General features: G+C 45.9%; 5 non-coding genes across 5 annotated transcripts; 1 reads left to right on the top strand and 4 right to left on the bottom strand.

The window, feature by feature from the left end:
- The first annotated feature begins 45,066 nt into the window (after nt 1–45,066).
- Nucleotides 45,067–45,160, top strand: trnai-uau (transfer RNA isoleucine (anticodon UAU)). The gene is made up of 2 exons: nt 45,067–45,104; nt 45,125–45,160. It is a non-coding gene; the product is annotated as a tRNA-Ile (tRNA).
- A 5,525-nt stretch (nt 45,161–50,685) lies between these two features.
- On the bottom strand, nt 50,686–50,801 carry trnas-uga (transfer RNA serine (anticodon UGA)). The gene is made up of 2 exons: nt 50,764–50,801; nt 50,686–50,720 (listed from the first exon to the last, which is right to left on the bottom strand). It is a non-coding gene; the product is annotated as a tRNA-Ser (tRNA).
- Nucleotides 50,802–52,779: 1,978 nt separating this feature from the next.
- On the bottom strand, nt 52,780–52,893 carry trnal-cag (transfer RNA leucine (anticodon CAG)). The gene is made up of 2 exons: nt 52,856–52,893; nt 52,780–52,814 (listed from the first exon to the last, which is right to left on the bottom strand). It is a non-coding gene; the product is annotated as a tRNA-Leu (tRNA).
- Nucleotides 52,894–56,129: 3,236 nt separating this feature from the next.
- Nucleotides 56,130–56,245, bottom strand: trnal-uaa (transfer RNA leucine (anticodon UAA)). Its single transcript has 2 exons — nt 56,208–56,245; nt 56,130–56,175 (listed from the first exon to the last, which is right to left on the bottom strand). It is a non-coding gene; the product is annotated as a tRNA-Leu (tRNA).
- Nucleotides 56,246–57,517: 1,272 nt separating this feature from the next.
- On the bottom strand, nt 57,518–57,631 carry trnal-caa (transfer RNA leucine (anticodon CAA)). Its single transcript has 2 exons — nt 57,594–57,631; nt 57,518–57,563 (listed from the first exon to the last, which is right to left on the bottom strand). It is a non-coding gene; the product is annotated as a tRNA-Leu (tRNA).
- Nucleotides 57,632–72,089: the final 14,458 nt, after the last annotated feature.

The following is a 72,089-nucleotide window of genomic DNA, read 5'->3' as shown; positions in this document are numbered from 1 at the left end:
TGCCAGAACAGATAGTGGAGAGGGTGAATTGAAATGACATGCATCTTTAATTAACATGAGTAGTAGAAATCTTTACATTACTTCTCTATCTAAATGTGCAATGTGTAATTTCTAGTAATTTATAATAAATAGTACATAGGACAGTCATTAAAACATAGAAATACAATTGCATCAGTATGAATTAATCAGTCTGACGACCTGGTGGAATGAGCTGTCCCGGAGCCTGTCGGGCCTGGCTTTTATGCTGTGGTACCGTTTCCTGGATGGTAGCAGCTGGAACAGTTTGTGGTTGGGGTGACTCAGGTCCCCAATAATCCTTCGGGCTTTTTTACGCACCTGACTCTGTAAATGTCCTGAATAGTGGAAAGTTCACGTCTACAGATGCGCTGGGCTGTCCGCACCACTCTCTGCAGAGTCCTGCGATTGAGGGAAGTACAGTTCCCATACCAGGCAGTGATGCAGCCAGTCAGGATGCTCTCAATTGTGCCCCAGTAGAAAGATCTTCCATACCAAACTTCATCAAGCATCTGAGGTGGAAGAGGCGCACAGCCACATGACACACAGCGTGTATGTACAGACTATGTGAGTTCCTTGGTGATGTTTATGCCGAGGAACTTAAAGCTGTTCACCCTGTCAACCCCAGATCCATTGATGTCAATAGGGGTCAGCCTGTCTCCATTCCTCCTGTCATCCACAATCAGTTCCTTTGTTTTTGTGACATTGAGGGAGAGGGTGCTTTCTTTACACCCAGACAGATGTTGTTCAGACAAAGTCAGCAATCAAATGGTTGAGCATGGTGTGATGAATGTGCTGAGCTGTGTATATCACAATGCAGGAAACGTCATAGGAAAGCCAGATGAGCTCAGGACAGGGAATCATGATATTGTAGCCATTACTGGGACTTGGTTGCACCCAACAGTCTGAGGGATTTAGAGGAACACATTTCTAGAGAGATTGCACCCCATGCCAAGAAACAAAGGTGGATTCAGTAAGTGATTATAACTTTCCATATGTTGACTGGGACTCCCATACTTAAAAGGACTAGATGGGGTAGAGTTTGTCAAATGTGCCCCTAATTAGGGCTGGTGACAGAAATTAGTGATTATAATGCTATTAGATCTAAAGTAATTATGGAAAAAGAGAGGTCTAGACCATGAGTTGAGATTCTAAATTGGAGAAAGGTTAATTTTGATGGTATCAGAAAGGATCTAGAGGAACAGATTTGTCGAGAGATTGCAGAATATGCCAAGAAACAAATATTGATATAGTAAGCAATTTTAACTTTCCAAATATTGACTGGGTCTCCCATACTGTCAAAGGTCTAGCTGGGGTAGAGTTTGTCAATTGTGTCCTCAATCAGCATGTAGAGTTCCCAATGTAGAAGTGTGCAATAAGCTGTTAGGAAATGATCCAGGGCTGGTGATGGAAATTAGTGTATGGAAACACTTTGTATCTAGTGATCATAATGCCATGAGATTTAAAGTAAATATGGAAAAAGAGAAGTCAGGACCATGGGTTGAGATTGTAAATTGGAGAAAGGTCAATTTTAATGGTATCAGAAAGGATCTGACAAGTGCGGTTTGTGACAGGCTGTTTTCTGGCAAAGGAGTACTTGGTAAGTGGGAATTCTTCAGAAGTGCAATCTTGAATGTGCAGAGTTTGTGTGTGCCTGCCAAATTAAAAGTTGAAAGGTCACTGGTGCAGGGGTCCCTGATTTTCAAGAGATATTGAGGCCCCGGATATTTTGTTCCTCTAAATGCCTCAGACTTTTGGGTGCAACCAAGAAACATTAATGGTTACAAATCATAATTCAATGCCCTGAGCATATCTCATTTTTTTTTTTAGTTGTCTTCTGTAAGTTTTAAAAATCTTTGCAATAGTTTTTGTTCTATTATTTGCCCTCTCTGGCTTTTATGTTGGCTTTGGCTTCTCATTTCAGCCATGGTTGTGTCCTCCTGCCTTTACAATGCTTCCATTTCTTTGGGATGTATCTATCACTCAGCTCTCAAATTGCTCCCAGAATCTCCAGCAATTGCTGCTCTGTTGTCATTCCTACCAGTTTCCCCTTCCAGTCAAATTTGGCCAGCTTCTCTGTCATGCGGACAGGGAGAAGTTCCATGAAACAGGCCATTCGGCCCATTTAGACAATGCCAAAAATACTTAAACTCTAATGCAATGTCCTACACTGGGACCACAGCCCTCCATACCCCTACCATCCAGGTACCTATCCAAACTTCCCTTAAATGGTGAAATCGAGCTGGCATGAATCACTTGTACTGGCATCTCATTCCACACTATCACGAGCATTTCAGTGAAGAGTTTTTCCACATGTTCCCCTTGACTTTTCACCTTCCTCACTTACCCATGACCTCCAGTTGTTGTCCCACCCAACCTCAGTGGAAAAAGCCTGCTGCGTTTACCCTATCTCTACCTTCATAATTGTGTATACTTCCAACAAATCCTCAGAGCAATGTATAATTTCCTTGTTTATGTTTAGAGCGTTTTTTACGTGTATAAGATGATGAGGGGTATTGATCATGTGGATAGCCAGAGGCTTTTTCCCAGTGCTGAAATGGCTAACACAATGGGGCACAGTGTTAAGGTGCTTGAAAATATGTACCAATGGGATGTCAGGGGTAAGTTTTGCACACAGAGAGTAGTGGATGCATGGAATGCACGGCCAGCAGCAGTGGTAGAGGCAGATACAATAGGGTCTTTTAAGAGACTCGGATAGGTACATGGAGCTTAGAAAAATAGAGGGCTATGATTTAGGGAAATTCCAGGCAGTTTCTAGAGTAGGTATGCGGATTGGCAGAACATTGTGGGCCGAAGGGCCTACAATATGTTGTAGATTTCTCATTCCTATGTTAAACAGCAAAACAACATTGGCTGTTCTCCAATCCTCTGGTACCTCCCCCTATCACTACGGAAGATTTAATCATCTCTGCTAGGGGCCTCAACAATTTCTGCACTTACCTCCCGTAGAGTCCGAGGGAGCACCTTGTCATGCCCTGGAGATTTATCCACCCTAATCTGCCTCATGATAGCAAACATCTCCTCTTTTAATCTGTACAGGGTCCATGATGTTAATGCCATTGCCCACACTTCCATAGACTCTGTGTCCATCTCCTGGGTAAATAGAGATGATCTTCCCCGTCTGCATTGGTTCCAAACATGGATTACCACTCTGGTCTTCCAGAGGACCAACTTTGTCCCTTGCAATACTTTTACTCTTAATCTATCTCTCGAATCACTTAGGATTATCCTTCATCTTTCCTGTGAGGGCAACCTCATGCCTTCTTTCAGCCATCCTGATTTACTTCTTCTTTGTTCTCTTGCATTTATTCTTCATAAGAACCTACCCGCTATCCCTATTATGTAACTCCATTTTGTGCTCAATACCAATGTCTCAATATCTCTTGGAAACCAAGGTTCTCTATAGTTTCTATCTTTACCTTTTATTCTGACAAGCACATACCCGCTTTGTACTTACAAAATATTGCTTTGAAGGCCTCAATTTACGAAGCACACCTTTGCCATAAAGCAGCCTATCCCAGCCCACAGTTGCCAGATCCTAGTGTCATAATTCAGATCCATACCCTGAACACATCCACCTTTCCTACGGTGCTCCTTGTATTGAAATATACAGGGCTCAGCATATTCACTGCACCATGCTCAACTTTTTCATTCCTGACTTTGTCTGAGGTCTGAACAACATCTGTTTCCACAACCCCTCCATTATCTGTTCTGTTATCCAGGCTCCTATTCCCCCTGCAACTTCAGTTTAAACACCACCCTACCCCCAACTCCCACCATACCACTCTGTCACCCCTTTGGCTTTCATCTCCCAGATCAATAAAAAGGAGGTGCATAGCAGGTACAGGCAGATAGGAACAAATGGGGTACTTATGAAGTACAGGAAATTCACGTGAATACTTATGAAAGAAATAAAAGAAGGCATGAGGTTGCCCCAGCAGACAAGGTGAAGGAGAATCCTCAGGGATTCTGCAGATATGTTAAGAGTGAAAAGATTGCAAGGGAAAAAAATAATCCTCTGGAAGATCAGAATGGTAATCCATATAAGGAGACAAAATAGATGGGGCAGATTTTTTTTGCATCCGTATTTACACAGGAGATGGACACAGAGTCTATAGAAGTGAGGCAAAGCAGCATCGACTTCATGGACCCTGTACAGATTACAGAGGTGGAGGTGTTTGCTGTCTTAAGGCAAATTACCATGGATAAATCCCCAGGGTCTGATAAGTTGTTCCCTGGGACCCTGCGGAAGACAAGTGCAGAAATTGTCAGGGCCCAAGCACAAATATTTAAATCATCCTCAGTGTCAGGTGAGGTACCGGAGGACTGGGGGACAGCCAATGTTGTTCCACTGTTCAAGAAAGGCTCTAAAAATAAACTAAGGAATTGTATGGTGGTGAGCTTGACATCAGTAGAGGGAAAGTTATTGGAATGCATGTGCAGGAACCGGATATATAAGTATTTGGATAGATGTGGACTGATTAAAGATAGACAGCATGGCTTTGTGCACGGTAGGTCATGTCTAACAAATCTTATAGAATCTCTCGAGGAAGTTATCAGGAAAGTGGATGAAGGCAAGGCAGTGGATGTTGTCTACATGGACTTTAGCAAGGCACTTGACAGAGTCTGATATGGGAGGTTGCTCAAGAAGGTTCAGTCACTCAGCATTCAAGATGATATAGTAAATTGGATGAGACACTGTCTTTGGGAGAAGCCACACTGTGGTAGCAGATGGTTGTCTCTCTGACTGGAAGCCTGTGACTAGTGGTGTGCAATAGGGATCAGTTGGATCTGTTGTTGTTTGTCATCTATATCAATAATCTGCATGATAGTGTGGTTAACTGGATCAGCAAATTTGTGGATGACACCAAGATTGGTGGTGTAGTGGACAACGAGGAAGACTATCATGGCTTGCACTGCTATCTGGACCAGCTGAGAAAATGGTTTGAGAAATGGAAAATGGAATTTAATGCAGACAAGTGTGAGTATTGCACTTTGGTATGATCTACCAAGGGAGGTCTTTCACAGTGACTGGCCGGGCACGGAGGAGTGTAGTAGTAGAAAGGGACCTGTGAATACAAGTCCTTAATTCACTGAAAGTGGTATCACAGTTAGATAGGGACGGAAAGAAAGATTTCAGCCCATTGGCCTTCATGAACCAAAGTACTGACAACAATAGATGGATGTTATGTTGATTTACAGAAGACATCGGTGAGGCCGAATTTGGAGTATTGTGTGCGGTTTTGGTCACCTACCTGCAGGAAAGATGTAAAATTGAAAGAGTTCAGAGGAAATTCACAAGGATGTTGCCAGGTCTGGAGGACTTGGGTTATTGGGAAAGATTGAACAGGTCAGGACTTTATTGCTTGGAATGTAGAAGATTGAGGGGAGATTTGATTGTGATGGAGGGGCATAGATAGGGTAAATGCAAGCTGGCTTTCTCCACTGAGATTGGGTGGGACTACAACCAGAGACCATGGGTTAAGGGTGAAAGGTGAAACATTAAGGGGAACATGAGCGGAAACTTCTTCACACAGATGGTTATCCGGGTGTGGAATGAGCAGCCAGCACAAGTGGTGCATGTGAGCATGATTTCAACATTTAAGAGGTTTGTATGGGTACCTGGATGGTAGAGGAATGGGAGTAGACAGTTTAAATTGTTCAACGCAAACTAGGTGGCCCAAAGGGTCTATGTTGTAACTTTCTATGACCGTGACAAGAACCTGAAATATTACAAAAAATCACTCTAATTACTTTTAACAGCTGTGCGGACCAACCATTCTTCTCGGCAGGAAGTTTTTATATGGCGTTAAAACTGTGGCACTTTAAGTTAATAATACATAAAAGAAAATCCCAGCTGCACGTCTTGAAAGACTATTTGCATGATAATGTTTCAGTTACTGTGGGGCCAGGCACCCATGCAGCTCAGTAGGAACAGGGAATAATACCAATGGAGAGAGTCAAACTGAGCCAAGGCATGAATTGGAGATGGCAGAAATGCCCCATTCTTATAGAGACAGGAAGAGCATCAGGGAATTGATGGTCATTCCAGATACCAGCATTGTGCCCAGTCAGAAGATGATTTCTCTGTCCAACTTGGGTTCAACCTCACTGTAACAGTGTGATACCAGATCAAACCGTGGCAACTCAAGTAATCTCATCTGAAATGTTGTCCTTCACCCATTGATGGAATTTGTAAATCTTTTTACAGGTTAAAAACGAGAAGGAATTTGCTCCAGGATTCTCAAACACGGCATGCCAGTTTTGCTGCCTCTGTCTAGGTATTTAAGAAGTGGAGCAAGGGATTCAAACGACCATCCTTCTTGCTCAGACAGTGGGGAGGGATTCACTCGGTCATTTGACCAACTGGCATGCCCAACATTTGACAGAGGGGAAAGACCGTTCACCTGCTCAGACAGTGGGAATGGATTCACTCGGTCATCTCAATTGAAGGTACATCAGCAGGTTCACACTGGGCAAGGCCATTCACCTGTTCTGTGTGTGAGAAAGGATTCAGTCGGTCTTCCCACCTGTGGACACGCCAGTCAGTACACACCGGGCAGAGGCTTGTCATATGCTGAATTTCTGGGAAAGGAATTCACTCAGTCATCTGACCTAGTGGCACACCAGTGAGTTCACACCGGGGAGTGGACGTTCAGCTGCTCAGACTCTGGGAAGGGATTCACTTGGTCATCTAACCTAATGGCTCACCAGCGAGTTCACACCAGGGAGCAGCCGTTCACCTGCTCGGACTGCGGGAAGGGATTCACTTTGTCATTTAAGCTACTGACACACCAGTCAGTTCACACAGGAGAGAAGCCGTTCACCTGCTCAGTCTGTGGGAAGGGATTCACTCGGTCATACAACCTGCAGAGTCATCAGCGAGTTCACACAGGGGAGAAGCCGTACACCTGCTCAGAATGTGGGAAGAGATTCACTCAGTCATTCTACCTACAGAGACACCTGCAAATTCACACTGGGGAGAAGCTGTTCACCTGCTCAGTCTGTGAGAAGAGATTCACTCACCCTTTCACCCTACAAAGACACCAGCGAGTTCACACTGGGGAGAAGCCATTTACCTGCTCAGTCTGTGAGAAGAGATTTACTCACTGTTTCACCCTACAAAGACACCAGCGAGTTCACATTGGGGAGAAGCCGTTCACCTGCTCAGTCTGTGGGAAGAGATTCACTGATTCATCCACCCTACAGAGTCACCATCGAGTTCACACTGGGGAGAAGCCGTTCACCTGCTCAGAATGTGGGAAGGGATTCACTCAGTCATCCAACCTACAGAGTCATCAGCGAGTTCACACTGGGGAGAAGCCATTTACCTGCTCAGAATGTGGGAAGGGATTCACTCAGTTACACAACCTACAGAGTCATCAGCGAGTTCACACTGGGGAGAAGCCATTCACATGCCCAGACTGTGGGAAGGGATTCACTCGGTCATCCCAACTATTGTCACACCGGTCAGTTCACACTGGAGAGAAGCCATTCTCCTGCTCAGAATGTGGGAAGGGATTCACTCAGTCATCCCAACTACTGGCACACCAGTCAGTTCACATTGGAGAAAGGCCATTCACCTGCTCAGTCTGTGGGAAGGGATTCACTCAGTCATCCCACCTACAGAGTCATCACCAAGTTCACACAGGGGAGAAGCCATTCACCTGCTCAGTCTGTGGGAAGAGATTCACTGCGTCATCCCAACTGAAGGTACATCAGCGGGTTCACACTGGGGAGAAGCCGTTCACCTGCTCAGTCTGTGGGAAGGGATTCTCTCAGTCATCCCAACTACAGACTCATCAGCGAGTTCACACTGGGGAGAGGCCATTCACCTGCTCAGTCTGTGGGAAGAGGTTCACTCAGTCATCCCAACTACAGATTCATCAGCGAGTTCACACTGGGGAGAAGCCGTTCACCTGCTCAGAATGTGGGAAACGATTCACTCAGTCATCCCAACTACTGGCACATCAGTCAGTTCACAGTGGGGAGTGGTCTTTCACCTGCTCAGAATGTGGGAAGGGATTCACTCAGTCATCCCAACTACTAGCACACCAGTCAGTTCACACTGGAGAGTGGCCACTCACCTGCTCAGAATGTGGGAAGGGATTCACTCGGTCATCCAACCTACTGGCACACCAGTCAGTTCACACAGGGGAGAGGCCATTCAGCTGCTCAGAATGTGGGAAAGGATTCACTCATTTATCCAAGCTACTGGCACACCAGTCAGTTCACACTGGGGACAGGCCATTCACGTGCTCGGTCTGTGAGAAGAGATTCACTCAGTCATCCTACCTACAGAGACATCTGCGAGTTCACACTGGGGAGAAGCCATTCAACTGCTCAGAATGTGGGAGGAGATTCACTCACTCTTCCACCCTACAGAGACATCAGCAGGTTCACACCAGGAAGAAGCTATTCACCTGCTCAGAATGTGGGAAAGGATTCACTCAGTCATCCCAACTACTGGCACACCAGTCAGTTCACAATGGGCAGTGGCCGTTGTTATGAATCCCTGGGTTTCCTTTGCTGTGGACTGTCATCTTAAGAGAGAGAGAGAGAGATATTAAGGCGAATCAGTCTGACTTACGGCTTGTTTACATCGCTCGCAGCTTGTTTAGTTTTAACCGAGGACACAGACACTCAGAGTCAGACAGAGATGAAGGAGAAAAAAATGGAAGGATCGACATAGGGGAACTGGTGGCCAAGGGTCACTGTTTAGAACTTTCCAATGCCCACAAGGGTGGGTTAATTATCGATTCAGCAAACGTTGAATGTGTGGTTGTCACCTCGTTTGATCCATAGGAGTGGATCGGATTTGGGGTATCCTGTGAAGACCACACCCTTGCCTAGGTGTGGTGTGGTAATTCACTTGAAGACGATACGCCTTGTGACAAGTCACTTTTGGAGATAATTCGTATGTCGATTTGGAACGATGACGGATAAAATCTACAGCGGCTGTTCTCCACTTTTACCACCATGAACCTGTGGAATTCGACATAATTGCCTTCTCTCGATATTTACCCTGGATTACAAATATCTCTCTCTCATCATCCATTCTGTGGATGAACAGAACTTTCATACTTTACCATCTCAAGACTCTTAAGCCTTGTTTCCCCAGAGCTCAATAGTTTGGGAGTTATATTTACACACATATATACACGTAACACTGTTAACTATTGTTATCTTGCTTAAGTTACTATATTATAAGTCAATACTAATAAAGATAGTGGTTTTCACCTTAAAACCAGACTCCAGGTGTAGTCTATTGTTGCTGGTTCATTTCTAAAGCGTTACAATTCGTAACAAAATTGGGGCCTGCATCCAGGATATGAACAAATTTGGTGGTGTATTGATTGATTAATTATCAGTTTCATTGGGGAAATCTGTTTAGATTTATTTGTGTGTGGAAAATCAGCAGCAATGGATGTTGATAGATTTCTGGAACCGCCAACATCTGAGGCATTAGAGGACGTCAGTAGCATTGAGTTGTTGAGTACTGCTAAAAGGTTCAAACTTGTTCCGGTGAAATCAACAATGAGGAGGGCACAGATGCAGAGGATAATAGCTGAGCATTATGTATCTGAGGGTGTGTTTAAACCGGAGGAGTTGGAGGTGTTTCATGAAAGTAAACCTAGTGAGCTTGAGCTCCCGTACAAGTTAGAAAAGTTAAAGATGGAGGCTGCGGAAAGGCAGAGGCAGTTTGAGGCTAGAGAAGCAGGAAAACAGAGGGAGGAAGCAGAAAGACAGAGGCTGTTTGAGCTGGAAAAGATAGAGAGATTGCTGCAAAGGGGTCTAGTGTTAGACTCTAGTGATAAGTTTGAGGCCAGTCAGGAAGTTAAATTGGTACAGTACCTCCATTTGACGAGGCAGAGGTTGATAAATACTTTCAGCATTTTGAGAGGGTTGCTCAGAGTTTAAAGTGGCTAAAAGAGGGTTGGCCTATTCTCTCACAAAGTGTAATTAAGGAGAAGGCTCAGCAACCCTATTCTGCTTTGACAGTTGATGAAGCAGCTGATTATGACATTGTGAATGAGGCTGTGCTCAGAGCTTACGAGTTGGTCCCAGAAGCATACAGGCAAAATTTAGACATTTGAGGAAATCTGTAAACCACACTTATATATAGAATTTGCTTATGAGAAGTTTGTGTGTTTTGACCGCTGGTGAACATCTAAAAATGTAAATGATGATTTTAACAGCTTGAAAGAGTTGGTTTTAATTGAAGAATTCAAAAGGTGCATCCCTGATGACATAAAGACATACTTAGATGAAAAGGATGCTGCCACTTTGCAGGAGTCTGCTAGATTAGCAGATGAGTTTTCTTTAACTCATAAGGTTAAATTTACCCTGAGTAAAAGCTTCCAAAACAGTATCAGGGATAACCAGGGTAAACTGGAAATTAAAGCTGGGACTAGTGACAAGAGTAAGGATGAAGGGAAGCAGTTGAAGGAGAAATATTGTGGTCTTACTATTTACTTGCTACTATTGTAAGAAGGCTGGTCATATGATGCTAATTGTTCCATCCTGAAGAAGAAAAAGGAAAAGGAGGCAGTCCCAAATGCCTGTGATCAGCAAGTTGAAGCACTGATAAATCCGCAGGGTTCTGAACATTCTCTTGAGGCTCAGTTAAGGACTGAGAGGTCTGACCGAGTTGAGAGGGATTCGATCGTTTTATGTCAGATGGGTTTGTATTAGTGAAGGAAGGGTCAGCCCTGGTACCAGTGAAAATTCTTTGAGATACTGGGGCTTCTCAGTCACTTATATTAGACAGCGTTCTAAAGTTTGGTGATGAGACTGACATTGGTGAGGTAAATCTTATTAAGGGTATTGGGGGCAGCATGGTTTCTGTGCCATTGCACAGGGTAACTTTACAGTCAGGGTTGGTTTCGGGACCTGTTAAGATCGGATTATGCTCCAGTTTACCAGTGGAAGATGTTACAAACGTTTGTACTTTGCTGTTAGGGAATGACCGGGCAGATGGTAAAGTTGTTCCTGCAGTGCAGTTGACAACTAAGCCAACCACTGACGATCCACAGATGGATTTTAACATTTATCCTTCCTGCGCAGTAACTCGAAGTATGGCTAAAAAGTCTGCTAATGGAGACGGTTCTGTGCAGCATGATTCTGGTACCTATGACAGCCAAAATCGGGATCAGGTTATGATGACTTGTAAGGGTCTTTTCTGTCTTCATTCTTTCAACAGGATTCAGGTACTAAGTCTGATGAGAAATATTTATCCCTGTCTAGGAAGGAGTTTATAGCAGAACAGAATTGAGACCCTGAGACTGAACCTTTAAAAAAAACAGCTGTCTCAGATGATGCGAATAAGAAAGTGCCAGTAGGGTATTATCTCAAGGATGGAGTGTTAATGAGGAAGTGGAGGCCACCTGCTATACCTGCGAGTGAGGAATGGGCAATTGTTCACCAAGTTGTAGTCCCTAAAGTTTATAGGACTGAAATTTTAACTTTCCCCCACAGTATGCCCTTAGGTGGCCATTGAGAACCTAGAACAGTTCAGGCCCTATGGCCCACAATGTTGTGCCGACCCTTAAACCCTGCCTCCCGTATAACCCCCCACCTTAAATTCCTCCATATACCTGTCTAGTAGTCTCTTAAACATCACTAGTGTACCTGCCTCCACCACTGACTCAGGCAGAGCATTCCACGCACCAACCACTCTCTGAGTAAAAAACCTTCCTCTAATATCCCCCTTGAACTTCCCACCCCTAACCTTAAAGCCATGTCCTCTTGTATTGAGCAGTGGTGCCCTGGGGAAGAGGCGCTGGCTGTCCACTCTATCGATTCCTCTTAATATCTTGTATATTTTGGAGTGAATAAAACTGTAAACAGGATTATGAAACAATTTTACTGGCCTAATTTGAGGAAAGATGTTGTGACCTTTTGCAGAACCTGTCGCACTTGTCAATTTGTGGATAAACCTAATCAGGTCACCCCAGTGGCCCCACTCCGGCCTATACCTGCATTTGGTGAACCCTTTTCCAAAGTTATAGTGGATTGTGTTGGCCCATTGCCAAAGACTAAAGCTGCCCATCAGTGTTTGCTAACTATTATGTGCACTGCATCCAGATTCCCAGAGGCAATAACTCTCAGAAATATTAAAGCTAAAACTGTGGCGAAGACTCTGAACAGGTTTTTTACTTTATTTGGTTTACCTAAAGAAATCCAGTCTGATCAAGGAAGTAATATTACATCTGGATTGTTTCAGCAGGTCGTTTATGAACTCGGAGCTAAACAAATTACATCGTCTGCATACCACCCAGAATCACAAGGGGCTTTAGAAAGATTTTATTCTACCCTCTAAACAATGATTAAGACATACCGTATTGAAAATGGAAAAGAATGGGATGAAGGAATACATTTGCTTTTGTTTGCAGTAAGAGCGTCAGTACAGGAGTCACTGGGTTTTAGTCCATTTGAAATTGCATTTGGTCATAGAATGAGGGGTCCTTTGAATTTGATAAAGGAACAGTGGATTGATGGGTATGTACATGTTAACTTGTTGGACCTGTTTTGAGTTTCAAAAATAAACTACAGCAAGCCTGTAGTCTAGCAAGACAAAACTTAAAGATTTCTCAAAACAAAATGAAGTGTTGGTTTAATAAGTGGACTTGTGAAAGATAATGTTAGGGTGGGGGATAAGGTGCTTCCCTATTTCCAATGTTGACAAATCCACTTCAGGCAAAATTCAATGGACCATATGAAATAGTCTCTCAAATTAATGAGGTAAATTATGTTATTAAAACACCCAACCAATGTAAACCAACATAGGTGGTACACATAAATATGATAAAGCCTTATTTTGACAAGCAGGCACCATCTGTGAGTGTTGTTGTCAAAACATATGAATCTGGCAACCCTGAGAATGAAACAATTGACTCGTCTGAGACTTTTCACAAGCCAAACATGGTCCCAGTTAGGGTAATGAACTTGGTTGTTCTGGAAAACATTGATAACAAGTTGGCTCATCTGCAGCCAAAGCAGCAGCAACAGCTGAAGGAATTAATTCTGAAGTCCTGATGTTCCCAAGGAAACCATGGTGGCAGTACATGACCTAGATATTGGTCAAGCCAAACTGATCAAACAATGCCCATATCACATGAACGTAGAAAAGTGTAAATTGGCTGAGCAAGAAATTGAATATATGCTGAAAAATTACATTATTAGGCCTTCAACATCAAATTGGAGCTCACCCTGCGTTATTGTGCCCAAACCTGATGGTAGTGTTAAATTTTTCACTGATTATAGGAAGGTAAATGCAGTAACAAAAACAGATGCCAATCCTATCCTTCGGGTGATGATTACATCGATAAGATTGGAAAAGCTAAATTTCTTACAAAGGTTGATCTGTTGAAAGGATATTGGCATGTTCCATTGACGGACAGAGGTAGAGAAATTTCTGCATTTGTGACATCTTCTGGGTGGTATGAATACAATGTTTTGCCGTTTGGAATGAAAAATGCTCCAGGAACATTCCAGAGAATGATTGATTCTGTAATTTGAGGGTTAGAACACACAGGTGCCTATATTAATGACTTAGTCACAGGGAGTGACACTTGGGAAGAGCATATCTCTGCAGTAGAAAAGCTGTTTGACAGGTTTTCCCAGGCCAACCTTACAGTTAACTTAGCTGAGAGTGAATTTGGCCATGCCACTGTGACCTACCTTGGCTATGTAGTAGGTCAAGTCAAGTTGGCACCTGTTTAGGCAATTTCTGAAGTTCCTATTCCAACTGATAAGAAGGCTCTTAGGAGGTTTCTGGGAATGGTTGGATAATATCGTAAGTTTTGTAAGAACTTTGCTGATATTGCTCTTCCTCTGACTAATCTCCTGAAGAAGGGCGAAAAGTTTGTTTGGACTGAGCCTTGTCAGGATGCATTTGATCAATTGAATGTTATTATTTGAGATTAGGCCAATCAATGTAGTGTCTTCAGCAAATGTATTTAGCAGATTGGAGCTCTGGGTGGTGACACAAGTCATGGGTGCACAGAGAGTAAAGGAGGGGGCCAAGGAGACAACCCTGTGGGGTATGTGTACTGAGGGTCAGAGAGACAGAGGTGAGGGAGCCCACTCTTACCACCTGCCGGCGATCTGACAGGAAGTCCAGGATCCAGCTACACAAGGCAGGGTGAAGGCCGAGGTCTCTGAGCTTCTTGTCGATACTTCACACCTTCTTATGGCTACTGCTCTGCCCATGACTGCAAGGAACTGCAGAGAACTTTGGAGAGCAGAGAACATCAGAGAAACAAGCCTCCCCTCCATGGACTCTTCCTACACTTCCCCTGCGTCGGAAAAGCCGGCCATGTACTCAAAGATCCTCACAACCCGGACATTCTTGCTGCAAACCCGCTCCCCCATCAGGGAAGAGATACAAAAGCCTTAGAGCACGTACCACCAGGCTCAAGGACGGCTTCCTGTCTGCGGTTATAAGCCAAATGAGTGATAAAATGGACTCAACCCTACAATGTAAATCAATGCATGACCCTGCACCATGTCTATCTGCACTGCACTTTCTCTGCAGCCATAATGCTTTCTTACAGTTATTGTTTTGTCGTATATCAGCTCAATGTACTGTCGTAATGTATCGATCTGTGTGGATGGTACGTCAGGCAAGATTTTCACTGTAGCTCAGTATGTGATGATAATAAACAAATTCCCCATTTTAATTGTGTGGAAATATTAGATAGACTGAGCTTCTGCTTTGGAGCCAGAAAAGGAAACTTAACTGTTGTCATTTCTGAGGAATGCAAATAAATAGAAAAGGCTTCAATCTCTCATTGCGATCTGCAGTAACTGGGATCAGGTGACCGGTGGTGGGTCTCCCAGAACAATTATCAGAATCAGGTTTAATAGCACCGGCATTTGTCATGAAATTCATTGTCTCTGCAGCAGCAATAGAACCTCATTCTTAACAATAGACTTTAACAATTGTGATTTAAAATAAGAATATACATATTAAATAGTTCAATTATATAAGTAATACAAAATAAAACTTTTAAAAAATGTAATAAACTAGTTTAATTGTGTGAAACTATTTGACGGACTGGGTTGTTGCTTTGGAAATTCTGGAGTGAAGCTGAAGTTAACTGTACTAAACTATAACTAAACTTATGAGAAGCTCAGATAAATACAAAAGGCTAAATTCTCCTATTAATGGGTCACACACCCATAAAAATTGGCTGCACTTCAGCAGGTAAAAACAGTGGAATGAAACATGATGAAAATATTGCAGAAAAAATCATTGTCCACCCACAACGAGAGGACGTAACAGATCTGGATCTCACTGCCTTGTCTGAACAGGCGAAAGATGAAGCTACACGGACACATAGAGCAGTGACCGGAAGATGCTGCAGATCTGCGGGAAAAAGTGAACAGGAAATGGGATCAGGTGACGGGTGGAGGGTCTCCCACCTGAGCAGGTGACTTTGCTCCTCGCCCCTCACATGCGCCCGACCCATCCGCTGCATTTTCCATATTTACACCAGATACATTGTCCCTTCATATCTTTCCTGCCCCTTTCCCTCCACCTTCAGGTCACAGAGTTACAGGCTCAATTCCCATTCTGATCCAACACACAATTCAGATCCAAACAAAAATTGTGCAGGTTTCATTTAAATCAGTCCATGTTTATAAACACTAATTTCTATTCACATTCCTCCGGCCTCACTGGACAGCAACACTGAAACAGCAGGAGGTGGCCATTCAGCCCCTCTAACCATCAACAAGATGACGGCTGCTCTCCCATCTCAGCCACATGTTTCTGCCTGATCCTCATTTCCTCGATCCCTCCGGTCTCCACACATCTGCCGGCCTCTGTTTTATGTGAGGACGATCACTGAGTCTTCACTGCCCTTTGTGGTGGGGATTTACAGACATTCACCACCCTCGGAGTGGAGACATTTCCCCTCATCTCAGTCCCGGACAGTCCACCTGCTTTTTCAGAGACTGGGATCCCTGGTTCAACCGGTAATGATGTTGTGCATTTCAATGTGTTCACCTCTCAGTCCTCGATTCTCTAAATGAAAGGGTTATCGCATTTGATCTTTCTTCATATGATGACCCCACCACTCCAGGGATCAGTCTGGTGAATCTTCATTGCACTCTCTATAACAAATACTCTCTAACCTCTTTGTTAACCCTCTATGGAATTAATTTCCATCTTCTGCAGCCCCGTGTTGCCCCAACCACTCACCTCCCACCCCTGTCACTATTTCCACCTTCCCACCTCCCCCTCACCTGGACCCACCTCTCTCTCCCCAGCTCTTGCCCCATCCCCACCCCTACCTCTTTTCTCGGACTATTTCCCGTCCACTCTCAGTCCAGAGGGAGGGTCTCGGCCCGAAATGTTGACGGTCCATTTCCCTCCACAGATGCTGCCCGACCCACTGAGTTCCTCCGGCAGTTTGTTCTTTGGTCTGTATAACCCGTGTTAGTGTGGGGAGCGGGATTTTACACCATATTCCCGGTACAATCTCAACAGAACACAAATAATTGTCACTTTTCCCGGACCATTGGCCCCGCTTGCAGGGCAACAGTCTGCCGGTGTTTGCCCCCAATGTGGTGAATCGCCACCACCGTGGGCTCAGACATTTCCACAGATGAGCCCCTCCTGTCCCCACCGGGACAAACATCCCGTCCGCCCCCTCTCTCACTGTCTTCATCCTTTCAATAAAATCCCCCTCTCCCTCCCCGGGGAACCGGCGTCAAACCGACGGGCCGAGCGGTCTCCTCCTACCTCTCAGCGACACATCAGACTCCGGCCGCAGGAGACGCTTCACAAACGCCCCAACTTCCCTCGGAGGGAAATGGAAATATTTCAGAAAGCGGATATTTTGTTTGGGATTTTGTTCCGCTTTAACGGACAGTTCGCGCTGTACCAGGGGACGGGGTAACGCCCTCTCGGCTGGTCCGCCTCCACTATTGGGTGTAACCAGTGATTGACATCGCTTCGTACCAAAGGGAATAGCGCAGCTCCGCAATCAGTTCAATTCCTCTGCTGACTGCCCGGGGGCGGGGGGGCGTGGCTCGTTCTCAGTAGCTCAGCCGTTAAACCGAAAAAGCACGAGCACAGCAGCGCGTGTGTGACGTCAAGCACCGTGCTCGTGACAGCAGAAGCAGATACGGGGAGACCATGGGTGACGTCAGGCGCGTGGGGGAGGGGCTGCTGTGTGACGTCATGTGAGGGGGAGCGCTTCAGTTTTAAACACCTTTTGTTGGGTCCGATCTGGAACAACAAAATAAAATTCGGGTTTCATCGGGACCGGATCCGGTGTTGTGAGATGTGTCCGGCTGTGCCGTGTTGTTGGTGGAGTGGGCAGCGGGGTGTTTGTCTCCGGGCTCTCCTCAGCCCCGGTTTTCACTTTGCGACCGAGCCCGGGCCGTGGATCAATTCCTTGTGGTTCTGCAGGGGGTTTGGGGCGAAGGGACAGTCTGTCTGTCTGTCTGTCTGTGTGGGTCGGGGTTATGAGTGGGTCCCGGGACAAATTAACTTGTAAACACCGGACCATCTGGTGAATTGGATCAGACAGCTTCGCTCGCCTGTCCTTTCAGGAAACAACAATTCTCTCTTCATATTAATGACTGTCTAAACTTGCTGTGAACAAGATTATTTGTTACAAGATTGTGAGTTACAGAGTCTAGGACAGCTGTCACCGTCATGGGCTGCGAGTGCAGACAGGGATTGGGGTCACTGAGCTGTGCATCAGAGAAGGACACGGGTTTGTACAGCCTCCTGTGGGGTAGAAATGTCCACACGGTGAATTCGGATCTGCTGGCACATCGGGAGTCCGAAAGGGAAAGGGAATAGGGAGGGGGCTGAGCAGAGAGTTTTAACAGGGGAACCTGTTCAGGGGTGGAGGGGTACAGGAGCTGTCTGATAGATCGTTTTAATTGTTTTTTTTATAATCGGACAAATGGTGACTGAGGAAGAAGCTTGTTGACGGAGGATATCCGGAGGCGAGCAGCTCAGACACGGAATCAGGAATTGAATTGAATTGACTTTATTTCTTACATCCATCATGAGTAATAATCTTCACATTACGTCTCCATCTAAATGTGTAACGTGCAATCATAGTAATTTATAATAGTTTATAATGAATAAAACAGACAATGTAATATAGAGCACGCTCAAATCAGCGTGAGTTCATCAGTCTGACGGCCTGGTGGAAGAAGCTGTCCCGGAGCCTGTTGGTCCTGGTTTTTATGTTGCGGTACCGCTTCCCGGATGGTATCAGGAGAGTGACAGTGATGTGATTTCCTGTGTCACGGGTACAGACAGTCGTCTCAAGTGAGGAGTTTGTGTGGAGATGCAGCTTCCCTGGAGGTGGAGGAAAGAGGACACACCAACAGGTGGAACCAGCTGTGGGAAGACATGGTTTGTCAGGTCGGACGATGAGCTGAATGTACCATAACATTCAGACTGAATAAGAAAACCTTTCTGAGGGTATTTGAGATGTCAGAAGCAGGGGAGATGTGATTGCATGTGCAGAGGGCAGAGGTTGTGCCTCCATCAGACCCTCAGTGAGATGGTTCAAGTTACAATGTGCAGGGATGAAAGCACAGTGTTTGGGGCCGGATTTAATCACTGATTCTGACACAGTGAGAGGGTTAATTTTGCTGTAAGGAAGCAACATTAATGGAAGAAGACACAGGAACTTCATCAATTGCAGAAGTGACCAAATTGTATGTTACCTCGACAGAAACAGATATTCACAATGGTGACAAAGGGGTTCAGTCTGGTTTATTTCAGGTTGGAGAGGGGTGTGGAGTTTTGAAATCAATGCCTTGCGGTGTCACCATCGTTAATTTGTCATGTCTGGTGTGGTGGATCACACAGCATGGAAACAGGCCTTTGGCCGGCCATACCTGTTCTGACCATCCACTCACTGTCTACACTGGTCCCATTTATCAGCACTCGGTTCATAGCCGACTGTATCTCGACAGTTTCAATGCTCATCCACTTCGTAATGTTGTGAAGGGGCCTGCCTCCATCACCACCTCGGGCAGTGTGTTCCAGATTTCAGCTACCCTCTGAGTGAAAAATCTCCTCAGAGCCCTCTAAACCTCTTCGTCCTCTGTTTAAATCTACACCTTCCGGTATTTGCACCTCTGTCCCAGGATTGTGTGCGATATGGACTACAGTGAGGCCTTTGATAATGTCCAACATGGGAAGTTTCTGTGGAAAGTTTGATCACATGGGATCCAGGGGGAGCTGGCTAACTGGGTGCCCAGTTGGCTTGATGGTAGGAAGCAAAGCGTGATTGTGGGAGGCTGCTTTTTGGACTCCAGGCCCGTGCCTAGTAATGTTCCCCAGGGTTACGTCCATTGCTACTTGTCATCTGTTTCAATAATTTGATTAATATCAATAATATTATTAATTTGAGAGTGTACAGGTAAGTTACATGATAGCAGCAAGTAAGTTCAAACAATTACATTTTTTGTAAGATAGTAAGTATAAACACTCCTCACTGTTTCCCCCTCCCCTACAACCGTCTCCATGCTCCCGCACCTTCTGCTTCCCACCTGTCTCCATCCCATCTCCTTCCTCATGCGCCAGAGGTCATAGGTTAAAGGTGAGAGGTGATTTTTTTAAGGGGAACTTGAAGAGGGTGCTTCTTCACTCAGAGTTCGTTGAGAATGTGGAACTGCGGAACTGGTGGATGGGAGTTCAGTTTCGCCTTTTAAGAGACATTCAAATAGTCCATGGAGGGACGTGTGTGTGGGCCATGGCGCAGATAGGAGGGACTATGCAGAAAAAAAACGGGTCAACATGGGCTAGATGGCTGAAGGGCCTTGTGCTCTATGACTCTAATAATAGCCTGATTTGTAATTTCCACAGTCAGTGCTTTGCTTCTGATAACTGGACACCAGAAATTTACTGAATGGGTGAAGAGTTTGCTCTGTGACTGTTCCTATGCTCAAAGTCACTGGGATGTCCCATCACTGAGCAGATATTGCCTTCTCCAGGTTAATATGGCATTACCAAACGTGGGACAGCTGGTTGATAGTTCAAAAAGCAATAAATTCAACCAAAAACCATTACTAATAACACCTCTCTGAAGTGAATTGTGTTAAATTTTCACTGCAAGCAATGACGAGGTGAGCAAAGAAGGTGCGAATTAGAGGATGAACTGAGCTGGTACGTTGCTCAATCGACACAGCCATTTGGAGAGGAGAAATCGAGCCGGAGGACTGCGTTGGTCAAGTTGGACAAAATACTGAAAAATGCTCTGGGGCTCAGTGTGGTAAAACAACGCACTGAATTGAAAATCACATTGAAACCTCGTAGACTTAATGTTATAGAACATAGGCATAGAACAGTCCATTTTGGGATCAGACGCTTCAGCCCAAAATATTGTGCTGAATCAAATAAATTGCTCACCAAAAGACCAACCTAACTAATCCCTGATGCCTGCACAATGTCCCTGTTCCTCCATTTTCTTCAGATTCATGGGCCTGTTTAAGTGTCACTTAAAAGTCTCCAATATATCTGCATCTACCACCATGGCCGGCGTGGATTTTAGCCTCCCACCAATCTCTGTGTGAAACAACTTGCCTCGCACTTCTCCTTCCAGCTTGGCCCCTCTCATATTAAATGCATGGCCTCTGGTATCAGACATTACAACACTGCAAAAAAGAAACTGCGTGTTTTCTCTAAATATTCCGCTCATAAGCTGATAAACCTCTACAAGATCTACCATCAGCCTCTGCTGCTCTCGAGAGAACAATGCAAGTTTGGCCATCCACTTATCATAGCATCTGCCCTGGATTCCTTGTCATAACACCCTCACGAAAATGCATGTAAACAACATCCACAGCTCTACCTTCATCGATCATCCTTGTCACCTCATCAAAATTTACAAACAAGTTTATAAGACAGGTCTTGCTCCACACAAAGCCAAGATCGCTCTCCGTAATTAGGTCCTGGCTTTTCAAATGCTCGTTACTCCTCTCTCTCAGAATTCCCCTCGGTAACTTCCCTGGCATCAATGTGAGACCCACCGCTCTATGGTTTCCAGGTTTATCCCTGGTTCCCTTCTAAACTGATGAATCAACATTACCTTCTCACCAGTCCTTCAAGACCTTGCATAAGGCTGGGGGTGACACAAAGATATCTGGAAAGTCGCCAGCAATCTCTCCACTTGCCTCTCTCGATAACCCAGGCTTTATCCCATGGCACTCTGTGACATATTCATCTTGATGCTTACTTAAGAGACGTAGCACTACTGGTATTTCCAAATGCCCAGTATGTATATATAGCGTCCAAATCTTTCGTTATTTTTCCCTTTCCTTCTTGACGACATTCCTACCTTCCCTCGACATCCACGGTTCTCTTACCTTGCCATCCTTGTCCTTCCTTGTGACTGGAACATACCTGTCCTGTACTTTGTTCAGATGGTCTTCAAACCTTCCACGTGTCGGACGTGGATCTGCCCACTTTCGCAATCCTGGGAACAAACCTATATTCTGCCTTCAAATTCGTCCTTCCCAAGTGAATCACTTCGTACCTTTCGAGGTTAAACTGCATCGGCCACTACTTAGGTCAGTTCTGCATCCTGTCGATATCCTGTTGCAACCTACAACAACTTCAGCACTGTCCAAATCTCCTCCACCTTCCATATCATTGCAAGCACACTAAACCAACCTTCCACTTCCTCATCCAAATCACTTATAAAAATCACCAAAAACAGAGATCGCAGAACAGATCTCTGTGGAACACAACTGATTGGCCACCCTGCAGGGAGAGCACACTCCAAACGTAACTATCCTCTGCCTTCCATCCTAAATCCACCAGCCAACTCTTTCTGGATACCATGCCTTCTGAAAGAGCCTACATGGTGAACCGTATCAAATTCCTCACTAAAGTCCAATTACCCCACAACGACTTCTCTATCTTTATCAATCTGCTTTGTTACATCGTCACACAATTCAACCGGACTCGTGGGGCTTGACCTGCTCCTCACAAAGCCAAACCGACCATCCCCAATCAGGTTTTACTTCTCCAAATTCCCGTAAGTCCTGACTCTAAGAATCTTCTCCAATAGTTCAACCACCACTGAAGTAAGACTCACTGGATTATACTTTTCAGAGTTATCCCTGCTCCCTTTCTTGAACAAAGCAGTAATGTTTTCCACGCTCGACTCCTCAGCCACTACTTCTCTGGCGAGTGATAATGCAGAGATCAGCAAGTGTGCAGCAACCTCTTCCCTCACTTCCCCCGGTTACCTGAGCATAAAGGAGGATTTATCTATCGTGTATTTCAAAAGGTCCAACACCTCCTCTCTCTTGACCACGACGTGTTCCAGCACATCAGCCCATTTAACGCTGTCTTCACAAATTGAAGATCCCTCTCACTGGTGAATACTGAAGTAAAGTCTTCAGTAGGGACCTGCCCTACCTCCACTGACTCCAGCGCGTGTTTCAACTTCTATCCCTGAGTGGACTTACCCTCACTCTGGTCATCCTGTTCTCCACGGACATCGAGAAAGCCTTGGGGTTTCCTCAATTCTGGTTAAGACACCTTGAGGCCCTTTCTACTCTCCTAACTCACTCTTCATTTTGTCCCCGGCTGCGTTGTGACTCTACAACCCTGTCTGACCTTGCTTCCAAAACCTTAAATCAGCTGATTTCTTCCTCTGACAAGATGTCTCACATCGCTTGTCAACCACGGTTCCTTCACACTATCATCCTTTCCATGCCTCAATGTGCCAAATCTATCCAGAATCCCCTGCAAGCGCTCTCTAAAATCCCCCCACATTCCCACTGTGCAGTTCCCGGAGCACATGATTTCCTGATTTATGTTCCGAGGTTCCAGACTGAGAGCATCATAATTGCACTTCCCACAATTAATTACTTTGGGGACGGACACCGACCTGCAGCGAGAGAGCGGGGCAGTGTGGTCAGTTTGTGGTCTGACACCGGGCTGTGAGGAGAGGGCGGGACAATGGGATTAATTTGGGACGGACACAGGGCTCAGGGACATCGTGGGGCAACGGGATTACTTTGCGACTGACACGGGGCTGTGGAATTTTAGAGTGTGTTTCCCGTTTATGAAGGGAGGCTGCTGGAACAGAGTGAATCAAATTAACTGTTATTTTTATTATGTTTTACAAAAGTCTTCGGTTTGTGTTATTCCGTAAGCAGTTAAAATGATCTATCGAGCTAAATTTAGGACAGACAGCGATATCTCCTTCACCATCGAGCAGCTCCCCCTCAAGGCCCTAACCCGCATTCTCGCGCTCTCACCCGACACTTCCTTTGACTTCAGGACCACGGAATCCCCGAGCTCAGCAGCAGCCCCAACCCCAGCAGTGCCGGTACTCCGGGGCTCCCACCCTCTCTGCCGCCGGAGATCCCCCGGAGCAGCTCCACCGAGGTGAGGAAGATCTCCACCCTTCCGTCCCCTCCCCACGGCCCCTTTGACCTCAGGATCTTATCGACCTGGAACGCTTCGCAAGGGGGTATCAGCACTTCCCTCTCACCGGGGAAGGGGGAGAGAGAGCCCACCGGGACCCCTCTGGCCGTTCGGATGTGGAACAGGGTCCCATCCCCTCCGGTAAAAGCCTCCGCCACTTCCCGGGAAGCCGAGGCCGAGGTGAACGCTCCAATCTCAATCGTCTGCCCCTGTTTGGCCCGGAACGGGAGTGAGGTCCCTCTGTACACTGTCCCAGGATGGTCCACCCCCTCCCTCTCCCTCAGCTCCTTTAGTGCCCGGGACAGAAGGCTGCGGTAAGTCCGGTAGGCCACACAGGAGGTTGGAGTAGTTTGGGTCTGGAGACTGGAGGCCAGGCACAGGCGGGTCTCTCTATTGAAGATGAGGTAAAAGGGAGTGGAGGGTGGAGGAGGGTGCTCCAGGGTATAGGTCATGACGGTCCGGGCCAGCTCCTCGCTAATGGAGGGGCCGCTCCCTCCTGAACTCTCACCGAGCTCGAGTCCCGCTCGGCTCCAGGCTGCACTGAGCTCTGGCTGTGACTCCAACTCAGACTGCAGACGGGACAGGAGGATGGCTATATCCCCGTCTGCGTCCAACCCGGGACCCCCCGCTTCCCGCCGGCAGCCAGGAACCCGTCCCAGGGGGACCGCCTTGTCTGAGAATCGCAGGGGACGGCCGCAGAGCGCGGGAAGGGCGATCCCTGTGGAGAGAGAGAGGGAATGAGGGTCATGTCGGAGGAAGGGTGGGGAGCGGGAGAGCAAGGGAGGGAAATGTACCATCAGAACGATTGCGACAATGTGGCAGGTGCGCATGCGCTGTTTGATGGTGCGAGATAACACACACAAAATACTGGAGGAACTCAGCAGGCCAGGCAGCATCTGTGGAAAAAAGGTACTGTTGACGTTTCGCGCTGAGTTGCTCCAGCATTTTGTGCGTGTTTCTGCCCAGTCTCTCTCCTCAGCTCACTACCGTCCTGGTATCTGTTTTCACCCCGTCTCTCTCCTTCCCCTGGTCTCTCCAAACCCCCTATCTCTCCCTTCTCTTATCTGTCAGCTCATTCCAAATCACTTTTCCCATACCAGATCCCTCTCCTCACCCGAGCCTATCTCCCCATCAAAGGACCCCTCCCCGCTCTCCCTGGTCTCTCCGTCCACCCAGTCACCCCAATCTCACTCTATATCATCAGTCTCTCTCCCCGTCTCTCTCTGTCTCTTTGACCTCCACCCCACCTCTCCATTCACTACTCCACTCTGTCTTTCCCAGATTATCTCTCTCTCCAGTCTCTTCCTTCCCCCAGTCTCCCTCTCTCCGCACTCTCCATCACCCCGTCTCTCTCTTTCTCTCTGCCCCAGACTGTTTCTCCCTCTCTGCACAGTCTCCCACCAGCCACATCCCCATATCTTCCTCTTTCACTATTTCCCTCTCCACAGTCTCGCTCCATAGCGTCTCCTCCCCGTCTCTCTTCTCCCTGATCCTCTCTACCCCCATCTTTCTCGACTGCCTCTCGCTCCTCCATTTCTCTCAGTGTGTCCTCCCAGTCATTCTCTCGCCTTCGACACCCCCCATTTTCTCCCACAACCTGTCTATCTTGACTTATCTCTCCTTCTCCCTTCCCAGTCTCTATCCTCACTTACTCTTCATCAGTGTCTTTCTCCCATTCTACAGTCTGGTCTGTTTCTACAGTTTCTCTCTTTCGACCCCTCAATCCCTCTCTTAACCCCAATGCCCTTTTCTCTCTCTATCTCTCGTCCCCCATTCTTTCTACCTCAGTCACACCCCAGGTCCCTCTCTCTCCCATCCTTCCCTACCTCGTTCTTCTTCCCCATTCATTCACCCAATTTCTCTTTCCCACCAGCCTCTCCCCTACAATCTCGCTGGCGTCCCCCAGTCCCACTCTCATTCTCCAATCTCTCGTTGTTCCCAGTCACTTCTCCCAATATTTCTCCTGATCCCCATTCTTCCTGTCTCGTGCTCTCTCTTAACGCAATTCCCTCTCCCCCACTCTCTCACCTCTCTCTCTCTCTCGCTCTCTCTCTCTCTCTCTCTCTCTCTCTCTCTCCATCATTTTTGCTCTCCATGCCCTGTCTCTGTCCTCCTGGTCTCTCTGTCCTCTCAAATTCACAGCCCGTCTCTCTCTCCAACGTCTCTTTCTCTCCCCGTCTCTTTCCCCTCCCATATCGCCCAGTCTCTCACCTTCAAGCTCATTGTTTCCCCCAGATTCTCTCTCCCTTCCAGTTTCTCTCCATTATTCCCTCTCTCACGGAGCGCACCCAGTCTGTCTGTCTGTCTCCCTCTCTCCCTGATCCCGCTGTGTCCCCCTCTCTCGCTACAGCCCATTCTCTCTTTCTCTCTGATGCCGCTGTGTCCCCCTCTCTCGCTACAGCCCATTCTCTCTCTCTCTCTCTCTTTCTGATCCCGCTGTGTCCCTCTCTCTCTCTCTACAGCCCATTCTCTCTCTCTCCCTGATCGCGCTGTGTCCCTCTCTATCTCTACAGCCCAGTCTCTCTCTCTCTCTCTCTGATCTCGCTGTGTCCCCCTCTCTCTCTACAACCCATTCTCTCTCTCTCTCTCTGATCCCGCTGTGTCCCTCTCTATCTCTACAGCCCATTCTCTCTCTCTGATCCCACTGTGTCGCTCTCTCTCTCTACAGCCCATTTTCTCTCTCTCTCTCCCTGATCCCACGGTGTCCCTCTCTCTCTCTACAGCCCATTCTCTCTCTCTCTGATGCTGCTGTCCCCCTCTCTCGCTACAGCCCATTCTCTCTCTCTCTCTCTCTGATCCCGCTGTCCCTCTCTCTCTCTACAGCCCATTCTCTCTCTCTCTGATCCCGCTGTGTCCCTCTCTCTCTCTACAGCCCATTCTCTCTCTCTCTCTGATCCCGCTGTGTCCCCCTCTCTCTCTACAGCCCATTCTCTCTCTCTCTCTGATCCCGCTGTGTCCCTCTCTCTCTCTACAGCCCATTCTCTCTCTCTCTCTCTCTGATGCCGCTGTCCCCCTCTCTCGCTACAGCTCATTCTCTCTCTCTCTCTGACCCCGCTGTGTCCCTCTCTCTCTCTACAGCCCATTCTCTCTCTCTCTCTCTCTGATCCCACTGTGTTCCTCTCTCTCTACAGCCCATTCTCTCTCTCTCTCTGACCCCGCTGTGTCCCTCTCTCTCTACAGCCCATTCTCTCTCTCTCTCTCTCTCTCTCTCTCTCTGATCCCACTGTGTCCCTCTCTCTCTCTACAGCCCATTCTCTCTCTCTCTCTCTCTCTCTCTGATGCCGCTGTGTTCCTCTCTCTCTCTACAGCCCTCTCGCTCTCTCTCTCTCCCTCTCTCTCTTTGATCCCACTGTGTCCCCCTCTCTCTCTACAGCCCATTCTCTCTCTCTCTCTCTCGCTCTCTGATCCCGCTGTGTCCCTCTCTCTCTCTACAGCCCATTCTCTCTCTCTCTGATCCCGCTGTGTCCCTCTCTCTCTCTCTACAACCAATTCTCTCTCTCTCTCTCTCTGACCCCGCTGTGTCCCTCTCTTTCTCTACAGCCCATTCTCTCCCTCTCTCTCTCTGATCCCGCTGTGTCCCTCTCTTTCTCTACAGCCCATTCTCTCTCTCTTTCTCTCTCTGATGCCGCTGTGTCACCCCTCTCCCTACAGGCCAGTTTCTCTCTTTTTCTCCATCTGCTTCACGCAGCTCTGAATGCCTGTAGGTTCCAGTCTCCGGAACGAACACTAACTCTATTTTTCTGGCAGACAAAAGCGCTTCTGTAACCATCACCCATTGAAATAGCGGGGGTGGTATACTGGACTGAACACAGAGAGAGATTCAGCGTCGGACAGTAGTCAGGATGGGGTGGGGGGGGGTGAGTCCAAATAGTGGATAATGAGAGTGGGAGGAACTGCTGCTGGGGAGTGAGGGGAGGTGTTGGAGAGTGGGAGTGTGAGGGTGAGGGGGAGCTGATGGAGAGAGGGAGTATGAGGGTGAGGGGGGAAAGACGGAGGGAAGTCAGAATGGGATCAGAGAGTACGGAGGAGCGAGGCTGGAGGGAGGAGGGTGCGCTGAGGTGTGAGAGGATGATGATGTACGAGGAGAAAGAGAGAGACGAGAGTCGGTGACCGGAGTGTGGACTGAGGAGGGAAGTCGAAGATGAGGGAGCAGAACTACAATCAGAGGGGAGGGGTAGGTGTGGTGGGAAGTTTCATTCCCTCAGTCTCACTCACAGTAACAGAGGAAGCAGAAGGCGAGGGGTCTGAGGTTCCTCATTCTCGCTCAGTTCGCAAATTCCTCTTGTTCACGGCCTTCGGAACAAGTCCCCGTTGTTCTGAAAAGATCTGTTCACTGGCCGCTTCTCTGTCTGCCTGTTCCTTCTGTTCCTGAGCGTCGGAGCGAGTCTCTTTCCGCTGCTCTGAAAGGATCCGTTCGCTAGTCGGTGCTTCTTCCGCCTGTCGTCTCCGACTGACGCCAACTCTGAAATACTGACCTCTCAAACTCTCTCTCTCTCTCTCTCTCTTCCTCTCTCCTCTCCCCCCTCTTACTCTCTCCCTCTCCCTCCTCTTTCTTTCTCCCTCTCCTCTCTCTCTCTCTCCCCTCTCTCTCTCTCTCTCTCTCTCTCTCTCTCTCTGCCCCCAACTCTCTCTCTACACACTATTCCTGTGTATTGTATCAACTTTCTGGTTAATTCATTTCTTTAGCGGTGTTTGCTCACAGACACAATTGGGAAAAAGCAGCATGCCTGAGACCATCTGTGAAAACAGAACCCGACAAACTGTTTGATCGGACAAGTTCACGATTTTATTTTACTTTACATGCTCCCGGAAGTGTCGAACTTCAGCTGTAATATCTGCCTGTGTATCACATATCCAGCATCTGTAGGTAGGAACATAAGAAACAACGTAAGAGATAGAGGCAGGAGTCGGCTATCTGGCCTGTCGAACCTGCTCCGCCATTCAATATGATCACGGTTAATCTGACCATGGAGTCATCTGCACCTACTGCCTTTTCCCTAAAACCCTTAATTCCCCTACTATGCAAGAATCTATCCCACCGTGTCTTAAATACATTCACGTGTCTATCCAAGTGTCTCTGAAAAGTCCAGAATCTATCTGCCTCAGCCAGCAACTAAGCACACATTCCAGGCTCCCAACAACTTTTGTTTAAAGGGAATCTGCCTCTCACAACTTCCGACAGGGCTGCAGAGAGGGAGAGTTTAAACTGGGGAAGCATGGTCAGGGGTGAAGGGGTACAGAGGCTGTCTACTAGCCCAGTGACGGAGGAGGAGGCTGAGCCTGGAAGTGAGCAAGTCAGACACGGTTTCAGGAGAGAGAGACAACGATGTGATTTCCTGTGTCACGGTGATGAGCAGTCTTCTCCAGCGAGGAGCTTGTGTGGAGATGCAGCTTCCCTGGAGGTGGAGGAAAGAGGACACACCAACAGGTGGAACCAGCTGTGGGAAGACATGGTTTGTCAGGACAGAATACGGGCTGGATGTACCATAACCTTCAGACTGAATCAGAATATTAGAAATTCGGATAGATGTGATCACATGTGCAGAGGGCAGGGGTTGTGTCTTCATCAGACCCTCAGTGAGATGGTTCAAGTTACAATGTGTAGGGATGAAAGCACAGTGTTTGGGGCCGGATTTAATCACTGATTCTGACAGTGAGAGGGTTGGTTTTCCTGTAGGGAAACAACATTAATGGAAGAAGATACAGAAACGTCATTAATTTCCAGCTGTTTCGAGGAAAGTGACCAATTTGCATGTTACCTTGACAGAAACATATATTCACAATGGTGACAAAGGGGAGCAGCCTAGTTTATTTCAGGTTGGAGAGGGGTGTGGAGTTTTGAAATCAATGCCTTGCGGTGCCACCATCGTTAATTTGTCATGTCCGGAGTGGTGGATCACACAGCAGGGAAACAGGCCTTTGGCCGGCCATACTTGTTCTGACCATCTACTCACTGTCTACACTGGACCCATTTATCAGCACTCGGTTCATAGCCGACTGTATCTCGGCAGTTTCAATGCTCATCCACTTCGTAAATGTTGTGAAGGGACCTGTCTCCACCATCACTCGGGCAGTGTGTTCCGGATTTCAGCTACCCTCTGAGTGAAAAATCACTTCTTCAGAGCCCTCTAAACCTCTGCTTAAAGCGGTATCCTCTGATCTTTGATATCTCTGTCCCAGCATCGTGGCTGATACGGACACCGGTGAGGCCTTTGACAAGGGTCAGCATGGAAATTTGCTGCGGAAAATTAGAACACTTGGGATCCAGGGAGAGCTGGCTAATCGGATGCACAGTTGGCTTTGTGTGTAGGAAACGGAGAGTGATGGTAGGAGGCTGTTTCTTGGACTAGAGGTTTCTGCCTAGTGGTATTCCCAGTGTTACGCCCATTGCCACTTATCGTCTGTGTCAATAATTTGGTTGAGAGTGTACATGGTATGGTTAGTAACTTTGCAGCAAGTTCAAGTCATTACTTTATTTGAAATATAGTAAGTATAATCACTCCTCTCTCGTTCCCTGTCCGCACTCGCTCTGATCCTTTCCGACCATCGTCCTCCCCCTCCCCACCCACTTCCGTTCTCCACGCCGTCTTCTCCTTCACGTCACAGAGGTCATAAGTTAAGGGGGAATATTGTTGGTGACACTTAGAGGAAACTTCTTCACTCAGATGTTGGTGAGGGTGTGGAATGAGCTGCCTCCCGAAGGGGCGGATGCGAGTTAAATTTCAATATGCAAGGGAAATTTAGTTAAGTGCAAGGATGGGAGGGATATTTCGGGTGATGTTGCGGGTAGATGGGAGTAGACAGAAACAAAATGTGTCGGCATGGTCTAGACGGGCTGAAGGGCCTGTTTTTGTGCCGTTGAGCTCTGTGGCTGATAACATTCTGATTTGTAATTTCCACACTCAGTGTTTGCTGTTAATGACTGAACCAAGAAATTTGCAGAATGTATGAAGAAGTTACCTGCTGTCTGTTGCTGTCCTCAAAGTCACTGGGACGTCCCATCACTGAGCAGGTATTCTCTTCTCCATTCTCTTTCACTCAGTCTGTCTCTCAACACGTTGACAGGCAATCACATAACTCACAGAGAAGGGAATCTCGACAGACGGGTTCCTGCTCTTCCTCAGCCTGGTGATGGGGAAACTCTCCCAGTCCCAGGGAGTGATGTGGGAATCCTTGGTGGAAATAAGGAATGGGTTGGCAACATTGGAAAAAGTGCTGAAAGAAGTTCTGGGGCTCGGTATGGTAAACTGAAAATAAATACACTGAACTGAAAATCCCATTGAAACATCACAGACTTAACAATGTTATGAGACATAGACATAGAACATCGAACAGCCCGGCACAGGGACAGGCCGTTCAGCCCACAATATTGTGCCGAACCAATTAAATTAGTAATCAAATGGCGAACTAAACCAATCACTTCTATCTGCACAATGCTCATATTCCTCCCTTTTCCTCACATTCACGTGCCTATCTATTTTTTTCATAAAAAATCATCATGTATCAGCCTCTACCACCAGGCCAGACACACACTCCAGCCACCCACCAGTCTCTGTGTAAAATCACTTGCTTCTCACACCTCCTTTGAACTTATCTCCTCTCACATTAAATCTGCGGCCTCTGGTGGTAGTAGACATCGGCTTCTCTATGTTTCTCATAATGTTATAAACCTTCATCAGATCTAGCGTCTGCTGCGCCACTTCCGAGAAAGCAACACAAGTTTCTTCAACTTATAGGAGACATCTCGGTGAATTTCCTCTACATCCTCTCCAAATCCTTGACATGCTTATATAATTGGATTATCAGAACAGCATGAAATACTGCAGACATGGTGAAACCAGAGTTTTATAAAGCTGCAACATAACTTCCTGACTTTTAACCTCAAATCCTCAACTGACAAAGGCAGCCATGCCATTTGCCTTTTTAACCACCCAGTAATCCTGCATAGGCACTTATTAGGAGCAATGAACTTGTACCCCAAGATCTTTCTGCTCATTAACGCTTAAGAGTCTTACATTTAACAATGTGCTGGCTCTGTACATTTGACTTCATAAATTACAACGCTTCACATTTGGCTAGGTTAAACTCCATCTGCCGTTTCTCTGCCCAAAGCTGCAAATGCTTGATCGGATATCCCGCTGTATTCTTTCCAGTCATCTATGCTGTTCACACCACCGATATTTTTGTCATCTGCAAACTTATTAACCCAAATATATGCATTTTTCTTCACCTCATTTATACATATCACAAACTGCCGAGGTCTCAGTAGAAATTCCTGTGGAAGACCAGTAATCACCGACCTCCATCTAGAATTCATTTCCACTTCCACCCTCCGTCGTCTATGGGCAAGCCAGTTCTGAATTCAAACTGTCAATTCAACATTGATCACAGGGATTTTAATCTTCTAGACCAGACTCATGAGGGAACGAGTCAAACACCTTCCAAAAAACCATGTAAACGACATCCACAGACCTACCTTCGTCAATCACCTTCGTCAGCTCGTCAAAAAGTCTATCAGGTTAATAAGACACAATTTTCCCCACACAAAACCACGTTGTCTCTCCCCAATTAGGCCATCATTCTCCAGATGCTCATAAATCTTATCCTATGAGCATCCCAATCACTGGTGCAAACTCACCGGTCTTTAGTTTCCAGGATTATGTCTCGTGATTATTGGATCAACATTAGTTACTCTGCAGTCCTCAAGGACCTGGCCTGTGGCCAGGCAGGACACAAAGATATTGGTCATGTAATCTCTTAATTTGCCTCTCCCAATTACCTGGGGCATATCCCATCAGGCCCTGCGGACATCCACCTTATTTAAGAGAAACAACAATACCTCCTCCTTTACTGCAAAATGTCCTGGCATGTTAACCGTCTCGGTACTGATCTCCCCATCCAATACATCCTTCTCCTTGGTAATGTAAACGTAAAGTTCTCATTAAGTACCTCAACGACATCCTTCATATCCTGGTAAATATCCCCCACCCCCCTTTATCGTTGAGTTGTCCAACCTTCTCCCTAGTTACCCTCTTGCTCCTGATCTATGTGTAGAATGTCTGAGGGCTCTCATTAATCCAACCTGCTAGGGACATTTCATAGCCCCCCTGCCTTTCCTAATTCCCTTCTTGAGTTCTTTTCTGCCTTCCTTGTGGCCCTCCAGTGCTCTTTGATTCTGGCTTCCTAATCTGTGTATAATTCACCATTTTTTTTTCTTCTTGACTGAATTCACGACGTCCCTCGACACCCACGGTTCTCTTACCTTGCCATCCTTGTCTTTGCCGCTTATTGGGACGTGCCTGCCCTGTACTTGGTGCAGTGAATCTTTAAACAGCCTCCACATGCTGGATGTGGAATTTCCCAAAATCAGCCATTCCTAAATCACTCTCCCTAGTTCCTGTGTAATGCTCATGTAATTTGTGTAGCTCCGGTTTTAAACTCTCCTACAAGATGAATGCCCATCTTTATAACTATCTTAAAATTTAAGCTGTGCTCACTGCTCACCCACTGAAAGACCCCTTGCCTGGCCAGACTCATTACCCAACACCAGATCCAGTACATCTCCTACTCTGGATTTAGGATCCTTCCTTGGAGGCACCTCACAAGTTCCGTCCCATCTAATCACCATGGACTAGGAAGTGCCAATGAGAGGACTCGGCCCGAAACACCGACTGACGAACGCTTCAAATTCGACCACCTTCTGCTGATGGGCCCGATAGGAGAGCAAAGACCCTCTGTACACAGTACCGGGACGTTCCCTCTCCTCCCGCTACCACAGCTCCCGCAGCGCCTGAGACAAAAGCATGTGGTAAATCCGTAAGGTCATTAAGGAGTTTGGTTTGTTTTGTGTCCCGAGAGTGGAGACTAGGCACCAGCTGGTCTCCATATTGTAGAAGATAAACCACAAAAAACAGAAAATCTTCAGATTCTGGAAATCCAGTTTATACACATAAAATTCTGGAATAACTCAACAAGACAGCCAGCATCTTGGCAAGCAGTAACCAGTCGAGATTTCGCCGAAATCTTTCAAATCTCTGTCTCTCTCTCTCCATCACTCTCTCTCTCCCTCTCACCCAATTGCATTTTCTCCCAGTCTATCTCATATCCCGGGCTCTGTCTGCTAGTCCCTCTGCCATTGCAGTCTCCCTTTCCCCTCCGACTCTCGGTTTTTCTCTACGAATCTTTCTCTCACAGTCACTCTTTCCAAGTCTCTCTTTCCCGTGTCTCTCTTCCCATTCTATCTTTCTCCCCATTCTCCCTCCATAGTCTGTCTCTCTATACCTTCTCAGTCTATCTCTCTCTCTCTCTCTCTCTCTCTCTCTCTCTTTCTCTCTCTCTCTCTTCCCAGTCTATCTCTCCCCCTGTCATGGTCCAGTCCGTGAAGTCCGTATTCCGGTTCACGGTCCGGTCGAACGACCCTTGCTCCAGGTTTTTCTGTCTACCCTGCTTCTGTTCTTGTTGAGCTCTAATTGAGTCAGCTGACTCTCGTTGGGGCTGGCTGCATAAATACCTTCAGAGACCAGCGCATGGCTGCCGGTTTGTTCTTGTCCTTACTCCTTGTATCCCTTCTGTTTCCTCGCCTGAAGCCTTGCCTTGTCTTGCTGGTAACTCTCGCCTCGCCCGAAGTTCTAGTCTTGCCTTGTATTGCCTGAGCCTTGCCTGGTCTTGCTGGTAACTCTCACCTCGTCTCGCCTTCAGTCTTGTCCTGGAGCCATCCCGTACCAGCTCCATTCCTGTCCCTTTCCTCCGTCGGGTGAGTCAGGCTGTCTTGCCATTACCCTGCTGCTGGTTCTGTCCCTTCCTGTCCCTTGCCTCCGTCAGGTAAGCCAGGCCGTCTTGCCGTTACCTGCGGTTGGTTCTGTCCCTTGCCTCAGTTGGGTGGCGATCCGCGTCCTGCCCAGGAGTACCGCACCCTGCCCAGAAGACCCCAGCCTCCTACCTCCTGCCAAGCCTCGTCCCTAGCCTTTAGCCTCAAGCCTGAAGACTCCAGCCTCCTGCCTCCTGCCAAGCCTCGCCTCAAGTCTCTATCCTCAAGCTTTAAGACTCCAGCCTCGTCCTGCCTGCCAGCCAAACCTCGTCCGTGCCTAGTTCTGGGGTCCGAGCCAGAGGCAAGACCCAGGTACTGGGTTCTTGTCCAGTCTCTGGCTCGGAGTCCAAGCCAGGGCTCCTAGCTCTGTTGTCCAGTCCTGTTCCGGGTTCCCGGTTTTCCTGTCCATGTCTTTGCCCTCGCCCTGTATCCTAGTCCTGTCCCTAGTACTTCAGTGTCTGTGTCTTGCACTTGCGTCCGTTCCTAGCCACCTCCTTATGGCACCCCTGGTTTCTCTCTCCGCCACTCTCTACACCGCCTCTCTCTCTCCACCGTCTTTCTCCTCCAGTCTCTCCAGTCCATTCGCCATCTCTCCTCTCACTCTCTAACCCGCAGACTTTCTCTCAACCCAGTCTCTGTCCCTCTGTCTTTTCTTCCCTCGCAGTCTCTCGTCCCCGATCCTGTCTCCCACGCGTATTCTCCCCGTCCTTTGATATCCCTCTTTCCTTCCCCTAGTCTCTCCTCTGTTCCGCCTTCTCTCTCTTTCTTCCCCCACGGTGTCTCTCCCTATCGCTGTCTTTATCTCTCCTCCTATCGTGTTACTTTGCCTTCGTTTTTATCTTTCCCCCATCTGTCTCTCCCCGACTTCTTCTTCCTGTGGTGTTCGAGATGTAACAGCATATATACCACCTAGGTAACGTCCGATATTAAGCATGACCATGGATATCTCTATCTTCCGGTATTTTCCCTCTCTCCTTTCCCTCTCATTTTACTATGGACCGATACTCTTCTTTCTACTTTCCTGTCACCTCCCTTTGCTGCCCCTCCTCCTCCCCTTTCTCCCATGATCCTCTCTCCTATTGATCTCTTTCCTATTGGCATTTTCCACTTACTATCCCAGGCCATTTACTTCGTCCCTCTATTTCATCAACCTGGCGCCACCTAACACCTTCTAGCTTGTCCTCCTCTCCTTCCGCAGACTTCGTAGTTGGGCATCTTCCCCTTTCCTTTCCAGTCCTGTTGAAGCCGCGACCCGAAGTGTCGACTGTTTATTCATTTCCATTGCTGCCTGACCTGCGGAGGTCCTCCAGAATTTTGTACGCACTGCGTATTGATGCAGTCCCTCGTATAGTAAACCAGCTGCCATCAAATTCACACCGCTATGAAGCAAAGTAATTCAGTCACTGTACACATGTCTCTCGAGTTGGTGCAAATACTTAAACCGACAGAACATCTGCATTTATTGCATGTCTACCAACAATGACAATTGCTTTGCAGATGCTCGAAATTGGCAGCGTTGTTAACAGAGAGGTAGATATTCGTATTTACTTATCTGACAATCTTAAACGTCCTTTCACTGTAAATACAACACAACAATCTATATTGTTTATTTTTCCTGACGTGTTAACTCGATGTGCTCAATGGTCCGAACGGAACGGCACAGAAGGAGAGCCTTTCACTGTGTCTCGATGCTGATTGCAGTCATAAGCCAAAGGCTCGTCACATATGCGATGAAATTGATCATTTTATCTGATGGTCCGAGAAGGGCAGGCAAGGATAATGACAAGGGCTGGGAGATTCACATAGAGTGACGGCATTCTCGTGATGCAGAGAAGGACAAGAAAACGGATGTTCAAACATCAATAACCTTTTCAAATGTGGTGTTGAACACATTCCGAATATCTGCCTTCACTGACCAGAAGGGTCAAGACATAATAATATATAATACTTCACAAACAAGAGAAAATCTGCAGATGATGGAAATCCAAGAAACACACACTGAAATGCCTATATAATATGTGTCTGATTAGAGTTCTTAACTTTCCTGCGTGAATGCAATGGAACCGATGCAGCGGGGTTTCACCAGGAACATGGAACATTTCAGATATCAGCGGAGAATCCTCCATTCTCTCCTTGAAGCAGGGGAAGAAGAGATGCTTCATACAGATGATTAAAAAGTATTGGAGAGGTACTTGTGTTCACTATGGTCACCATTTCTCCATATCAGCTGCATCTAACACGATGGACACAGGTTTAGTGGAAGTGTAGGTTTCAGAGGATGTCGCGTAATGTGTTGACGTTCTTTGTTCCATTCTGACGTAATGCAATGACGCGACGATTTAATTGGACATTTGCCGGCCGAGGTTACTGTACTTTCATTGTTCACAACGAGAAACATTATAACAATAAAATCACTGAGTTTGGCTGCTCAATCTACGGAATACTTGTTCACGCGGTTGATCCCGAGTTCCCGATTAATGCTGAATCCACTGATATCAGGAATTTAATCTCCGTCTGCAGTGGGGGATATGTGCGTTGATGATTCTGCTGCCTTTTGTTTCCTTCTTGGTTTCATTTCCACCTGAATTAGAAGAAGATTTGTATAATTTGATAATAAATATACCTTTTAACCTGAAGTTATACCCGCTTGAGCTGAAAGCGAAGATCGATAAGGAGGTTCATCGATCAACCTTGCTTTTATAAGATGAAACTTGCTCTTATTAGTCGAAGCCTTAAGTTCAAAAGTGAAGGGGTTATGTTGCAAATTTATAAAACTCTGATTAGGCTATTTCTGGAGTACTGCATACAATTCTCGTCACCCTACTGTAGGAAGGAAGTTCAGGCTTTGAAGAGGTTGAAGAGGAGGTTTACCTGGACGTTGCCGGATTAAAGGAAATGTGCGTTTATGAAAGGTTGGATTAACATGGTTTGTTTTTTCTGGAGCACCGGGGATTGAGGGGAGATCTAGTAGACGTTTAGAAGATTATGAGGGGAAGAGTTAGAGTAGACAAGGTGTGTCGCTTTCCCAGAGTTGAAGTAATTAATACCAGATGGCATGCATTGAGGGTGAGAGAAGGTAGATTCTGGGGAGATGTCAAGGTCAAGCTTTTATGATATGTTTACGAAGACACGTCGTTCTCTTTTATTGTCATTTAGTAATGCATGCATTAAGAAATGATACATCATTTCCTCCGGTGTGATATCACAAAACACAGGACAAACCAAGACTGAAAAAAACTGACAAAACCACATAATTATAACTTATAGTTACAAACAGTGTAACAATACCATAACTTGATGAAGAAGACAGTGAGGACAGAGCACCCGCATTCATTGCATGTGTACCAACAATGACAATTGCTTTGCAGATGCTCGAAATTGGCAGCGTTGTTAATAGAGAGGTATATATTCGTATTTACTTATTTGACAATATTAACCGTCCTTTCACTGTAAATACAACACAATAATATATATTCGGTTTATTTTTCCTGACGTTTTAACTCGATGTGCTGAATGGTCCGAACTGAACATAAAAAGAGCCTTTCACTGTGTTTTGATGCTGGTTGCAGCCAAAAGTCAACGGCTCGACAGATATGCGATGATATTGATCAGTTTGTCTGCTAGTCCGAGAAGTACAAACGAGGATAAATACCGTCCATGGATAACAAGGGCTGGGAGATTCACAAAGAGTGATGGCATTCTCGTGATGTAGAGAAGGACAAGAAAACAGATGTTCAAACATCAATAACGTTTTCAGATGCCGTTTGATAACGTGGTCTTGAACACGTTCCGAATACCTGCCTTCACTGACCGGAAAGGCCAAGATTTAGAAAACTTCACAAACAACAGAAAATCTGCATATGATGGAAATCCAAGAAACACACACTGAATTGCGTATATAATATTTGTCTGATTAGAGATCTTAACTTTTCTGCTGTGAATGCAATGGAACCGATGCAGAGGGGTTTCACCAGGAAGGTGCCGAATATGGAACATTTCAGCTATCAGCGGACATAGAACATAGAATAGTACAGAACAGTACAGGCCTTTCGGCCCACAATGTTGTGCCGACCCTCAAACCCTGCCTCCCATGTAAGCCCCCACCTTAGATTCCTCTATATACCTGTCTAGTAGTCTCTTAAACTTCACTAGTGTATCTGCCTCCACCACTGACTCAGGCAGTGCATTCCACGCACTAACCACTCTCTGAGTAAAAAACCTTCCTCTAATATCCCCCTTGAACTTCCCACCCCTTACCTTAAAGCCATGTCCTCTTGTATTGAGCAGTGGTGCCCTGGGGAAGAGGCGCTGGCTATCCACTCTATCTATTCCTCTTATTATCTTGTACACCTCTATCATGTCTCCTCTCATCCTCCTTCTCTCCAAAGAGTAAAGCCCTAGCTCCCTTAATCTCTGATCATAATGCATACTTTCTAAACCAGGCAGCATCCTGGTAAATCTCCTCTGTACCCTTTCCAAAGCTTCCATAACCTTCCTATAGTGAGGTGACCAGAACTGGACACAATACTCCAAGTGTGGCCTAACCACAGTTTTATAGAGCTGCATCATTACATCTCGACTTATGAAAGCTAACACCCCATAAGCTTTCTTAACTACCCTATCCACCTGTGAGGCAACTTTCAGGGATCTGTGGACATGTACCCCTAGATCCCTCTGCTCCTCCACACTACAAAGTATCCTGCTATTTGCTTTGTACTCTGCCTTGGAGTTTGTCCTTCCAAAGTGTACCACCTCACACTTCTCCGGGTTGAACTCCATCTGCCACTTCTCAGCCCACTTCTGCATCCTATCAATGTCTCTCTGCAATCTTTGACAATCCTCCACACTATCTACAACATCACCAACTTCTGTGTCGTCTGAAAACTTGCCAAGCCACCCTTCTACCCCCAGAGAATCCGTCATTCTCTCCTTGAAGCCGGGGAAGAAGAGATGCTTCATACAGAAGATTAAAAAGTATTGGAGAGGTACTTAGACATAAAACCATAAGACAAAGGAGCAGAAGTAGGCCATTCGGCCCATCGAGTCTGCTCTGCCATTTTATCATGAGCTATCAATTCTCCTATTTAGTCACACTCCCCCGCCTTCTCACCATAACCTTTGATGCCCTGGCTACTCAGATACCTATCAATCTCTGCCTTAAATACACCCAATGACTTGGCCTACACTGCTGCCCGTGGCAATAAATTCCATAGATTCACCACCCTCTGACTACAAAAATTTCTTCGCATTTCTGTTCTGAATGAGCGCCGTTCAATCCTTAAGTCATGCCCTCTCGTACTAGACTCCCCCATCATCGGAAATAACTTTGCCACATCCACTCTGTCCATGCCTTTCAACATTCGAAATGTTTCTATGAGGTCTCCCCTCATTCTTCTAAACTCCAAGGAATACAGTCCAAGTGCGGACAAACGTTCCTCATATGTTAACCCTCTCGTTCCCGGAATCATTCTAGTGAATATTCTCTGAACCCTCTCCAACATCAGCGCGTCCTTTCTTAAATAAGGAGCCCAAAACTGCACATGGTATTCCAAGTGAGGTCTTACCCGTGTCTTATAGAGCCTCAACATCACATCCCTGCTCCTTTATTCTATTCCTCTAGAAATGCATGCCAACATTGCATTCGCCTTCTTCACTACTGACTCAACCTGGAGGTTAACCTTAAGGATATCCTGTACGAGGACTCCCAAGTCCCGCTGCATCTCAGAACTTCGAATTCTTTCCCCATTTAAATAATAGTCAGTCCGTTTATTTTTTCTGCCAAAGTGCATAACCATACAGTTTCCAACATTGTACTTCATTTGCCACGTCTCTGCCCATTCTTCCAATCTATCCAAGCCTCTCTACTGACTCTCCGTTTCCTCAGCACTACCGGCCCCTCCACCTATCTTCGTATCGTCAGCAAACTTAGCATCAAAGCCATCTATTCCATAATCCAAATCGTTGATGTGCAATGTAAAAAGAAGCGGCCCCAACACTGATCCCTGTGGAACACCACTGGTAATCGGCAGCCAACCAGAATAGGATCCCTTTATTCCCACTCTCTGTTTCCTGCCAATCAGCCAACGCTCTATCCACGTATGTAACTTTCCCGTAATTCCATGGGCTCTTATCTTGTAAAGTAGCCTCATGTGTGGCACCTTGTCAAAGACCTTCTGAAAATCCAAATATACAACATCCACTGCATCTCCCTTGTCTAGCCTACTGGTAATTTCCTCAAAAAATTGTAATAGGTTTGTCAGGCAGGATTTTCCTTTAAGGAATCCATGCTGAGTTCTGCCTATCTTGTCATATGCCTCCAGGTACTCTGTAACCTCATCCTTGACAATCGACTCCAACAACTTCCCAACCACCGATGTCAAGCTAACAGGTGTATAATTTCCTTTTTGCTTCCTTGCCCACTTCTTAAATAGCGGAGTGACATTTGCAATCTTCCAGTCTTCCGCAACCATGCCAGAATCTATCGACTTTTGAAAGATCATCGCTAATGTCTCCGCAATCACCACAGCTACTTCCTTCAGAACACAAGGGTGCATTCCATCTGGTCCAGGAGATTTATCTACCTTTAGACTATTCAGCTTCCTGAGTACTTTCTCTGTTGTAATTATGTCTGCGCACACTTCTCTTCCCTGCCACCCTTGAGTGTCCGGTATACTACTGATGTCTTCCTCAGTGAAGACTGATGCAAAATACTCGTTCAGTTCCTCTGCCATCTCCTTATTTCCCATTACAATTTCTCCAGCATCATTTTCGATCTGTCCTATATCTACTCTCACCTGTCTTTTACTCTTTATATACTTGAAAAAGCTTTTAGTATCCTCTTTGATATCATTTGTTAGCTTCCTTTCATAGTTAATCTTTTCTTTCTTTATGACCTTCTTGGTTTCCTTTGGTAAGGTTTTAAAAACTTCCCAATCCTCTGTCTTCCCACTAATTTTTGCTTCCTTGTATGCCCTCTCCTTTGCTTTAACTTGGGCTTTGACTTCTCTTGTCAACCACGGTTGCATCCTTTTTCCACTCGAAAATTTCTTCTTTTTTGGAATATACCTGTCTTGCACATTCCTCATTTGTTGCATAAACTCCAGCCACTGCTGCTCTGCCGTCTTTCCCGCCAGTGTCCCTTCCCATTCAACTTTGACCCGTTCCTCTCTCATGCCACTGTAATTTCCTTTATTCCACTGAAATACCGACACATCAGATTTCGGCTTCTCCTTTTCTAATTTCACAGTGAACTCAATCATGTTATGATCACTGCCTCCTAAGGGGTCCTTCACCTCAATCTCTCTAATCACCTCCGGTTCATTACACAATACCCAATCCAGTACAGCCGATCCCCTAGTAGGCTCAACAACTAGCTGTTCTAAAAAGCCATCTTGCAGACATTCTACAAATTCTCTCTCTTGAGATCCAGTGCTGACCTGATTTTCCCAATCTACTCGCATTTTAAAATCCCCCATAATTATTATAACACTGCCCTTCTGACAAGCTTTTTCAATTTCCAGTTGTAATTTGTAGTCCACATCCCTGCAGCTATTTGGAGGTCTATAAATAACTGCCATCAGGGTCCTTTTACCCCTGCTATTTCTTAGCTCAACCCATAAAGATTCTGCACCTTCCGATCCTATATCGCCTCCTTCTAATGATTTAATATCATTTCTTACCAATAAAGCCACGTCTCCCCCTCTGCCTACCTTCCTATCCTTCCGATACACCGTGTATCCTTGGACGTTCAGCTCCCAGAGACATGCATCCTTCAGCCAGGTCTTAGTGATGGCCACAATATCATACCTGCCAATCTGTAGCTGTACGACAAGATCATCCACCTTATTCCTTATGCTGCGTGCATTTAAGTACAACACCTTAAGACCAGTATTTGGTAATTTTTGCTTTGATTTCACTGCAACTTTATTGCACTGCAACTCATCCCAATGGCTACAAACTTGTCCCATCACCTGCCTGTCTTTCCTGACATCTTTACTGCTCACTATCTTAGATTTATTTCTGTTTTCCCCTTCCTCCGCTCTGTCATTCCGGTACCCATCCCCCTGCAAAATTAGATTAAACCCTCCCTAACAGCTCTACTAAACTTTCCCGCCAGGATATTGGTCCCTTTCGGGTTCAGGTGTAACCTGTCCTTTTTGAACAGGTCATACTTCCCCCAGAAGAGATCCGAATTATCCAAGAACCTGAAGCCCTGCCCCCTACACCAGCCTCTCAGCCACGCATTCATCTGCCTGATCCGACTATTTTTGCCCTCGCTAGCACGTGGCACAGGTAGCAATCCCGAGATTACTACCCTGGAGGTCCTGCTTCTCAGCTTCCTTCCTAACTCCTGGAAATCTCTCTTCAGGACCTCCTCCTTTGTCCTATCTATGTTATTGGTACCAACATGTACCAAGACAACTGGCTGCTCACCCTCTCCCTTTAGAATGTTCAGGACCCGATCCGAGACATCCCGTACCCTGGCACCTGGGAGGCAACACACCATGTGGGTATCTCTGTCAGGCTCACAGAATCTCCTGTCCGTTCCCCTGACTATGGAAACCCCTACGACTACCGCATTTCTCTTCTGCCTCCTTCTCTCCTGCACAACAGCGCCAGGCTCAGTGACAGAGACTATGTTCAGTATGGTAACCATTTCTCCCACATCAGCTCCATCTAACACGATGTACATAAGTTTAGTGGAAGTGTAGGTTTCAGAGGATGTCCCGTAATGTGTTGACTTCCTTTGTTCCATTCTGACGTAATGCAATGACGCGACAATTTAATTGGACATTTGCCGGCCGAGGCTACTGTACTTTCATTGTTCACAACGAGAAACATTATAACAATAAAATCACTGAGCTGGGCACCTCAATGGACGGAATACTTGTCCACGCGGTTGATCCCGAGTTCCCGATTAATGCTGAATCCACTGATATCAGGACATTAATCTCCGTCTGCAGTGGGGGATATGTGCGTTGATCATCCTGCTGCCTTTTGTTTCCCTCTTGCTTTCATTTCCATCTGAATTAGAAAAAGATTTGTATAATTTGATAATAAATGTACCTTTTAATCTCAAGTTATACCCGCTTGAGCAGAAAGCGAAGATCGATAAGGAGTTTCATCGATCAACCTTGCTTTTATAAGATGAAACTTGCTCTTATTAGTCGAAGCCTTAAGTTCAAAAGTGAAGGGGTTATGTTGCAAATTTATAAAACTCTGATTAGGCTATTTCTGGAGTATTGCATACAATTCTCGTCACCCTACTGTAGGAAAGAAGTTCAGGCTTTGAAGAGGTTGAAGAGGAGGTTTACCTGGATGCTGCCGGGTTTAAAGGGTATGTGTGTGTGTATGGAAGGTTAGATTAACATGGTTTGTTTTCTCTGGAGCACCGGGAGCTGAGAGGAGATCTAGTAGAGGTTTAGAAGATTATGAGGTGAAGAGTTAGAGTAGACAGGGTGTGTCGGTTTCCCAGGGTTGAAGTAACTAATACCAGATGCCATGCATTGAGGATGGGAGGAGGTAGATTCTGGGGAGATGTCAAGGTCAAGCTTTTTTGATCAGAGTGGTGGATGCCTGGAGTGCACTGCCCGGTACGGTGGTAGAAACAAAAACATTAGAGGCTTTAAAGAGAGCAGAATCAGAATTCAGAAAAAGAATCGGGTTTATTATCACCGGCATGTGTCATGAAATTTTGTATCTTAGCAGCAGCAGTTCAGAGTAATACATAATATCGAAGAAGAAAATAAATAATAATAAATAAGTAAATCAATGATAGTATACGTATTTCGAATAGATTGAAAATCGTGTAAAAATCAGAAATAATATATATTTGAAAATTGATGTAGTGTTTATGATTTCAATGTCCATTTAGAAATCGGATGGCGGAGCGGAAGAACCTGTTACTGAATCGCTGAGTGTGTGCGTTCAGGCTTCTGTGCCTCCTGTCTGATGGTAACAGCGGGAAAAGGGCATGTCCTGGGTACTGGAGGTCCTTAAGCTTTCTGAGGCACCGCTCCTGGAAGATGTCCTGGGTACTTCGTAGGCTAGTATCCACGATGGAGAGGAACAAATTTTACAAACCTCTGCAGCTTCTTTCGGTTGTGTGCAGTAGCCCCACTCCCCGTACCAGACAGCGATGCAGCCTGTCAGAATGCTTCCCAATGTACATCTATAGAAGCTTTTCAGTGCATTGGTTGACATACCGAATCTCTTCAAACTCCCGATGAAGTACAGACGTTTTCTTGCCTTCTTTAGAACTGCATCGATATGTGGTGACCAGGATAAGTCCTCAGAGATCTTGACACCCAGGAACCTGAAACTGCTCACTGTCTCCACTTCTGATCCCTCTATGAGGATTGGAATGTGTTCCTTCGTCTTACCCTTCCTGAAGTCCACACTCAGCTCTTTCGTCTTGTTGGTGTTCAGTGCCAGGTTGTTGCTGCGACACCACTCCACTAGTTGGCATATCTCAGTCCTGTAGGCCCTCTCTTCTCCATCTGAGATTCTACCTACAATGTTTGCATCATCAGCAAATTTATAGGTGGCATTTGATGCGCACTTTTGATTACTCGATATCCTCATGGATGTCAGGAAGATCGAGGGATATGGACAAGGTAGGAAGGAGGGATTAGAGTTTGAGTATCTTTGATTTGCTGTTTAGATGTCACGGCAATACATTGTGGGTCGAACGGCCTTTTCACGTATATTTCTGTGCTGTTTGCTCCATGATATTGGAATTTCTTCCAGTTTTCCTTTCCAGATATTTACAACCAAGTGTTTGCAGCGCTGGGCTCCAGTGGCGCAATCGGTTAGCGCGCGGTACTTATATGGCAGTACACGGCGGAGAAATGCCGAGGCTGTGAGTTCGAGCCTCACCTAGAGCACTTGTGATTTTAATGCTTGCAACGCCCAGGTCACTGCGCGTTTTTCAAGCTGAGCACCCTGTTTATTACTTGCATTTAACTTCGAAGCGATGCATCTCTGACTTTATTCACTAAAAGGCATGTGCCCGCGGGGCTGCAAACATTCTCCGTGTTTGCTTCTCTCGCTCAACACGCGTAGACTCACTTCCCTTTGTTGAACGTGCCTGAACAGGCGGTTTCTTTGTTGAATCAAGGCATCACAAGCCCAACACATTCCTGTCTTCTCAATTCAATTAACCAAACATTGAAACAACGAACCCGACCTTTCCTGAAGCCATGCCTCAGAAACGCTGTAATTGCACCTCACCTTGGTTCGCCGTGCTGTCGATTAAGCTCAATGTTCACTTACAACGGCGAGTTGTTTCAGGCACACGCGAACAAAAGAGATATTAATCGTGGCCTCAATGGCCAGAAATGGTATCGAGATGCTGATATCTCTATCCCTCTCTCCCAACATGAAGCTCCAGTATTTCAGCACAGAATTATAAAATAATTCTCACATGTCCTGTGTTCACCAAGCCTCTGTGAAAGAGAGAACACTTCCCCCGATTCTACTGACGTGCTGAGATTCCGTTTCCAATGGTCAGATCCCTCTAGCTGCAATGCGATCCCTCCACTGCGACCTTGATTTGATCTACTTGCCTGAAGGTTGTTGTTCCCAATATAATATTCCTTCACAATCGGTCGTATAACTGGCCTTTCATGTCTTTGTCTGGTTGCGATCCGACGGGTCAGATTGGAACATGATCATCAGTGAGATATCAGTGTGATGGTGTGTCTGGTGTTAGTGTGGATTCGGTGTGACGACTGGCCGTGATTCATTACTCTACAACTGGTATCATCTCACAAGTAACTCCGGCTTGTAACGCGTCCTGTTGTCTATAAGTGTATCGGCACGTTGTTCAGTTACTTTCAATTAACTTGTAATCTGAGGTGATGAGAACGGACGAGAGAGACAGGGTGAGAAATCTTAAAGGCGCCGTTGAATTTAGTCCGTGAGCTGGAGCGCAACCTCGTGGTAGGGGAAGGGGGAGATCCAAAATGATAGGAGAAGACAGGAGAGCGAGGGAGAAAAAGGAGAGAGAGAAAAATACACACACACACACACACACACACACACACGTGTGTGTGTGTGTGTGTGTGTGTGTGTATTCTTTTTCTCCCTCTCCTTTTTCTCCCTCTGTCCCTCTCACTATACCCTTCGCCCATGGGCTTCACCCTCCCCCTTTCCTTTCTCCCTGGGCCTCCTGTCCCATGACCCTCTCATATCCCTTTACCAATCCCCTGTCCAGCTCTTGGCTCCGTCCCTCCCCCTCGTGTCTTCTCCTATCTTTTTGGATCTCCCCCTCTCCCGCCCATTTTCAAATTTCTTACTAGACTTTATTACATGATATCATGGAGAGCCTCTGTACCTAAAAGCGATGCTTAGGGGCTCTGCTTAGCTCTCAGACAAGCTTCATTATATAGACACAGATACGTAACTAAAAGCACTTAAAAAACTACGTGACTTTGAACTTAGAACTAGATTTCAAAAAAACAACAGTATTATGTAAATGCAGAGCCATAACATCTTTCCTGCAAGGACCTTAGCTAAATTTTAAGAGCATTCACAAGCGATTAGGTTAACCTCTACATATCCAAAGAGACTTAAATTCTTTCACAGAGTGGAAAAAGCTGTCTGATGTGAATGGTCTAATGATTCATTCAGCGGTTGATATAAATTCTGAGCTCGGTTTGGCTATTACATCACTGGCTGATAAATGCAGAGGTATATCTGCGGAGACAAAAAGTTATTGTAGGCTGGGAGTGTTCTTGTAGGATACGGTACTATCAAGGGAAGTATTAAACTACAAAACATTATTCCTGAAGGGATTGTGGGATCATGCTCTGATGTATCTCTACGGAATAAAGGTATTTCTGCTAGAGCCATACCTGACACAGATTCTTAAATTATTTTACTTAATACACCCTTTTACAACCAATATCCGACGCACTTACCGTCGACGCCAGTCAGTCCCCTTGTGATTCCGGGGCTTATTATGGGTGAGTACCCATACGATAGTTACCTGTCCTTAAACTGGAGTTTACGAAAGCAGATGCTGGACTATCTGAGACTATTGACACACAATTGTTGCTCTGCACGGATCGGATTGAAAAGGATGGAACACTGATTCTCGTGGGAAAAATACTGCCGTTGTGAGAAGGCTCCAGGAAGCATTCGAACAGAGGAACAGAGAGAGCTTTAGAAACACCTTGTCCATTCACCCCGTGTTCAGAGCAGCTTTTGAGAAGGTGAAAGTTCCTGCTAAATAGACGATGAGCGGAAAGAGGGAACTCTGAGGTACACTCATTCTCAACCTGTCAGGATACGTTCTGGCAGTAGCTGGAGTGTCAGGAAACTCTACATTTGCTGAAATGTTAGAGGAATGGACACAGGGATTAACTGAGAAAATATTGGAACGCGAAGATGTCCTTTCTAGTGGCTGGCCTGATTTTGATTTCTCAAAGAGATCTCACTACACTATTAGAGCAACCGAGGGCACCCCTTTTGGAGAGCGGTCTCTCCGGATGTTTTCAACGGAATTTCAAGATGCTTATCCGCACCTGCTGAAACTGAAGGGAGCTCAGTTCAGTTCAGTCTCTAGAGGGAGACACCGTCTAGTAATCAGAAAGGGTCAGAGGGGATGGTTGATTCGGTAACAATTCAATCGTCCGAATTCCCGTGAGTAGAGGCCCACAACCGTCACATGCTCCTCTGATGACAAACCTTTCAATCCTGGAATCACTTTGTAAACCACCTTTGAATCCTTTCCAATATTAGGGCATGCTTTCTGAGACAAGGGGCTTCAATACTCAGAGCAAGGCCTCATCAGTGCATCTTACAGCGTCAACAATGCATTCCTATATCTATATTCCATTCCTCTCGAAATGTTTTCCAATATTTCAATCGCACTTTTCACCAACTTCGAAACCTGCAAATTAATCTTCAGGGACTGTTGTACGAAATGTTTTCAGTCCCTTTGCACGTCAAATATTCTAATTGTCTCTATGTTTAGAAAATAATCTACGATGTTACTTCTTTTACCAAACTGCAGGACCATACATTTCCTGACAGTGTGTTCTATCTGTAAACATTCTTTACTAGCCTTTCTAATTCCTCCACCTATCTTTGTCTAGTCCACAAAGGTCCATAAAATCATTATTTCCAACATGCAAGACATTAACATGTAAAGTAACCATATTCATTCATCAGTTATACTGTATCCTGCTGTTAGAACATAGAACATAGAAAACCTACAGCACAATATTGGCCCTTCGGCCTACAATGCTGTTCCGAACATGGACTTATTTAGAAATTACCTAGGGTTGCCCATAGCCCTCTATTTTGCTAAACTCCATTACTTATCCAAGAGTCACTTAAAATACTCTGTTGCATCCGCCTCCACCACCGAAGCAGGCAGCCCATTCCATGCACTCACCACTTTCTGCGTAAAAAAAAAAAAAAACTTCCCCTTGAAATCCCTTCTGTACCTAGTTCTAAGCAGCTTAAAACTATGCCCTCTCGTGTTAGCTATTTCGGCCCTGGGAAAAAGCTCTGACTATCCACACTATCAATGCCTCCCATCGTCTTATACACCTCTACGAGGTCACCTCTCATCCTTAGTAGGAGAAAAGGCCCAGTTCACTCAACCTATTCTCATAGGGAATGCTCCCTTCTCCAGGCAACCTGCTTGTAAAGCTCCTCAACACCCTTTCTATAGTTTCTACATCCTTCGTGTAATGAGTTTTTTTTTAGCGTGTCGCACCAGAAAATCAGCCATCCTTGTCTGGCGCGTGGTGTCAGGAGCTCGACGCTCAACCCGGCACGGATGGAAAGCGGCCTCGGCGGTGGACCGACTGCGATTCGAACTCGGGAGCCTTCGCTGCAGAGACCGGCGCTGATCCCATTGCGCCACCAGCTGGCCTGTAATGAGGTGATCAGCACTGAGAACAGTACTCCAAGTGGGTTCTGACCAGGTTCCTATATAGCTGTAACATTACCTCTCGGCACCTAAACTCAATCCTATGGTTGATAACGTCCAATGCAAGATATGCTATCTTAACCACAGAGTCAACCTGCGCAGCAGGTTTCAGTGTCCTATGGACTCGGACCTCAAGATCCCTCTGATCTTCCACACTGCCAGGAATCCTTCCATTAATGCTTTATTCTGCCAGCATGTTTGACCTGCTATTTTATATTGCTGTAACTCAATTGCAACTTTCTTTACTTCAATGTAATATGCTTAACTTTCAAATTTTATTTTTATAACTTCAGAAAATAGCTTTACTACCTACATTATTTTTTTCAGCTCTACTGATAAAGACGTGAATACTTTCCAAGCGTCCATGTTCGATCCTCTGTCAAGATAAATATTATGTTTTTGTCACGGCAGAGAGCAGTACAACTAGTCACATCGTACAGGAATCAGGGTGCAGTGTTCGATGAGAAAGAGGCCTCGATGAAGACTGTCGGTGTCAATTTCTCAGACGTGACTATTATTTGGAAAGAGCGACATGAGTGCTATTCAGACAAGCTGTCGGTCGCTATATTGCAAGGGAATTTTAGATCGTCGTTCTGAAATATTCATCGGCCGCAGAGCTCAGTAACGAGCGTTTAAAATCTTTCTGGACCTTTTGTAATTCGCTTGGTAGTCTCTGAGACAGGGTTTAAATGTAAACAAGCTGTCGGATTCGTTAGCAGCCCTAGTTTACTGCATGAAGTTACAATTAATATTGATGTTATCATTATTATTATTTTGTTTGACTCAGCAGTTTCTTGCCTTATACACATTGAAGTTTTGACTGATCTGATGGCACGTTCCTTAATTGCTTTTATTGATTTCCGAGAGGAATTTAATCTCATTCTTGTACCTGATGATATATGTATGTGTGCCGTGATGACAAGTTTACTTTCTGCTTTGAACTTTGAACTTTGGCCGAGGCTACTTTCCATGTTGGACGACTCTATGACAACGTCTTAAAACATCTGCATTGCAAAAAGAGGAATACTGGCCGTATTAAACCACACCAAGTGAATATAATGCAGTCCTGAAAGAGCAACACGGAATTCCCATGTCCAAAAATGTGTCAAACGCACATTATTGAGCTCCGCTGCCAATGTATATTTCAGAACGACGATATAAAATTCCCTTGCAATGTAGCGACCGGCAATTTGTCTGAACGGCACCAATATCATTCAATCCAACCTGTAGTTGCATCGGAGAAATTGATAGCGACGCTTCAGCGAGGCATCTTTCTCATCAAACTGTGCACCCCGGATCTCAAGTAATCTGACCCGTTGTACCGCTCTCTGCTGTGTGAAAAAAAACACAATATATTTATCATTCTTCTGTCTTTCCCATCCACCCAAACAGAGCATGTTTTGATCGCTGCAATAAAATTACCGTGATTGAATTTTCAAAACAGCACGTGTAAAGCACAGCAGTTGTCAGGAGTGGGACTCGAACCCACGGCTCCAGATGGAGACCAGAACACTCGGGTTTGCTGTAAAGCGACTGTCTCGCCTCAAGTCTGGCGCCTTGGGCCACTCGGCCACACTAACAGCCCTGAAGTACTCTCTTCACATCGGACATAAACAGCTGTGTTTCGGAATGGAATGAATGACTGCTCCTGTGAGAGAGTTTACATACAAAACACAGACATTATCCTGTGATTTGAAATTAAATGGATATGTTGTATTTGCTCAGTTTACCAAGCATGTGCGAAATTAAAACATACAGCAGCTCAGCACTGGAACAGGTAATGGATACAGTTCCGGTCATCCGTCATAGAAAGGATGACGTGTGCAGATATGGTTTGCCAAGCTGTTACCCGAATTAGACGGTTTGTGAGATAACGAGAGGTTGAACAAACTGAGGTTGCATTCCCTGGAGAATCGGTGGTGAGGGAGAATCTGATGGATGTTTCTTCGTTTATGAAAAGCATAGGTAAATGTAGAGCACGCAGAAGTTATCTCAATCCGAAGGTCTTATACCATAGGTCATGCATTTCAACGAAGAAGGGATGACAACACCCTATCACTCAAAGTCGGCAAGACCAAGGAACAGATTGTGGACTTCAGCAGAGGGAAAACCAGAGGTCCATGAGCCAGTTCTTGTTAGAGGTGGGTATTGCTATTTCCTCTACTTTCTTAACCTGGTCCCAACGTACAGTATCGATGCAGCTATAAAGAAGGCAAGACAGTGGCTATACTTTATTAGGAGTTCGAAGAGATTTGGCATGTCAACAAATACACCCAAAAACATCTGTAGTTGTACCGTGGAGAGCGTTCTGACAGGCTGCATCACTGTCTGGCATGGAGGCACTACTGCACGAGATCGAAAGTAGCTGCTGAGGATTATAAATCTTGTCAGCTGCATCTTGGGCACCAGCCTACAAATGCCCCAGGACATCATTAGGGAGCGGTGTCTCAGAAAGGCAGCGCCCATTATAAAGGACCTCTAACACCCAGGGCATGTCCTTTTCTCACTGTTGTCATCAGGTAAGAGATACAGAAGCCTAGGATACACACTCAGCGATTCAGGAACAGCTTCTTCCCCTCTGTCATTCGATTCCTAAATGGACATTGAAACTTTGAACACCACTTCATTTTTTTGACATACAGTGTTTCTGTTTTTGCAATTAAAAAAAAATCTATTCAATATACGTAAATAATTTATTTGTTTATTTATTATTATGCTTTATTTTATGTATTATTATTTTTCTCTCTCTGCTAGATTATGTATTACATTGAACTGCTGTTAGTAAGTTAACAAATTTCGCGGCACATGCCAATGATAATAAACCTGATTCTGAAAGCGAATATTCGGCATGACATCAACAACTTTGACGAACTTCTATAAATGTGTAGTGGAGAGTATATTGTCTGTCTGCATCACGACCTGGTACGGAAACAGCAAGGCCTTTGAAGAAACATCTTCAAGAAACGTTAATGGATTCGGCTCTGTCCATCGCGGGTCAAGCCCTGTCAAACATTTAACTAATCTACGTAAACCGGTGTCATCGGAAAGCAGCATCCATCAACAGAGATCCTCACCCACCGGCCCTGCTTTATTGTCGCTGCTGCCGTCAGGTAGAAGGTAGAAGGCACACGAGCCTCAGGACTCACTAACCCCACCACGTTCAAGGACAGTCACTACCCATCAACTACCAGGCTTTTGATCAAACGGTGATAACTTACAAACACGTGCCTATCCATTGAATGATCCCACAACTAATGATTTCACTTTAAATACTTCTGTATACATTATTAGCTGAGTCTGTCTGGGGGAACTCAAAAGGCCAGGCAGCATCTGAGGAGAAGAGTAAACAGTCGACATTTCGGTCTGAGATCCTCCACCAGGGAATTGTTTCTGAGGAAATCCGGCACCCAGGATTGGATGTACGATGATCGGTTGTGCTGTGATGTGCCGTGAGGAAATCACAATCTCGTCTTTCTACCGTTTTTCTCATCCGCACAAACAACCCACGTTATCTTCGCAGTAATAACATCCCTCGATTGAATGTTTAAGGACAAAAGATGTCAGGAGTGGGATTCGAACCCACGCCCCCAGATGGAGACCAGAACACTCGTGCTTGTAAGAAGGACTTTCATTCCCTGAGTCTGGCGCCTTAGACCGCTCGGCCACCCTGACAACTTTGCGTCACCCACTTCACATCCAAAACAAATGGTTGTGTTTCAGAACAGATTGAATGCCTGAGTTGAGAACAGAGTTATTTACACACAAACACATCTTGGGAATCAGAAATGAAAACGAGCTTGTTACAGTTTTCTCAGGTTAGGCAGCATCTGTGGAAAGAGAAGCAGTGTTAAAATTACAGATCAGAACTCGTTAGACGCGTATCAGCAGAAATTTGGGAGGGAGGTTGTAATGGTGAATGACAACGCTGGGAAGAATCGCTGTGTTCACATGTAGGGAAGTGAGGATTTGGACGTTTATAGATGGACTGAATGTGACATCCCTGGCTGGAACACAGTGGGTTCTGTTGTAACGGGGAACGCAGCTTTACTGTTGTTGTTTAAGGTGGCGGAGAGAAAGGGATTCCACGGGTAAAGAAAGAAAAATAAGATGGAAAAGGGGGGCTATGACGGGCACAGGAGCGTCTGATACAGGGGGTAGTGTGCAACATGACGTGATTGCTGTAGGTATTCGAATGATATGAATATTGCGGAATCCTACATATTTGTACCGAATTCTTCCGAGAAGTTAGCGAGGAGGAAAACATGATGGAGGAACGGGAGGCCTTCGTGATCAGGGCAAAGTCCTCGGTAGTAGCCACTGTTGCTAAAGCGCCCCAAATCTCACACAACCGCGGGTGTTGCAAGATATCGGGAAAAAATCTGTGGGCCGCGGTAATTCGGATGATATCGTTTGCTGCTACACAAAGGGCCGATAGGAAGCCCGACACACTGGTGCGATGTTACTGAGCAGGACCCCTATACCAGGAAAGTGACCGATATGTTCTGTACAAATGTGGAGAAGCGGGGGTGTGAAGGACAGGAAAACCTTCAGAAAACAATTCAGCGGTTAATCAAACAGCGACGAAAAGAGATCAAGCTGCGGAGGGACCCAGTAAAGGAACAGGCTGACGTCATGGAGAGGATTAGAGTATCAAAGGAAACAGTACTAAAGTACAAAACACTTTTCCTGAAGGGCTAGTGAGACTATACTCTGGTGTATCTCTACGGACTGAAGGTGCTTATGCTGGAGCCACAGTGGATGCAGGTTCTCAAATTACTTTGCTTTGTAGATCCTGTTCCGACCGGTATCGGGCGCACTTACCATTGACGTCACTCAGTGCCCTGAGATTCCGGGGTTTAGTACTGATGAGTATCCATACAATGGTTACGTCTTGTTGAAGCTGGAGTTTACGGAGCAGATGTTGGAGTAACTGAGATTATTGACACACTAGTCTTGCTCTACCCGGATCCGATTGAGAAGGATGGAGCTTCTATTCTTGTAGGAACAAATACTGCCGATGTGATAATGCTCCTGAGAGCACGCGAGGAGAGAAATTGAAAGAAGTTTTTGGACCCCTTGTCCATTCACACTATGTACAGAGCTGCTTTTGAGAAGGTGCCAGCTCCTGCGAAGTAGGATGATGAACGGATAGGAGGAACTGTGAGGTACACCCAGTCTGAACCTATTATCTTTTGTACTGGATGCAGGTAGAGTAACAGGAATCCCTGCATTTGTCGGAATGCTCGAGGAATAGAAAAGGGGATTAACTGAGGAAACGTTGGAAGGCGAAGAAACATTTTCTACTGAGGGGTCAGATTTTGATTTCTCCAATAGTAGCTGCCACACTATTAGAGCAACGGAGAACACGCCTTTCTGAGAAAAGTCTCGCTGGTTGCTTAGAGCGGAGTTTGAAGATGGGTTTCAGCATCTGCTGAAATTGCAGGAAGCTAGGTTTATTCCTGGAGCAGGTGGACCCAAGCCGCCGGAAGACACGAGTGATAGACATAGGGAGACAACCTCCAGTAGTCAGGAAGGGTCAAATAGGGACATCAGTAGGGTAAACACTCAATCTTCCCGATCACCGTGAGTAGAGAAACACTCAATCTTCTGAATTGTCGTGCGTAGAGGACCAGAGCCATCAAATACTCCAGCTATCAGTCTTTCCATCTGAATTATTCTCTAAACTACCTTTGCCATGTCTCCAATGCTAGCCCATCCTTTCAGTGTGTTCTATGTGCCACTTTTTTGCCCATTCTCCTAATCTGTCCAAGTTCTTCTGTAGCTTCTCTACGTCCTGCAGATCTCCTGCATCTCCACCTGTCTTCATCTAGTCCGCAAACCTGCCCGTAAGATCATCAATTCCAACATCCAAATCATAAAGATATAAAGTAAAGGTATCCATCCATCAGTTGTATTGCATCCTGCTGTACTAGTTTATATTGTGCTACCTCAATTGCAATTTCCTTTTTGTTTAATCTGATATGCTTATCTTGTCCAGATTTTATTTTTATAACTTTTGAAATCATTTTTGCTATCTGTATTAAACGTTGCAGCTTTATGTGAATAATTTCAAATCGTTCATATTCGATCCTTCGTCAATGTGTTATTCGTCTGGTTGTTTTGAGAAGGAGTTTATATCTAAAGAAATTCTAGTGGGCTTCGTAGTCGCCCTGGATTATTGCGTAAAACAACAATCAATGTTGCTACTATCATTATTATTTCGCTTGAGTTTGCACAGTTTGTTGTGTTATACACATTGTGTGTTTTGACCGTCCTGTTACCACGGTCCGTCAATGATTTCATTGTGTTTGTTGGATGCCCGCGGGAAAGTGAATTTCATTTTTGTATATGGTGATATATGTATATAGATCTGCTGTGTTGCAAAATGTACTTTCTCCTTTTAACTTTGAACCAGTTGGGCCGAAGGCTATTTTCCGCGCTGTATGTCTTAAAACATATGCTTTGCAAAAAAAAGGAAGAGTGGCCTATTAAACCACTGAAAGAGAATATAATCCAGTCCAGAATGATCAATCCGATACTCCCAAGTCCAGAGTGGTGTTAAACGCACGATGCTGAGCTCGGCGGCAGATGTACAGGTAAGAACGACGATGTAAAATGCCTTTTCAGTATAGCGACCGACAACGTGTCTGAATGGCACTGATGTAGTTCTGCCTACCCGACAGCCATGGTTGAGAAGGTGACACAGACACTCTTCACAGATTGCTCTTTCTCTTCAAACTCGGCAGCCTAAATCCGATGTGATGTGACCCGTTGTACTGCTCTCTGCTGTGACTAAAACAAAACCTTTATCTTTCTTGCGTTTTTCTCATCCTCCCAACCCATGCTTTGATCGTTGCAATAAAATTAGTGATTACATTATCAAAACACCAAGTGTAAAAGACAACAGTTGTCAGGAGTGGGATTCGAACCCACGTCTCCAGGTGGAGACCAGAACACTCGCGTCTATTATGAAACGACTTTCTCGGCTTAAGTCTGGCGCCTTAGACCACTCGGCCACCCTGACAACTCTCTTCAAACCCACATGAACAGCTGTGTTTTACATAATAGAGTGAATGACTACTTTGGTAAGAGAGTATACATACACAACACACACTATATCGTGGAATTTGAAATGAAAATGGACGTGATGCCTTTTCTCAGGTTTTCCAGCATGTGAGAATTTAAAGCTCATAGCAGCACAGCACTGAAACTGGTAATGCACACAGTTTAGGCCATCTGTCACCAAAAGGATGACGAGGCTTTGGAGAGTGTACAGAAGAGATTTAACAAGATGATACCTGATTTAGACGTTTTTTTGCGATGACGAGAGTTTCTACAAACTTTGGTTGTTTTTTTCTCTGGAGCAGCAAGGCTGAGTGTGAATCTGATAGACGTCTCTCAGATTTTGGGAGGCATAGATGAAGGTAGAGCACACAGAAGCTCTCTCCATCCCAGAGGTGACATGTCTTATATCATAGGGCATACATTTCAAATAAGAGGGGATTGTTTTGAAGAAGATGTGACAACACCCTATCACTCAATGTCGGCAAGACCAAGGACAGATTGTTGTCTTGAGGAGAGGGAAAACCACAGGTCCTTGAGCCAGTTTTCGTTGGAGGAAGTAATTTTAAATTGGTAGGTATTACTATGTCCTCTATGTTCTTAGGGAACTGCGGGGATTCACCATGGCCTCAAAAACCTTGATGAACTTCTGCAGATGTGTAGTAGAGAGTAGATTGCCTGCCTGCATCACGACCTCGTACGGAAATAGCAATACATTTGAAGGAAAATCTTCAAAAGTTTAGCGGATTGACCCAGTCCGTCACGGGTAAAGCACTACAAAACATTCAGCACATCTGCATAACGCTGTCATCGGAAAACTGCATCCACCGCCAGAGGTTCTCACCAACCAGGAATTTTTCTTTTTACGCTGCTGCCATTAGGTAGAAGGTAAAAGAGCCTCCGGACTCGCACCGAGAGGTGCAAGAACAGTTTACACTCACGTCCCCATCCATTGAATATTCCGACAGCCAATGATTTCACTTTAAACACTATTCTATATTGATTAGATGAGTAGAAAAGAGTACACAGTCGACGTTACGGGCCGAGATCCTTCTCCATGGAATTGTTTCTGAATAAATCGCTCACCCAGAAATCGGTGTGCGATGATCTGTTGTACTGTGATGAGCAGGGTCAAAAGCCACAATCTATTCTACCGTTTTCCTAATCCACACTAAGAACCTACGTTTTGTTGCAGAAAGAACATCACCTGGATTGAATGTTTAACAACAAAAGATGTCAGGAGTGGGATTCGAACCCACGACCCCAGCTGGAGACCAGAACACTCGCGTTTGTCGGAAGGATTTTCATACCTTGAGTCTGGCGCCTTAGACCACTCGGCCACCCTGACTACTGTTGTGTTTGGGAACGGAATGAATCCCTGATTTGAAGGCAAAGTTATTTACGCACAAGCACACATATCATCCTGCTAATCGGAAATGATCGCGAGCTTGTTACAGTTTCGCAGGTTAGGCAGCTTCTTTGGGAAGTGAAGCAAAATAATTACAGATCGAAGACTCGTGAGACGCGTCTCAGCAAGAATTTGGGAAGGAGGTTTGCTGGGATGAATGAGAACGCTTGGAAGACTCATTATTTTTACATGTAGTGAAGCGGGGAGGAAACGTTAATAGACCGTATTGAATCTGAAAACATTGAGTGCGAGTTGATCATGACAACGTCAACAGAAACTGAACACAGTTCAATTATATCTCGCAACGCTGCTTTACAGATGGATGTTAGTAACTGAACTATAAAGCTCAATAGTCTGATGACTGTGGAAGAAAGTGAAGCTGTCAATGCAGTCGGAGCAGAGTGGTGGTAGAGGGGAACTGATTAGGTCTGGAATCCAAAAAGAAGCGTAGAGCTTTGAGACCTTCCTGACCATGGATGTCCAGTCCTTATATACTTCCATCCCCCATCAGGAAGTTCTCAATGCTCTACGCTTCTTTTTGGATTCCGTCTAGCGGAATTAGTCCTTACTCTTAATAATTTCTCCTTTGGCTCCCCCCACTTTCTCCAAACTAAAGGTGTAGCTATGGGCACCCGTATGGGTCCTAGCTATGCCTGCCTTTTTGTTGGGTTTGTGGAACAATCTATGTTCCGTGCCTATTCTTGTATCTGTCCCCCACTTTTCCTTCGCTACATCGACGACTGCATTGGCGCTGCTTCCTGCACGCATGCAGAACTCACTGGCTTTATTTACTTTGCCTCCAACTTTCACCCTGCCCTCAAGTTTAACTGGTCCATTTCCGACACCTCCCTCCCCTTTCTAGATCTTTCTGTCTCTGTCTCTGGAGACAGCTTATCCACTGATGTCTACTGTAAGCCTACTGACTCTCACAGCTATCTGGACTATTCCTCTTCTCACCCTGTCTCTTGCAAAAACGCCATCCCCTTCTCGCAATTCCTCCGTCTCCGCCGCATCTGCTCTCAGGATGAGGCTTTTCATTCTAGGACGAGGGAGATGTCTTCCTTTTTTAAAGAAAGGGGCTTCCCTTCCTCCACTATCAACTATGCTCTTGGAATGCATCTTCACCATTTCACGTACATCTGCTCTCACTCCATCCTCCCGCCACCCCACTAGGAATAGGGTTCCCCTGGTCCTCACCTACCACCCCACCAGCCTCCGGGTCCAACATATTATTCTCTGTAACTTCCGCCACCTCCAATGGGATCCTACCACTAAGCACATCTTTCCCTCCCCCCCTCTCTCTGCATTCCGCAGGGATCGCTCCCTACACGACTCCCTTGTCCATTCATCCCCCCCATCCCTCCCCACTGATCTCCCTACTGGCACTTATCCGTGTAAGCGGAATAAGTGCTACACATGCCCTTATACTTCCTCCCTTACCACCATTCAGGGCCCAAGACAGTCCTTCCATGTGAGGCAACACTTCACCTGTGAGTCGACTGGGGTGATATACTGCGTCCGGTGCTCCCGATGTGGCCTTTTGTATATTGGCGAGACCCAACGCAGACTGGGAGACCGCTTTGCTGTACATCTACGCTCTGTCCACCAGGGAAAGCAGGATCTCCCAGTGGCCACACATTTTAATTCCACAGCCCATTCCCATTCTGACATGTCTATCCACGGCCTCCTCTACTGTAAAGATGAAGCCACACTCAGGTTGGAGGAACAATACCTTATATTCCGTCTGGGTAGCCTCCAACCTGATGGCATGAACTCGACTTCTCTAACTTCTGCTAAGGCCCCACCTCCCCCTCGTACCCCATCTGTTACTTATTTTTATGCACACATTCTTTCTCTCACTCTCCTTTTTCTCCCTCTGTCCCTCTGAATATACCCCTTGCCCATCCTCTGGGTTCCCCCCCCCCCTTGTTTTTCTTCCCGGACCTCCTGTCCCATGGTCCTCTCGTATCCCCTTTTGCCAATCACCTGTCCAGCTCTTGGCTCTATCCCTCCCCCTCCTGTCTTCTCCTATCATTTTGGACCTCCTCCTCCCCCTCCAACTTTCAAATCCCTTACTCACTCTTCCTTCAGTTAGTCCTGACGAAGGGTCTCGGCCGGAAACGTCGACTGCACCTCTTCCTAGAGATGCTGCCTGGCCTACTGCGTTCACCAGCAACTTTGATGTGTGTTGCTTGAATTTCCAGCATCTGCAGAATTCCTGCTGTTAGAGCTTTAAGTTCCTCGTCTTAAACATCACCGCGGATCTCACGTGGTCTGTACATACCGGCTGTGTGGCACAACAGCACCTTTATCACCTGAGACCTCTGAAGAAGTTTGGGATGGGCTCCCAAATTCTAAGAACTTTCTACAGGGACACAATGGAGAGCATCCTGACTGGCTGCGTCACTGCCTGCTATGCGAACTGTACTTCGCCCAGTCGCAGGACTCTGACATCCCGATGCGTCTGTAGATATGATCTTCCGACTCTTCAGGACATTTACTAAGACAGGTGTGTAAAAAGCGTCCGATGGATCTTTGGAGACCCGAGTCACCATGACCACAAACTGTTCCATCTGCTGTCATCCTCGAAACAGCATCACAGCATAAATGCCACCTCCTTATGACAAAAAAAATAAAAAGCCATCACGTAGGCATTCTAGACATTCTCACTGTTGGAATCCAGCAACAACATAATTTTCCCAGTCTTGCAAAATATTTAAATCCCTCATGACGATTGTTGTATTCATTACCCTTTAGGCATGGAGTTAGTCCTCAAGACTGAGGACTCCAGCCTCCTGCCTCCTGCCAAGCCTCGGCTCAAGCCTCTAGCCTCTAGCCTCAAGCCTGAAGACTCCCGCCTCCTGCCTCCTGCCAAGCCTCCCCTCTAGCCTCTAGCTTCAAGCCTGAAGACTCCCGCCTCCTGCCTCCTGCCAAGCCTCCCCTCTAGCCTCTAGCCTCAAGCCTGAAGACTCCCGCCTCCTGCCTCCTGCCAAGCCTCGCCTCTAGTCTCTAGCCTCAAGCCTGAAGACTCCAGCCTCGTCCTTGCCTAGTTCTGGGGTACGAGCCACAGGCAAGACCCAGGTACTGGGTCGTCGTCCACTCTCTGGCTCGGAGTCCAAGCCCGGGCTACTAGCTCTCTTGTCTAGTCCTTTTCCCGGTTCCCGGTTTTCGTGTCCATGACCTTGCCCTCACCCTGTATCCTAGTCCTGTCCCTAGTACTTCAAGTGTCTTGCACTTGGGTCCGTTCCTAGCCACCTCCTTATGACAAAAAAAAGCAATCACGTAGGCATTCTAGACATTCTCACTGTTGGAATCCAGCACCAACATGAATTTCCCAGTCTTGCTGAATATTTAAATCCTTCATGATGATTGTTATATTACCCTTAAGGCATGGAGTTCTATCTCCCGTTGGAATTCGTATTCCACATCCCTACTCTTGTCTGTGTGGTCTCTCTGAAAATCATATCAAGGTGTTTTACCCTTACAGTTCGTTAGCTCTGTCCACAATGATACAACGGCTTACGACCCTGTATCACCTCTTTCCAAAGATATGATTTCATTTTTAACCAACACAGCAACACCGCCCCTTCCACTTTCTTTCCTGCTCTTTTGCTGCAATGTGTATCACTCACATTAAGCTCCAGCTATAATCTTCTTTCTATGATTCAGTTGTTCTTTCCACAGCTTACACACGTGTGCCGATATGTAGCTCTGCTAGAAGTACTTCTACAATATCCAGTAAACAACGCGCATTCAATATAACGCAATCAGTCCAGTATTCACCCGTTTCAATTTCGCCCACACTTTTATCTTCCTGATAGCAATCTTGATCCACCATCGGCCTTTCCGTTCTTGCGGTCTCGTTACACATTGCCTCTGTTTCTCAAACAACTGCCGCATCTTCAGGACTACCACGCCGGTTCCCTGCCCCATGCCAAATTAAGACAAACTGATCAGAAAAACTCGAGCCAACTTGTCCGCTAGGACAGTAGACCCCAGGGGTAACTTGTCGTACCCTCCCCAGAATCTCTTCCACAATCTCAAATACAATCTCATTTTGATCGTTATTGTGAATGAGAAAAACGGCAAAAAAAAAAAAATCGTCCCCGTGGTCGAGGACTCCACGGATAATCAGCACTCTTCAAAGATTGCCTGTCTGACGTAAATGGTCGCGTAACCAGGACCTGTGATATACCGCATCTGCTCATAGGACCATCCTCCACCTACTCCCACATCTACACTGATCCTGATCGGTGGGATGGAGGGAGAGTAGTTGGCTAAGTAGGTGGACTAGCCATAATCAAGAGTGACCTGCAGGCCAGCAGAGGAAAGGGGAGACTTACATCTCTTTTATTTGGTTTATCTGGACAAAAATAATTTGGACATTGTTCAGTGGAGAAGTGGATAAAGAACCGAAAGTATGAAAGGAACTGCAGCTTGTATTCAGTGGTGCAGATAATGGAACTCACGGGGGAATCTAATGATATCGAGTTTGCATCAATTACAGGTTTATACAGCAGCATCTTGTTCTGATCTCGCATATTGGTAATGACAAAGGTAATATAATTGTTGAAATATCATGTATGCATATCAGCACACAATTCACATATATAAACACTTAAACGTATTGTGAAGAATGTTACGAATAAATGTTCAGGTTTGTTTTGATTCAACCTGGCTGTGAACAACAACAAAGAGAATTAATGCACATCACAAATCAGATTAATTGCAGTCAGAAATAGCTGTAGTTAACCCGTTGCAGTTCGGCACATCCAGAATTATGGAATACGCCATATGTTTGTATTAAAAAAACACGCTATTCTTAAAGATCTTGCAATGATTTATAAACATTACTCTAAAAGAAGAAAAGGAAGAGCTCTCTGTAAATGGGGACGGATGAGAAGCACAGCCTTGATGAATCTGTCCAAAGTCTCAGCCGCTGACACGCAAACTGATCTCTCTGACATCATGGAGAGCCACTCTCTGGATTGGAACTGCAGAACAGCGGATATGAAACAGACACATTGAGTGTAATGCTGGAACTTCAGAAAGATTACAGGACCTTGCATTTAATAAACGTAGTGTTCTACACTTTCAAAGTTTGTCACTGCTCACGCTGATGTTGTCACTGGATCTCGGCTCACTGAGCTGAGATGATGATCTCACTGCAGGCCAAGCTGCCGACGTCATTACTATTCAAGGCCCACAGTTCACCATGATGATAATGTCGTCTCTTGAGCCATAACAGTGACCACAGTGATAATGTTACAGCGTGTCCTGGTCATTCACTGAAATGCATTCCTAAGTCACCTATATTTTAAATTCTACTTCTCTGCATGGAATTCAACTGGAGATTTATCCAACTCCCCGAATGTTCCCATATGCCAGCCGATCGCGATTACCTAGATCAAAGGCACCATAAATGCAGCATTGTATTTTGTACGTTACTGCCCCATATGACAGTGTAACCAGCAAGACAGGTGGACAATTATTCCAGGTGCTACTGTCCTGCTGCTTCACCGCTAACCTGAAATGCAGGATCACCGCCAGACCCATATATCGGCTTTTACCTTAAAAGTGCAACAGATTGTTATTCTGATGCCAATACAGTAGATTGCAATTTGTCAACATGCATCTGATATGGTTTCTGTATAGAGCATCCTGTGCACAGCAGACTGGGAACTATATCAAATGATCACCAACAGAAAAACTTGTTTTATAGCCCGGACGACGCAGCGAAGGGATTAACAATGCAATAATGTAATTTGGTGGCAGAACCGTTGACGATTTTAACTTTAACCTTTGCGTAGCAGATTCAGTCTCCCCGTGTGTAGTACAAACGAATACAGAGAATAAATCATAATCAGCATCTTCTTCACTACACCTGGTGGTGGAAATAATCAAAACGGAAGAGCCTTCTCACCCTGCGCGACGGGACACTATTTGGACAATAGAACCGTGTAAAGGGATTGGTAATCCAGAGCGAACTGAGGAAAACCCTTTTCCAACCATTTGTCAGAAGGAATCTCAAACGTACTGTAAAATGATTAGTGGTGGAGGATGATTTTGCACAGTAGATTGAGGAAGTTGCCAGATAGGAAACAGGCAAAGAGTTTGAACGTCTGGAAGATTACGACTATCAGAGGCGCAGTTGATTTCTTAAATGGACCCTACGCAATACTAAATAAAGCAGCCGTGAATCTTAGAAGCGAAACACAGACTGTACACAATCAGACCCAGAAAGAGGTTTAAAATCACGTTAGAAGATAATATATAAAAGAGCTAAATTGAATCCGTGCACAAAGAGGACAACATGTAGTGAGGGAGTGTTTATGGGTTCAATATCCATTCAGAAACCAGATGGAAAGAAGCGATTCCTGTATTATCACTGCAGATCCAGGCACATCACTGACCAGATTTACAGCGCCCCTACTGATCAAATCCCACATCGCTAACCGCAGTGATAATTTCACTGCATATCCAGTCCCATCTCTGTCCACACGGAGAACTAAGCTGCTTGCCCAGTTCCAGTATGTTCTACACTCGTAATGTCGCTGCTACTCCAACACCGCCACTGACAATGCGAAGGTCTGTTTTCAAACACGTCACTCTGCAGAACTATTCGACCAAAGATGATGTTCAACTATCATTGATCCCATTGTCACGGGTTACGAAGGGCAAGTGCGACAGCATTCGTAATATCCTGAATTATTAATGCCCACTCACATGCAGCAAGTATAACGGCTCACCGCTCAGCAAGGTACAAAACTGCACAGTCAATATCTCAATATTGGTATCATTGATGGGATTTCTAGCAAATAAACACAAGATGTTTCTTTTGCGCAAGGATATTAGCAAACATTCAAGCCGTTGGGGAAGAACGCTCGTTGTCTGTTCTTTTTATCATTAGATCGGGTTGTGGTACAATCCGGGCAGATCAGAGAAAGCGAGTGTTTATGGAAGAAATGTTCATATAGTACGGACAAAAGGAATTTGTTGCACTTACAACGAAGACATTTGTGACTTCTACGTTCAATTCAATATTGGTCACTATTCATTTGATAGTCATAGACATAGTCATAGTCATACTTTATTGCTCCCGGGGGGAATTGGTTTTCGTTACAGTTGCTCCATAAATAATGAATAGTAATAAAACCATAAATAGTTAAATAGTAATATGTAAATTATGCCGGGAAATAAGTCCAGGACCAGCCTATTGGCTCAGGGTGTCTGACCCTCCAAGGGTGGAGTTGTAAAGTTTGATGGCCACAGGCAGGAATGACTTCCTATGACGCTCTGTGTTGCATCTCGGTGGAATGAGTCTCTGGCTGAATGTACTCCTGTGCCCACCCAGTACGTTATGTAGTGGATGGGAAACATTGTCCAAGATGGCATGCAACTTGGAAAACATCCTCTTTTCAGACACCACCGTCAGAGAGTCCAGTTCCATCCCCATGAAGGAACCTGAAGTTACATAATTATATGCCGCTTGTATTCAGTTGTTAGACGGAACGGTGCCGACAGGAGAATCTAATAATATCCTTCTGCAGCACTGACTGAGCAATGGTTTATAGACCGTCACGCAAGTATACTTCTCTGATGTTTTGTGTGACAAAGACATATATATTTTTAAAACAGACTCTACCGCCGCCCCTCTTCTCGCAGAACCCCTGCCACCCGCAGCCTATGCGTAGTCCGTCCCCGTAGGGGGGCCCCTCTCTACCAGTCCAATCAATCCGGAGCGTCCACAACCGCTGTTAACACCAGAGACATCTCAGATCTCAGCTCTGCCACCATCTCCTTTACCATTCCCCGGGTTGGGCTGACCGCGGTCACTTCACCACAAGGGGCTACTACCGAGGACTGTACCGGCTGACGGAGTCGACCCACGCCTCCGATGTGTTCTCCTCCTCCCGCGCCTCTCTGATCAGCTCAACATATGAGGGAGGGGGCGCGTTTAACGGGACTCTAAGAGACCCCAAGCAATCATGTCCTGGGGCTCGGCGCCCTTGGCTATCTGGTCCATCCTTTACTTATCCACCCCAGCCGCCTGAATGACCCTCCCCCACCCCCCGGTGCCGCGAACAATTCAACTGCCTCTCCAGCTTCTCCCCATTCTCCTGAAGCATGTTTTAACCCCCCCCCCCCAAACTTCACTGGGCTCCCTGTCGGACCAAAAGCGCTCTCTAATGCGTCTAGATACTCAGCAAGGAGAGCAGAGGGTTGGTTAATTTTCACGGCTCTCACTACATCAGCCGGCAACACCTTCAATCTTTCGACCAATCTTTTCGTCATCAGAGCACTGGCACTCATCTAACAACTGAGAGGTCTGCTCCACCCACGTCTCACACTCCTCTTCCCTCTCGGAGATAGGGATTATTCCAGAGAACATTCTTAGCTTCCAGCAGGGCTCTGTGCCTGTGCACTGGGCCAGTTATTCGCCAGGGAGGTGAGCGCTGATGCCAACTCAGAGCCCCCACACTTCACTGGAAGACGGGGACTAATTAAACTTTCCAAATCCGACCACTCTTTCCCCTCACTCATCAGAAATGATTGAACCCAGTCTCTGAAATATCCGCCCCCGACTACGGGCAACTCAGCTTGTGGCTGAGTCCGCACGGTTACCTTCTCCTCCTCCCTGGTAGTATGGACAGGTCATGGCCCCGCTACACCTGGGGCACCGATAGACGCTCGTGTTCGTCTAGGGGAATCAGACATGGGCCCCGCAATACTGGGTAATCACGTTTGTGTGAATGCTGTTTAATGTACCGCCAAGTTACAAACCCACAACACAAAATATCAGACAGTACACCATATGCAAGTAAATGATTGAAGTTCGTGAATCTTAGTCTGAATATAGGGTTAGGAAGAAAAATAATTTTAGAAAGCCCGATTCTGGGAAAAGTCAAAACTGCACGTTGGAGCACACTTAGTAGTCATTCTTCCACCATCAATCTCCTCCGAGCGTCGTCGACCTTCCGACCCTCTGAACCCAGTCCATTCCGTTCCGTGGTCTACCAGCGCACTCCACACGCGTCTTCTCTCTTCATCTCTCCTCGACAAAATACCGCGAAAAACATCCTTCCAGATTCACAAGACAGAACAAAAATCTCCGATTGCCGAACATGCATACCACAGTCTTGTTATCTTCAACCATAATCCAAACATTGCGGCTACAGGGAAACCGTGACCTCAGCAGTGAACATTGCAGTGAAGCCATTGCATTAGCCTTAGAAGCGAAATATTACAGAAAAGCCATTGAATTAGCAGTGAATCTTACAGCGTGGTGGATATATAACTGCTGTAATCTTTAACACGTGTACAACACCTCCTTCGTTTGTAGACACCTCGGCGTCGAATCAGAAAACAATAATAAACGAATTTTGAACATAGCGAAGAAAAAAAAATATCCTTTTGGAATACTGACAAGTATTGACTTCACATGTTTGAGGGTGGAGTTGCAAAGGTCCCGGGTATAGTATCTACACTGTTAAACATGGTAGTAACTGAATAATATCATGGGGCATGTTCATGGAAGCAGAGCAAAGAGTGACCACGTGCTCTGAGAAAGTGATAAACCCTGGATAGAAGCCGGTGTTGGGATTACTGCCTATAATGTTCTTTCTTCTGACTCTTCTATTGTTGCTGCATCCTTCCCAGACTAAGCTGGGGCGGGGAGGGGATGAATGGTTGTAGACTGTGGAGGAATTTGTTCAGAGTTCCTCACGGGTGACTTCACAAATACGCACAAGTGTAACAAAACTTGTTCCCTGTTGCTAATCCCCTTGCAGTAAACGCGATTCAGTACCAATGTAATCCCAATACCGTCTGGATTTACTGGCTCAGATCGCTGGTCTCCTGTCCTCCTGTCCCCCATTCTGTCCCCATTCTCTTGTAGTCTCGTCACCTGTCATCTGCAACATTGCTCAGCATATTTCAACATCTGACGCTTACAAAGTGGTGCATATATGTGGTTCTGCCGGAACCCGAACACTATCACATTTAATTCTAGGGACAGGTAAAAAGCGTAGGGAAACAGAATACGTCAGAGTTATATATATGAAAAAAACAACTGCGTCAACGTGCCCTAAAGAGATAAAGCACTTCCGGAACTCAAAATCAGTCAAAAATCTGGTATCATCAAGGACATTAAAATAATTTGTGTTTTCCCGATTGCAAAGCAGCTGAATCGATGGAGTACATTCAAGAAATAAAATATGAATTAGGGTAGAGTTCAGAGCTGCACGAAGTGTCGAATACGCCGGAGTAACTTCATCATGTCTAAAACTCTGTAAATATCGCAGCTCAGGGACACTCAAGTTTATCGCTCATCACAGCTTACTAACCCTGCTCAACAAAATGCAAACCCACTGAGAGAGCCAGACGGCCTACAGATAAATGTCGCACTGTAGACATAAAATTCAATCAAGCACTGGTCTAACAGCGCGTTAAAATTAGTCATTTCCAATACAACTGTTATACAGAACTAGAGATATTTGCATTGTCGTCTGCGCCAGTGTTCAACTGGTAGAGATACAGACGCAGACCCAAAGTCCCCACTCACGGGGCTAGGACAACAGTAACGGCAGGGTTGCCAAAGTCAGTGTGGGTTCGGGAAACGGTAAACAGATTCAAAAACTGGGAACTGATGAATGTGGTGTTGGTGGAACTGATAGGACCTGGGATTGTGGGTAATGTAGTTGTGTGCACTGAGAGTTAGAAACAGTTTGACGGCAGAGAGAGAAGGATGAGGAGGCGGAGCTGAATAATTCTGGCGCCCAACAGCGACTCCTTTAGTTGCATCTTCGGAAACAGCTCTATTTCCATCTTTGATATCTCTATTTTTCCCTTCAGGGTTCTTTTGAAGACCCGGACATGGAGTTACAAACTGACTTCGGTTCTTTGCGGGAATGGGACCTGTTCTCGGGGTTCCACAACTGGCCGTTATTCGGCATGCCAAAGGCTTGGCCTAAGATTTCGGCTCCTATTCAGAAGCCTCAGACCTCGAGGAACTGGAGACGGGAGGATCAAGGCTCGGCGTATTTACAGGAGACCCGTGTGTCGTTGGTGGAGTCGGAACATCTGTTTTGTACCTGGTGACCCGGAATCTTTGTGATCTTCTGACACAGAGCTCGAAAAAAGCGACGTAACGGACTTTTAACATCGAAAGCTGCGAGTTGTTTGTTATCTTTCCCCACTCGCTGGAAAATGGAGTCACCTCTTTCTTCCTTATTAGGAGAGAGAGAGCCTGAACATGTCGATTTATCGGGTGAACGATGTAGTCTTTAGGGTAACTGCTAGTCTCTGCCTTTGCTATTGCTTTGCTCACGCTTGAGCGCTGATGGCGGGTGCGCTATATTTTGCCGGTGGTGGGAGGGGGATTGTTGCTCGCTGCTGCTTATGCGCGGGATGGAGGGGCGCTGGGGAGACCTTGGGGTTCTAACATTTAACTGTCGTTGATTCTTGGGTCACTCCTCTGTTTTTCATGATGGTTGCGAAGAAGAAGTATTTCAGGATATATATTGCATATATTTCTCCGATATTAAATTGTGCCTTTGAACCTTTGAATAAATGGATCGTTCAAATCTGGGAAGCTGTGACCAGCAGCGTGACAAGGGGCTTGCTCTGAGACCACAGCTGTTCACGGTGCACATCACTGAGTTTGGATGTGGGAGTATATTCATGACTCTGCTGTTACAGAGCTGGGTGGCAGGTCAGTAGTGAGAAGGATGTAGAGCGGGATGGGATGCAGACAGAAGTGAACGACTGAGTGTGTGGCACATGTAGAGAATGTGGGGAAATGTGAGACTATCCATTCTGAGAGGAACAGTCTCGGTGGCATAGTGAAATTTACAGAGGGACCTGGGATCCTCGCAAGGAAACGTCTGCGAGTTGACATTCAGGTACGGCAGGTAATGAGGAAGGCACACAGCATTTTGTCCTGTGTTGCAGGAGAATTAGAGAAGAGGGGTGTAGATGTCTTGCTTTGAGGTCTCTTATAGGTCTCTGGTGTGAATGCACCTTGAATGTTATTTCCAGTTCACGTCACATTTCCTCACGAAGCTTATCCCTGCAGCCGAGCGAGTGCGGTGACTGTTCCCCTCACGGACTGGACTGGTTCCCAGGATGGCAGGCTGGCTGAGTGAAAGGACAGTGAGTGATCTGGGTCTGTATTCTCTGGAATTGTGAGGAGAAATTCAGGTTCACACCGACTGCAGGGAGAATGTATACCCTGAATGAGAAGTCAATCACCCTGGGTCACAGACTCAGAATGATGGAACGGATATTCAGGACGGAGAGGAAACTTCATTTCCTTCATCGAAGAACTTCAGTGCATAACAGGAAGAGGGCCTTTGGTCTGTGAAGCTGGGCTGTACCAATTAAACTAATCCATCTGCCTGTATGTTGTCCATATCCCTCCTTCCTCAGTGTCTTTGTTTGCCTGTCCTGGCCTCATAAATTTCACTGCTCTATTTGCCTCCTGCACCACCCCGGAAATAGATTCCAGACACCCTCGACTCTCTGTTTTGTTTTCATTTGAAAACTTTCCTCTGGTATTTAGTATTTCCATCCTATAAGAAAGATACCACCTTTATTGATGACTCTTATTAACCTCTCAGTTCCCTCTTTGAATTCTGCCGCTTCGGAAAGAACAATCCATCTTTGTGTAACTCCTTTCATAAATCTCCTCTTGAAACTTCTCCTGAAACTGATGAACTACTCCTTAAAAAAAAACTTTGCTAAACTCTTTCCAAACCCTCAACAATCTGAGGCGACCGAAACGAAATGCAGCACACCAGACGCAGCACCAGATGCAACTTCTCCCTTCTGCCATCTGGCAAAAGGCACCGAGGCATTCGGGCTCTCACGACCAGACTGTGCAACAGTTTCTTCCCCCAAGTCATCAGTCTCCTCAATACTCGGAGTCTAGACTGACGTCTACATCATGTATTATTCTATTGAAATGTGTCCTCTACTGTGCCTATTGTCTTGCTTGTTAATTATTATACTGCCCTGCACTGCCTTTGTGCACTTTATGTAGTCCTGTGCAGGTCTGTAGACTCATGCAGTTGTTCTGTTGTTTTTACGTAGTCTAGTATAGGCTTGAGCTGTTTCACATAAACCAGTGTAGTTTTATGTTGTTTCGGGTAGCACCAAGGTCCTGGAGGAACGTTCTTTCGCTTTTACTGTGTACTGTGCCAGCAGCTTATGGTCGAAGTGACAATAAACTTGACTTAAGACCATAAGACAAAGGAGTAGAACTCGGCCATTCGGCCTATCGAGTCTGCACTGCCATTTTATCATGAACTGATCCATTCTCCCATTTAGTCCTATTCCCCCGGCTTCTCACCATAACCTTTGATGCCCTGGCTACTCAGATACCTATCAATCTCTGCCTTAAATACACTCAATGACTTGGACTCCACTGCTGCCCGTGGCAATAAATTCCATAGATTCACAACTATCACGCTAAAGAAATTTCTTCGCACCTCTGTTCTGAATGGGCGCCGTTCAATCCTTAAGTTATGCCCTCACGTACTAGACTCCCCCATCATGCGAAACAACTGTTCCACATCCACTCTGTCCATGCCTTTTAACATTCGAAATGTTTCTATGAGGTCGCCCCTCATTCTCCTAAACTCCAAGGAATACAGTCCAAGAGCGGACCAACGTTCCTCATATGTTAACCCTCTCATTCCCAGAATCATTCCAGTGAATCTTCTCTGTACCTTCTCCAACGTTAGCATATCCTTTCTTAAATAAGGACACCAAAACTGCCCACAGTTCTCCACTGAGGTCTCACCAGCGCCTTATAGAGCCTCAACATCACATCCCTGCTCCTATACGCTACTCCCCGGAAATGAATGCCAACATTGCATTCGCCTTCTTCACCACCAACTCAACCTGGAGGTTAACCTTAAGGGTATCCTGTACAAGGACTCCCAAGTCCCTTTGCATCTCAGAACTTTGAATTCTTTCCCCATTTAAATAATAGTCTGCCTGTTTATTTCTGCCAAAGTGCATAACCATACACTTTTCAAAATTGGATTTCATTTGCCACTTCTTTGCCCATTCTTCCAATCTATCCAAGTCTCTTTGCAGACTCTCCGTTTCCTCAGCACTACCGGCCCCTTCACCTATCTTCGTATCGTCGGCAAACTTAGCCACAAAGCCATCTATTCCATAATCCAAATCGTTGATGTACAATGTGAAAAAAGCGGCCCCAACACAGACCCCTGTGGAACACCACTGGTAGCCATCTCTAATATATAAGAGTAAGCATTTTGAATTTTCCCCGTGTGGAATGGGTTCTGACAGTAGATGCCAACTATGCTTCACAGAACCTTATAATCATCTGTCAGGTCTCTCTTCAGCCACCTTTGCCTCAGGAAAACTG

Source organism: Mobula birostris, chromosome 13, assembly GCF_030028105.1.
Source record: "Mobula birostris isolate sMobBir1 chromosome 13, sMobBir1.hap1, whole genome shotgun sequence".
NCBI classification, from domain to species: Eukaryota; Metazoa; Chordata; class Chondrichthyes; order Myliobatiformes; family Myliobatidae; genus Mobula; species Mobula birostris.
This window is presented reverse-complemented; position numbering and strand designations above follow the sequence as displayed.